The sequence below is a fragment of the Ananas comosus genome, linkage group 20 (assembly GCF_001540865.1).
Source record: "Ananas comosus cultivar F153 linkage group 20, ASM154086v1, whole genome shotgun sequence".
Lineage (NCBI taxonomy): Eukaryota > Viridiplantae > Streptophyta > Magnoliopsida > Poales > Bromeliaceae > Ananas > Ananas comosus.
Window position 1 is genome coordinate 7,976,140 of NC_033640.1, and position 72,089 is coordinate 8,048,228.

Genomic DNA, 72,089 nt, shown 5'->3' on the forward strand with positions numbered 1-72,089 from the left:
TATAGGGATGTAATGTGGGCCGTGCCGGGCTGGCACGGCCCACATTTTCCGGGCCAAATCGGGCCACTGGTCGGCCCGGCCCGACCCGGTTCTTAATCCGGGCCGTGCCGTGCCGGCCCGTTTCCATGAAGTAGAAGACCCGGCCCGGCCCCCGGGCCCGCCCAGCACGGGCCGTGCCGGGCCGGGCCGGGCTTCCTGCCAGCCTGCCAGGCTACCAGGCCCTTTCTTTTTTTCCTTCTCTTTCCACAGTTATTTTTTGTCCAATTTTTTTTTTCAGAAAAAAATATTTTTAATCACTCTTTTTGTACTTATTTGAGAGAAGAGAATTGATATTATAAAAAATAATTACAAATTTTTAAATTTTCAAATTCATAAAGAAGATATTGTATAAAAATATTAAAATTTAAATCTTTTGGACCAAACTACCTCTCTCCAACAGTCAAAATTTTGACTGTTGGGAAGGACACTTTTAGTCAACCCAAAAGATCCTTGGAGAGCCCCCGCGGGCCCCCCCACCCAAAGCCAGACAGCCTCATAAGGCATGCTACAGTCGTATGACCGGGGGCGGACGAGTGCCGGCCGGGTAAAAAAAACATCTCCTGGGCCCCGCACGGAAGAAAATCGTGTCCATGCCGGGCCGTCCAACACACACTCACACACACACACACAAAAGGAACCACACTGATTCAAGTGTCGGACGGATACAAAGTACTCAATGCAATAATAAATGAAAGGCCGCCCGGCCCGTTTAAAACCCCTAATTACATATTATAGAAGCTACACCAAACAAGCACTATTTTATTTGGAAGCTAAAAAGCCATAAAATAATAATAATAATAATAATAATAATAATAATAATATCTTATTCGGAAATTATTAATATTACGTCTATTACTATTATTATTATTATAAATTATGCTACTATACCATCGATAGTACCAAGTGTCTGATACTATTGAATTTTCGGTCGTTGAATGAAATGATATGCGGTTATGATGATAGTAATTCATTAGGATTGAGTGGGTTGTTGGTTGAATAGTATAATCTAACGGGTGGAAATGATCAAAGAGTAGATTTAACGGCAGAAAACTTAATAATACCAAAAAATTTGTACTATCGATAGTATAGCAGAATCTTATTATTATTATTATCATTATTATTATTTTTGGTTTGAGATGCTGACATGTGGGTCCCACTCATGAGGGCCCCACATGTCAGCCGAAAACAAAAAAAAGCATGTGGGTCCCACTCATGGGTCAAAATAGTCAATTAGTTAAGACGGGTGCTTTGACCGTTGACCACAGGCATAAAACACGTTTGTACCCTCCCATTTTAACCATCAAAACAAATGTTAATGTGGGTGGTGCTTAAAAAAAAAAATTTCTTTTTTTTTTGGGGGGAAAAAATGATGGAATAGTTTTTGTCCTAATTAAAAGAGTCTCCAACAGTTTAACCCCTCATTCTCCAAATTGATTTAGCTCCTTTTTTTTTATAATTATTTTTTTTACAATTATTATTTATTTTTTTTGGTGGTTGTGTTGTAGTTATCCTCTGCATGCCGAGAAATAAATTTGCATATTTGAGGATGATATCAAAGGGCTAAATTGAAATTTTCTCCAGGTATGTTAAAAAAAAAAAAAAATCAAGATCAAGTTTTTTCTTTTTCTTTTTTTCCTGATTTATGTCCCACCGAAAAAAGAGGGTTTTCACGAAAACAACGTTTCTTTTCTTTTCTTTTTTTTTTTTGCAATTTGATAGTTTGTTTTTGCATTCTGCATGCGTTTCTGTGTTCTTGGTTCAAATTTCTAAAAATCTTGAAAATACTGATATTCATTGGACGGTCGTCTTTGCCGCCACCACTATCGCTCGCTCGAATATTTAAATTTGAATACAATATTATGGTATTTTTCTTTAGTATATTTGATATGGGACTATGCCCAAGTTTCTAAACTTTTACATATATTATACTTGGGCTATGGTTGGATGTGCACATTTTTTATTTATTGTATCTCTTTTGATATGCTCAATAAGTCTATAACATTAGGTACATGAGTACTACGATCAAATATCTGAAAAGTTACGTACATATCATATTTGGCATAAGATAAATCACATTATAAGTGCATATATTATCCTGTCAAATTATGGATGCTAATAAAACCGTTCGATAAACAAAAATAGATCTCCTCGCTTATGATCATGCGAGAAATTCTCACATATAGTGTATAAGTTATCACTCAATAACTTGTTCGGGTATCGAAACAAATCGGTCTTAAACTCCTCAGCTTTCGAAAAACATGTTATTGGTTGTAAAATGACCTTCAATTCATTTGTCATGTGAAAGGTGTGTATAAAAATCAAAATTTTTAACTGTCCTAGACTAAAGTAAAATATGAAAAAAATTTATGAACTAAAATATTTAATGCCTTAAATATGGAAACAAGTGTACGATATTGAGATGGCACAGGAACAATCCTCACATTTTTACACAGCTAATTTGTCATATATATATATATATATATATATATATATATATATAATGAATAATGGGAAACAATCTTTACAAGCAAAACCCTCTATTTATCTAACTTCACCACATCTCTTTGCAGGTGCCATGAGTGAGCAGAAACCAAATGCTAAAAAAGTAAGCTAGTTCCTGGATTAATTAGTTTCTTTTTTTATTTTATTTTTATGATCGTTAATATACAAATGATTTCTAAAATTATAACCATTTAACTTTTACTTCTTTTTTTAACTGAGTATTTTATAGTCAACCAAGTTAATATTTTTTTCTTATATTTCATGGCTTAATTAGCTATCAGTAATTAATTAATCTTGTTTTATTTGCTACAAAGTAGTTTATACTGTTAAACTCGATTGAATCATCAATCAATTTGGTAAAATTTTCAATTTATTGGCTAAATGAAGTGACATCAATAAAAAGAAAAGGAAAAAAAAAAATTATAGTTCACAGGGCCATTTTAGAATAGCTTTTTTACCACAATTGTATTCATATATATTACAAATTTTCTACTATGTATCCCTATCATAATGACATATAATTATTTTTCTTCAACAGGAAATTTTGGTGGAGTTAAAAGTGTACATGCATTGCAAGGCGTGTGAAAGTTTAGTATTCAACACACTTAAACATTCGAAAGGTCTTAATCTAACTAAAGCTAAAATTGTTTTTAATACATATAAACATTTCAAATTAATTTTTTTCGCGGCATCGAATGTGATCGCTTTGTTTATTAGGTGTCGAGACGGTTAAAGTCGACATGAACGCGCACAAGGCTATTCTGACGGGCCAATTCGAGGTCGAAAAGATTCTAAAGAAGCTCAGGAAAAAGACGGGAAAGAGAGGAGAGATCCTAAACAAGATCGAACGGAATGTTGATGGAGAAAAAGATGAATCAAATCCAGTTACGAAAGATAATTGCGATGATAATGCAATAACTAAGCAGTATATGACAATGTGCTACGAGGACTTAGATGATAGCGAGGAGGAAAACTTTCATATGTTTAATGACGAGAATGCTAATGCATGTCAAATTGTGTAGCAGTAACTTTAAACTAATTGTGTTTTTGTTAGCCTTATTTGTTGATTGATACATGCTCAAGTTTTGTTGTTGACTAGAAAAATTCTATGCTGTAACACACTTAATTTACTCCCCAAAATTTCACACTGATGTTTTTTGTTTGCAAATTTTCAACTTTTAGCGCAAATGGCAAAGTGATTGGTGGTTGAAACTCGAGATCCCAAGTTCGAAACCTAGCTGTTTTATATTTCTAGCTAAGTTTATTTTTAAAAGAAATAAACGAAATAGATAGCATGCTACTTTTTTTCTCAAAAAATAAAAAGAGTAATCGTTATTATTTATGGCAAGTAACAATTGAATTGAGGGATGGCGTCCAAGTTCGTAAGTTTGAAGTCTAGTTACTTTATATTTTCAATAAAGTTTATTTCTACATGAAAGAAATAAATAAATGAATGAAACAGATAATATACGACCGTTATCTCCAATATATATATGCAATATAATAAATCTTGCACCTAAGGACACTTTAAACAATAACGAACGACACTTTAAAGTGTCGGTTAAGTAAAAACGTTGAGCAAAAAGCCATTAAGTAAATATGTTGGGCTAAATATACCGACGCTTTAATCCCGATGCTTGTAAAAGCGTTGAGCAAAGAGTCGTTAAGTAAACATGTTGGGATAAATATACCGACACTTTAATATAACATTAAAAAAAAATTATTAATTTTGATAAAAATATATTTATTGGCTACGTTTAATCATGATGTTGGTACATGCTAAATATTGAAGATGCTTGAATAGAGCATCGTCTAAACAACGTCGTCTATAACATATTTTGTTGTAGTGATAAAAGTATATACACCCAAGAAAAATGGTGCTTCACTTCGGTTCTTTTGTCATTGCTCCCGATCGAGGTCGCCTCGGCCTTCGTTGCATGAGGAACGTCGAGCTTTCTACTCTGTATGTTCAGTTAACAGTGGATGCCTTCTTTACCTACTGTGTTTGTGAAGAAGAGAGAGAAGAGGAGAAATTTGGGAAAGAAGGTAAAAGATTATGTTGCTAGCCTTAGCGGACCTTATGTGGAGCCGTGCTCCATTTATAACGGTCATCGGTCAAGATGCCGCACTCTACCCGCTGTATAACTCTAACTCAGCCAACACTTATCTCACACTTCCGGCCGGTAATTAGCTCTGATACTAACTGTGACGTTCTACTTTTCAGGAAGTTATCCATCCTAGAACCACTCTTTTCTTAGTATACTTAACCCTTTTAACATCTTAGATTTAGCCACCATCTAAAATATTTTTTTTTTTTGAGAGATAGATAACACGCTATCTGCTTCATTTATTTCATTTAGAAATAAACTTAGCTAGAAATGTGAATCAAGTAGGATTCGAACTTGGGATTTCGAATACCAACCACCAAATCCTTTGCTATTTGCTCTAGGAACAGTCGCTCCACCATCCAAAATGTTATGACCAGTTTAAAACATTTAGTTCTATTATACATCATTTATAGCACTATTCCACACCCCGGAGGTGCAAAGATTAATTCATTTTGTTGATAATATTTTATTATTTACAACTACTATTTATACCTTTGTTTACATTTACCGAAACGTAAAACGGTATAAGTTAATGGACCAAACTGTAAAGATAACAACATGGTAAACAGGGATCCTATTGGGAGATGGCAGTGAAGAGAGGGCGTTTTTGATCCCTTCGTTTCTTTTCCTTTTTATTTTTTAAAAAATTAAATTTATTTTTTTAATTTCTAGGGGTGGCTTGGGCTAGGGTTAAATGTGACCCAAATGGCGCCTCAGGGGCAAATTAATGTTACCCATAGGCTGCGTTTGATAATAAAAATAAATATTTCTCAAAAAAAAAAAATAATAAAAATAAATAAATATTTTTATTCTTCGACTATACTACTCTGGGATACGGAAGAGTAAAAAAAAAAATTTGTGTTTAGTTTGTTTCGTAGGAGAACCAAAATCGTTTTTAGTAATTTTATTCAGAATAACAAAGAATAATACAAAAAATAGTTTTTTTTTAAATGCCAAAATTGGCCTTTATATATCTCTAATATATAAAATAATGCATATAATAAAATAATTTAAATATTATATATAATACTATTATAATTATATTATTATATAAAATACTTTAAAGTTGTTATATAACATACTTCAATAATAATATATATAAATACTTCAAATATATATATATATATATATATAAAGAGAGAGAGAGAGAGCACACATTATTCTAACCGTATATTTTTTCATCCAAAAGCCGAAAATCTAATAGCACCAATAGCTTGGTGCTATTGATAGTATTCCGGCCTAGTTTTATATATATATAGCAGGGCTACTGTGTTACAACAGTTCTTGTGCTGATTAGGGTTAGAGAGAGAAGATAAATTAAGAAATTGTGTGTCTCAATTTCTCTTCTGTTTGAATTTTTCTTCAATTTTTCTTCTCTCTCACATCCTAGCCACCCATTAAAATTGATGGATGATTAGAAAGTTAGGAGTACAAGAGCTACTTTACTCCTAATAACACAGTAGCCATACTTTATATATATATTATAATATATATATCTATATATATATATATATATATATATATATTTATATATTATATAACTAGAATACTTCTAAAGCATCAATCATTGGTGCTTTTAGATTTGTAGCTCTTGAATGGAGATGATGTAACTAGAATGATGTGTATAGATAAAATAATGTTTGATCCCAAAGGCTACACTAATTGTCGAAGGGTAGATCTAAAGACTTGAGTTAAAAGCACTAATGATGTGGTGCCTTTAGTTGTATTCTAGCTCAACTCTCTGCTAACTATAATATTAATTAATTAACGACTATTTATTAACTTATATAATATTTTATTTTATATTATATCGTATTATAAAACTTATGAATTGAAGAACCAAGCATTCTGGGCCGACACGTGTCGCCGGGCGAGAGGGGTCGGAGAGGCAGGCGCGGGCGGACGCGCGGGCGCAAGCCAGCGGACCGAGCGGGCTTGGGCAGGCTGGCGACGCGCGGCGCGTGGCGCGCGAGAGGGAGCGGGGGGGCGCCGCAGGCGTGGCTGCGGCCGGCGTGGGTGGCCGCGTGTGGGGGCGCGCGGGCGCGAGCGGCGCGGTCGGGCGAGCGGCGCGCGCGGAGGGCGCGACCCCGACACGTGGCGGCCGCCGAGAGGGTCGCGGCGCGCGCGGCGGCGTGAGGGAGCGGCAGGGGGGGATATATATATAAAATATATATATATATAATATAATATATATAATATATATATACTAGAATACTTCTAAAAGTATCAATCATTGGTCTTTAAGATTTGTACTCTTGAATGGAGATGATGTAATGTAAAATTAGAAATAAATAATTTGATCCCCAAAGCTACTACTCAATTGCGAAGGTAATCAAAGACTTGAGGTTAAAAAGCACTAATTAAATTTCTAGATTTTATCTACTCAACCATCTCTAATACATATAAATTAATAAATAAAGACTATTATTACTATATAAGAATTTTTATATTTATCGAATTTATATTAACTTATAATTGAAACCAAAAGCATTCTGGGGAGCACACGTGTCGCGGGAGAGGCGGGAGCAGCGCGTGCGACGCGCGGGCGGCAAGCCAGCGCCAGCGGGCTTGGCAGGTCTGGCGACGCGCCGGCGGTGCCCGCGAAGAGGGAGCGGGCCTCAGGGCGTGCTGCGACCGGCGTGTGGGGTGGGCGCCGGCGCAGCCGTCCCTGATCGGGCGAGCGCGCGGCCGATAGGCAGCGAGCCCGACACATGCGCCGCGAGAGTTCGCGAGAGCCGGTGTGGGCGTAGGGAGCGCAGTGGCGGGGGGGAGCCCGTCGCGGCCCGGGCAGCCGCGCACGGCTAAGCCTGCCGGTGATTTTTTTTCCACACTCCCTCTTTCCCGTCGGCCCGCCCCCACAAGTAACTGAGTTAGATGTGGAATTCTAATTGTTTGATTCTTATCCCTTTCAACATCAGGTGTTTTAGAGAATTTCGTTTTTTTTCTCTTTCCGAAATAATAATTAAACATCATTTTTTATAAAAAAAATAAATCAAATAGAAAGATATCTTCCATAATAATTTAATAAACTAATAAACTAAACATGAGCAATTAATCAGGTTAATGTTGGAAAAAATTAAAATGGTATATAACCAAAATAATATGAGATGGAATAAATCAGTCTAATATTAATACCATAAGTGCTCTTGTTGATGAACAATTGCGTTAACGGTGTAAAATACTTTAGAAAATATCCCTGTTGTTTTAGTATGTAATTTTGTTTTCGTATATAGGCATCGGATTTTACAATATGGTTGGCTGCATCCATCGGAAACGAAATAAGTAACCATATAAGCTTTCGTAAACTCATTATCTAATAACCCCCGCCTTGTCTAGTTCAAGTGACTAACTAATCAAAAAATAATAGTTTATAATTAAAAAGACTCAATATCGTTTGAATACTAAGTATTAGATAATATGGTAATTATATAAATTTTAAATTTTCTTTATTTCATTATAGATTCGCCTATATTTTTTCTAATCTGCCGATTCAAAATTCGTACATCTTTTATTTCCCCAGATATTTTTTTGGATTTTAAGTATTTAGAAAAAAAATGATATATTATATTATTGTATAAATTATATTTTTTAAATATAATCTACTATTGCAGTCTTTTTTTTTTTATTTTATTTCGTGAACTATTTATATCTATACCGATGCTGGATTAGAATTAAAGTATATATTATATATATTATATATATAGTATTATAAGATATATATAATTATATATATTATTATAATATATAATAAGTATATATATAATTATAACTATGTATTTTAGAGATTTAATTATTTTTTAGAAATAACTTTACTTGAGTTATATTGTTTTTGTTTTCTTTTAGTGTTAAATTATTTAATTAGGCCTAAATAAATATACGGTATCTCAGAAGTGGGGATATTTGAAGTGGGGATATTTGAAGTTTTATTCGAAGTTAGAGCAGAATGGGTCGGGTTTATCTGAGCTAAATAGGTATGAATTCGGTTGTGGTCGTATTTGATACTGAAAATTTATTTATATAAAATATTTTTTTTTTCTTCCTTAGTAGATCTTTATTCAACGATACGGAGTCGAAGCGCAGATTCGAGTTTTAAATTGGTTTTCGGGTTCGAATTTGGGTTTAATCCGGATTCGGGTTTTCAATTTGTTTTTGAGTCCGAATTTGGGTATTCAAAAAGCCGAACAGATCTGATCCGTTGGCATGTGGTATCATTGCGGCCATTAATGTGGTCATTAATGGAGAACTCACCCCGTGAGGGGTTCCACCGTTTAGATTTTTCGGGCCGTCTCTCCTTCCTCCTCTCCGTCTCCGTCATTGCCATGAGAGCCAGCGTTACTTCGGTGTTTGCCAGGAGGATTGCGAACTGTTCCTGTCGCTGTCTCCGCCGTGGCATGGCGGGGTGGTTTGTACGATCTATGCCTCTTCTACTTTGCTTAGATGGCTGCGAAGGCACATAACCTTCAGCAACTCACCGGATCCGGTAGGATGCGGCCACCGGTGTAGATGGCTATAGGGATTTGGCCGGATTTGATAGGATTTATGGGTTTCTGATTTGACCCTGGGGTTTTCCTTTTTCCTTCCTTTTTTCCTTTGTCAAGCTTATCTACTCATCTGCCTGATTTTTTGCCTATAAATAGCACCTCTTATCTTGGTTTAGTTATTATTTCTTATGCTTATGCTTATGGTTTTTCCTCTTTACTCTCCTATTCTGTTAGCTCTTGGTTATTCTATTGGTTTTGTGCTACACCTGGTAGCGTGAGGTGTGGAAGTGTGGTTTTTATCCTGGGCTCTGTGTGTTTTTTATTATGTATGTCTTACTCTTCATGTATACTGATATGTTCCCCATCCTCTGCTTCTTCCTGCATGTGAATATTTGTCGTGTTGGTAGCCAGGCTGACTCTGTTGCTTGACGAGAATCAAATATAGGTGTATAAATTTTGCTGCTCTTTATTTTCCTGCTCTGTTTGCCATACCGCATGCTAACTACATTCTTTTCTCTTTTTTTGCATTGCATGTTAATTGCCTTTTTGCTGAAACGGTGGTATTGGAATGGCGGGCGAAACATTGGTTTAGTAGCTTCCAAGGTAATATATAACTAGGTATTGCCTGTTTATTTATTTTCTGCTGGATTGTATTGTGTATTGATTGCATGCTTTTGATGTTTAGTGCCTGATTAGAGTGCTGTTATGGCGCCGCCTGGTTATGGAACTTGACGCTTTTGAGTGCATCCTCATTTTTTGGGTGGCTCTAGTTGCGTGCCTTATCTTTTTTTAGGTTTTTCTACTTCTGCTTTCTCTAGGTCTTTTAGTATAGGGGTTTGTAGAAAGAAATGTTTTGGTTTTATTTATTTATTTTTGTTGTTTAGATGTGTTTGACTTGGTTATATATAAGTTTAGGCAAGTTGTAGGTAGCTGCTTTTGTTTAAAAGAATAGTGAAAGTTATATGTAAGTTCTAGGTAAGTTGTAGATAGCTGCTTTTGTTTAAAAGAATAGTGAAATGGTGTAAGAAAAATCAAGGATGTATCTCCTTTATTCTATATAGGATTCTGACAAAGTACAAATATGTTGTTTCTATAGAAAAATAGAGGTACCTCTAATATAAAAAAAAATAAAATTTTAAAAATCTGATCAAAATAGAGTGTGTTTTTACCAACTCTAAAGATTCGCTTAAGAAATAAGGGGCTGAGTTGTGCGACCAAAAATTAAGGCAAAACTAAAGTATATTTCTTATTTTAGTTTAAACTCCTTTCTATTATTTGTGTTTGGCGAAAAATAATTTCATTAGTGAGGCATGGCGGTTTGGACGGTCTTATGGCAACCACCGCAGCCTACACGTAAAAAAAATTATATTTTGGTGCGCTTGCTCTTGCGGCATAAATTTCTATTAAATCTACGTGTATGTATGGTTTTGCATAGTTCTACGCTGATTTTTTATTTCCTTTCTTATTAATTTTTTTAATTATTATATAATATATTATTATATTGTTTCTCTTTGGTTTTGCGGAGGCAATGATGGTGGCTCTTCTTCTATAGCGACGGTTTGCAGTAGGTGAATAAGGTTGGACATTTTTTATGGAATTCTATAAAGATAAGAAAGAATTTTCTTATTGTTTAATCCACATTTGCAAAGGCTTACTTTATAGTCTCTTAGAAATAGTTTTGTTAGAACTTATGAAACAGTTTAACTTTCAAGACTTCATATTTCCAAGGTTACATATTTCCAACAGTCTACAAAAAAAAAGGTTTAAATATTTTATGCAGCTTATAGGTTTTTGAATTTTTTTTTTTATTCAAACAATATTGCTTATGTTTAAAATTTTATTTGTCTGCAGCGTTCATTTATGTTTAGAAATGTGAAGTAACTGGGCTTTAAATTTGAAATCTTGAATACAAACTATCAAATTTTTTATTACTTACACTAGGGGCAGTTGGTGATAGCATTAATCTATTAAATTTTGGTCTGCTGGGGCATGGCAAGTAGATTGGGCTGATGACAATCTCTGCAGCCTGCGCAAGCTGCTAAATATTTGGTCCTGTTTTGCAATATATTAGTGTCGGATTACAGTAAAATGTGCAGATGCAATGAGTCAAGCTGAGCCAATATTTCTGCAATTGTATTATTGTCGTTTTTCCTTCTTTTTGCTTTGCAAGTTTTTTCGCTTCTCATTTTTATCATGTTTGGCTTTTGTTTATGTTGCAGTCGGTAGGGTGGCATTATAATCTTGCAAAAGGAAGTTAACTTATTTGTTGCCAGTTAAAGATTTGGTTGTGACAAATAAATCTAGAAGGTAACTTAAGATTTGACACTGTATTTATCTATATTGTATGGCAAAACCTCAACACAAGTCTTAGAAACATAATTGGGTCTAGACTTTCTAAACCTTTTCTTTCAAATCTTTATGCTATATAGGGTTTTGACAAAGTCCAAATACGTCACTTTTATAGGAAAATAGATGTAGTCCTAATCTTAAAAAAAAAAAAAAATACTGCCCAAAATAAAGCGCTTGTTGTACAATTCTAAAGATTTCCATGAGAAATAGGAGCTCGAGTTGTGAGGAAAAAAATTGTGATAAAAGTTAAGTATCTTTTTGAGTTTAAGCTATATGCCGTTATTTCTAATTTTTTTAGTAAGACATGGTGGTTAGGACGGTGTTACAGCAGCCACCGCACCCTACACATAAAATAAATGATATTTGGGTGTGTTTGCTCTCACTGCGTGATTTTCTATTGAATCAGCTATCATATATGATTTTGAATAGTTCTGTGTTGGTTTTTTTATTCCTATTTAGTTTATTTTTTGCAAATTATTAGCTATTATATTATTATATTGTTTCTGCTTCGTTTTGTGGAGGTCATGATGATAGCTCTTTCTCTATAGCGCCTTTTTGCATATGTTGAATAAAATTGGGACTTTGTAGGCATGGCAAATTGATTGGCCTTGCGCCAATCCCTGCAGCCTAAGAGTTCTATGTTTCATATTGAGTCAGTGTGCATGTATGCTTTCGAATAGTTTTGTTCTGATTTTATTTTAATATCTTTTTTTATTATCCTATAAGTTATACATCCAAAATTGGTTTAAATATTTTATCTAGGTTATACATTTTCCTGGTTTTTTGGATATTCGAACAATATTGGTTATTTATAAAATGTTATTAGGCCGCAACATTTATTTATGTTTAGAAATATAAAGTAGAAGACTTTTATTACTTACAATAGAGACAGTTGATGATAGCATTACTTTGTTAAATTTTGGTCTGCTAAGGCATGGCAGGTGGATTGGCCTAATGCCAATCTCTGCAGCCTGCACAAGCTGCCAAATATTTGGTCCGGTTTTCTGGTCTAGATATTTGAACTCTCAAAGAAGCGCGAAAAAATATTTGATGGATTAAAACAGATGAGTGTATGGTGCGCTTGCTCTTGCGCGGGTCGGTGCGGGTGGCATGGTGGTTTGAACGGTCTTATGGTAACCGCCGCAGCCTACGCATAAAAAAAATTATATTTTGGTGCGCTTGCTCTTGCGGCCTGAATTTCTATTAAATCTACGGCCATGTATGGTATTGCATAGTTCTACGCTGATTTTTTAATTCCTTTTTTTGTTAAACCTTTTAATTATTATGTAATATACTATTGTATTGTTTCTATTTGTTTTTGCGAAGGCGATGATGATGGCTCTTTCTCTATAGTGGCGGTTTGCAGGAGGTGAATAAAATTGGGCCTTTTTTGCGTAGTTCTATAAAGATAAGGAAGAATTTCCTTATTGTTTAGTCCATATTTGCAAAGCCTTATTTTATACTCTTTTAGAAATAGTTTTGTTAGAACTTATGAAACAGTTTTATTTACAAGACTTCATATTTCCAAGGTTACATATTTCCAACAGTATACTAAAAAAAAAAAGGTTTAAATATTTTATGCAGCTGATAGGTTTCCGTGGAATTTTTTTTATTCAAACAATATTGCTTAAATTTGAAATCTCGAATACAAACTATCAAGTTTTTTATTACTTACACTAAGGGTGGTTGGTGATAACATTACTCTATTAAATTTTGGTCTGTAGAGGCATGGCAAGTAGATTGGCCTGATGGCAATCTTTGCAACCTGCGCAAGCTGCTAAATGTTTGGTCGTATTTTGCAATAAATTGGTGCCGAATTATAGTAAATGTGCAGGTGCAACAATGAGCCAAGCTGAGCCAATATTTCCGTGATTGTATTATTGTCATTTTTTCTGCTTTTTGCTTTGCAAGTTTTTTTGCTGCTCTTTCTGTCATGTTTGGCTTTTGTTTATGTTAAAAAACATAATTAGGTTTTGACAGTCCAAATATGTTACTTTTTTTTTTTGTATCTGTAGGCATTTATTTTTCTACTGTTATCTTTTCATTTGTTAGAGAAGAAAGAATAAAAAAATTATTTTTTTTATTCTGCTGGTGCATTATTTTTTTTCCTATGATCTGATTAATGGTTTATTTTATCTAAGGCATGGCGGGTTGGTCATTTTTATGGTGATTCTCGCAGCCTGTGTATATAAAAATTATTGGTACTTTTTTTTAAGTGTTGTGGAATGTTGAATATTATTTCAACTGAATTGAATAATAACTATGTGTTTTTGAAAAGCTAAGCTGACCTGAATTTCTCTTGCTCTATTTTTTTTTTACTTCTCCTCTTGATACTTTTGCACTTCAGAAATTGTTAGTACCTTTTTTACCTACAATGTGGAACATTGAATATTTTTTCTATTGAATTGCGTAAAAAATTATGTAGTTTAGAGAAATTGTTAGTACCTTTTTTTTACTTCTCCTTTTGATAATTCTGCACTTTCATTGACTATTCTTTCACTCTCTAAGCGTTCCTAATTCATACAGTTTACAAATATGATTATGACGGTGACTGCATTCTGTATACATCAGAAATTAAAATATATGTCGGTTTATAAAAAATATAAAGAAGATAAATGAATCTGTTGCGTAGCACGGATTCCTTAACTAGTATTACATAATAGCATATAATATAAATTTATATAAGTAATGAAGATAATATCATATAATATAATAATAACACTAGTAATTGTTGTTGTTGTTGTAGTAATAATAATAGTAATAATCATTATTATTATGAGTAGAGCTACTATGCTATCGGAAGCATAAAGTGGTTAATGCTTCCGATTTTTTAGCCCTTAGATCAACCCCATTGATCATTTCTAACTATTAGATTAATATTATTAACCAATGGGGACCACTCAACCCTAGGGAGACCACTCAACCTTAAGAGGACCGCTATCATTTCAACCGTAGAATTTTTGATCCACGGGCTAAAAAATCGGAAGCACCAACTACTTTATGCATCCGATAGCATAGTAGCTCTACACTTATTATTATTATTATTATTATTATTATTATTAAACTGTTATAATTATTATTATATATTATAAGATATTTTAATATGTTATAAAAAAAATATATAATACTAGTGTAGTTATCCGCGCGATGCAGCGGGTAGATATTATCGAAATAATTATTTTATTTATTATCATTAATCATCGATGATAGCCTGAAAAAATAAACCTGAAATATACAATTTATCAAATATGTAAAAAATATTACTCTAACTATAAAATAAAGAATATTAATTTAAATAATCAGCAAGAATCAAATTGGTAAAAGAGCAACAATAACACAAAGCTGCTATAACTACTGCAATAGCATTTCCAACAAACCATTATCTGACTCATTGCTTTCTTGGTGAGGTGGTTCATACTTTTTTTTCTATATCCTAAAAGAAAGCAAGTAATTTATTAACTGAAGTAGACACAATAAAAAGAATTTTATCATATCAAGAGGTAAAGTTACAGCATGAAATGTAACCACTTTCGATCTAATTTTTAAACAAATTAATTGAGCTACTAATACACCTTAGGATTGGTGGATAAAATACTTGGCTTGAAATCATAGATTCAAGGGTTTGAGCTTCCGTGGCTTAGAAAACCTACAGACGTCAATGTGAATTATATGAAATGCTCTATTCACATTATAAAATAAATAAAAAGTAGAGGCGTAAGTAGGTTGCGTCAGATTAGTCTTAGGAATTGCTTCTAATATTTTTTTTTCTTAAAGAAAAATTAGATGTATACTCAGAACCTATAAAGAGAATGGAAGAGAAGAGCACGATCCAATTTGGACTAGCTTGATATTTTTTCATATTTATATATTTTGAATCTTACATATATTTTATATCAAATTAAAAATATATATATAATTAGTTATTCAAATTATTCATTTTTTAGCTCCAATCAGTCCGTAAATAACTATTGCCAGTTACGAATAATGGGCCAAAAAAATGATCCAATTCTTATCATATTTTGAGCACGAAAATTCTAGTTGGAAAGAGCCATCAAATTCTAAAAAGCTCAAAATAAATAAGTAAATAAATAAATAAATAAAATCAAAGGCCATTTTAGTCGATTGTAAATTCAAGTTTGGAAAGCTTTTAACCTGCACATATAAAAAAAATACTGACCAGATATTGGCATCACCACCACGGGCACCGCCACCACCAAGGACGCGGTCGCTATCACCATAGTCATTGTCGGCAGTAGCACCGCCCTCAGCCTCGATGCCGCCCAGCCCCCCTCGGCCCGCATCTCCCATCGCCCTCCGGTCCTCTAATATAAAATTAACTCTTTAAAAATATTTTATTAGAAAATTGCTAACTTTGGTTGTGGTGATATGTTCTTACTTGATAAAGTAATAAGTTTGTGAAATTAATAGATTTGGTGCAAAAAGAAGATGAAGGGGTGGAAGTTTATGCTTAAGAGAGGGAGAAGGTAAGGTACACGTTGTAAGGAGAAGATGGAGGGGTGAGAGTTAAGCCGAGGGGAAGAAATTATATATGTTAATTAATTAATAGAAGTTTGTGAAATTAATAGATTTATTGAAAGAAGAAGATGGAGGGGTGAAAGTTTATGTTTAAGAGATGAGGAAGGTAAGGTATATGTTGCAAGGAGAAGATGGAGGGGTAGGAATTAAGGCAAGGAAACATGGGCTGAGTTTAAAAAAAAAAACTTCTAAAATAATGTGATTGTGCCACATCAGTAAGATTATTGAGAAATCATATATGTTAATAGATAACCATAATTTTATATTACTTTAATTACTTTAATAAGCCAAGAATAGCATAAAATAGCTCTATTCCACTAAAAGTATGGAATAACTATTTTCGAATCATTTTAGAATTATCTAGAACAATCCGATTTGATCGAAATAATTTTTTTTACTTTTTTTTTTTTTACACTATTCGGCAGATTAGTGGAGATAATTTTTGTTATGTAACCACCAATAGAATTTTTATGGCTTATATTTTTTTTATTCGCCTTGTCAAATTTTTTATTTAACATTTTAAAATAGAAACACAAAAAAAATTTATAAATTCTTGGATTGTCAATATTCTTTTAAATTTTTTTATTACTAAAATTAAAAAAAAAAAAAAAAAAAAAAAACTAAAATTAAAAAAATAAAATTTTCAATTTTTTAGAGTACATGTTACACCTGTATCATTTGCGCATTAAAATTTACAGAGAAAAATTGAGGGCGATTGTCGACCGACCCATCGCACCGATTTGACTATTTTACCCACCTCTCTCTCTCTCTCTCTCTCTCTCTCTCTCTTTCTCTCTCTCTCACTCCGATTCCTTTCCCTCCTCTTCTTCGTACGCTCGCTCTCGCCGCGATCGATCTCTCCTCGCTCGATCTCGGAATCGCGAGGGCGAGGATCCATGGAGGCGTCCTCATGGGACGCCCTTCGCAAGCAGGTGATCGATCGATCTCGCGCTTTCCCTTTCCTCGTTCATTGATTTTGGCATTCGATCTGTTTCCGTGGATTTGATGTTGTTGTTGGACGATTTGGTCCATGTACTCGTTGGTTCTTGGATTTTGTATCGAATACGCCCCGGATCTGGCCCTTTGAACCGAATTTGGGAGCGGATTCGATTGGAATCTAGGTCAAATTGTTGAGTATTGGGATTTGTTGTGAATTGAGATCTTTATATGGAAACGTTGCGTATGTATGAGAAATGAGTCTAATTGGATTAATTAGGTGAGATATGGAAGTTAACATGTATCTTGTTAGGTATGCAGATCCATTTATTTGTCATCATGTTTCAATGCCATCACCGTATTTCATCTATGTGTTTGCCATTTTAAAGAATGAAAGAGAGAATATTGGCGTCTACTTTTGGTATGTGGAATAACACCCTATGGATGCGTTTTGGGGTTCTAATGGACAATTTGTTCTTGATATGTCTTATGAAGAGGACAATGTATGCTTCTTGTGAATATTTGAGCTAAACAACTCATAATAATCATGTCTCTGATTATTTGAATGCAAAGAAGAGCTTGTTTAGGGTGTGTTTGGATTAATTAGGTGAGATCTTTATATGCAAACGTTGCATATGTATGAGAAATGAGTCTAATTGGATTAATTAGGTGAGATATGGAAGTTAACATGTATCTTGTTAGGTATGCAGATCCATTTATTTGTCATCATGTTTCAATGCCATCACCGTATTTCATCTATGTGTTTGTCATTTTAAAGAGTGAAAGAGAAAATATTGGCGTCTACTTTTGGTATGTGGAATAACACCCTATGGATGCATTTTAGGGTTCTAATGGACAATTTGTCCTTGATATGTCCTATGAAGAGGACAATGTACGCTTCTTGTGAATATTTGAGCTAAACAACTCATAAGAATCATGTCTCTGATTATTTGAATGAAAAAAAACAGTTTGTTTAGGGTGTGTTTGGTTCACTGTAAACGTAGGCCGAAAATAGTTTGGGTCTCTAAATAAGGATTTAAGTGCCGTGGCACAAGGTCATGCCGGAAACTTACCGGCATGGTACTGAACCATGCCGATGCGTGCCGATCACAAAAAATTTATGTGTGCTTACACATAATAGCGTGAAATTTTTATTTTCTTTAGCAACAAAATATTCTAACTGTTTATTATATATTTTTGTCAAATATTTTAAACTTTATTGAGAAAATTACTTACTAATTTAAAGAATAGAGAGTTTTGAGTTGTTCTATCGGCATAAGGCTGTATCGTGTCGATATCTTGTTGACACAATACGGTACGGTAGATACGGCTAATGCCGATAGGCATTTAAATCCTTGTCTCTGCAAGTAGTTTTTTCGCTGTTCATTTCAACATAAAACTGTTTTCCACATAAAACAGTTATACAAATTTTGAAGTGAAATTGGTTTTTTGTTTTTGGCTTCTTAAAAGCAAAGAATAAAAAATTCTCATCCGTGGCTTTGGACGGGGTTATTTAAGGATTCACCAATGCCTCAATCTTTTATGTAATATATTATTAATTAATTTAATTACTATCTTAGTGTTTTAAGAATCATAAGATTACCATTGAGTAAAATGTAAGGTGAAATGGTTACTTACGATACTGTTACTTATTAAATCTAGTTATGATAAATTATTAACACACATCTACTGATATTTACTTATAGAATTAAGTATTATATTAAATTTACAACAACAATAAAATATAATTATCATCAGATCAACTTTACATGTAATCAGGTTAACATTACAAGAATATTTTTATTGATAAGTTGATTAGTATCTAATTACTATATGAAGATTACAATAACATGAACACTTACGTCTGATAAGATTATTCACAAAAAATCTAATCGCAAAATTTACTCATGATTAAAATCTAATTATCATTTAGATATAATAATTTTGTGGTAAAGTTATTACATTTATTTTCTAATTAATTTATACTCACAACATTATGAGGTTAAACTTAATTTATTTATCATTATTATATTATAATAATGTAATAATATGAAACTTTTAGTCATTAATCATTGAGCCTATTCTAATCAAATTATGATAAACCTTTTTTCATTGTTTTTCCTACAAACCAAACATGCATATCCAAAGAACTTTTTTTTCATTTTCATTGAAGCAAACACTAGCAGTTGTGAAATTTCTTGTCCATGGAAAATCTTTTCTGCTGGAAACTATTTTCAGAAGTTTTATAACGAACCAAATAGTCCCTTAGGTCTGATTCGGTATTGTTGTCATTTTCTTTTTTTCTTTCAAACACTGATTTTATATAATTTGATATACTAGCGGAAGGACTTTCCTCTTGTTGTTGTTGTTGGTTAACTTGCAATGCGCAATAGCCAAGTGGTGGGTGACAACCTTTTTTAAAAAAAATATTGAAAGCAAGAAAAAAGAAGAAAAGTTGCTTCGAAAATTTTATTTTGCATGATTGCATCGCCAAACGGACATCTTGGTCGCAAGGATTGCAAGCTGTCCACTATCCCCTCCTACACTTTCATACAAAAATTCTATTTAAAAAAAATAAATCAAAATACAGCAATGATGCCAAACGAGGCCTTACTTTTCCATTGTCATATGACATTTGTTGTCGTGTTAGAATCCTGCAGACAACTTGTTTAGCCTTCTATATTTTGAAATGCTGAATATGTAAATGCATTGCTATATGAAATATTGAAATGTAATGGAAAGATTCTCTAGTGATGCTAATGCTATAGACTCTCTGCATGTATCTCTGTAACCTTGTGGGAATGATCAACGAACATCTGACAGCAAGATTGCTTACTAATCTTGTAGTAATATTGTTATTCAGCAACGATTGAGTAGCTTCATTTGTTTCTGGGTCATTGTTAAAACTTCAAAAGCTAGAGCATAAGGTGTTGTTGCTATATGATCTGGTTGCGTTGTTTGTTGTTTTGCTAAAATAGAATCTATATTCGTTTTCTTTGTAGGCAAGGAAACTTGAAGCTCAGATAGATGACCAGATGAATTCATATCGTAGGTTGGTTGCCACCAAACCTGATGGATCAGAGAATGACCTTGAATCTGGTATAGAGAGACTACTGAAGCAACTTCAGCAAGTGAATACACAGATGCAAACATGGGTATCCTCAGGAGGGTCGGAAGTTCTTTCTCATACCTTGACTCGTCATAAAGAGATTCTGCAGGACCTTACACAGGTATAGTTGCTTCTTACCCAATAAATCAAAAAAGTGAAATAGGATGTGAGTCTTACTTTCATAAGGAAGGCTAATAAAAGTGGAACGTACACTTCTGTCATGGATTGCCCACTTTTCTGTCAGGTCCTCAATTTAAACATCTTAATTATTGGAGCCCTGGCAGGAGTGCAAATCTTTGTGAATTAGTGTAGAATAAGCAAGCTAAGGTTAAACAGTTGCTTTTGGCATGAAACTATATGCAGGAATTTTATCGTCTTCGAGGAAGCCTTAGAGCTAAGCAAGAACATGCATCCCTCCTCCTCGACTTCAGGGATTTTGACCGGGCGAAATTGGATGTTGAAGAGGGTGCTGGTTCGGATGGGCAAGCTCTTCTCAGAGAACAAGCAGTAATTAGCAGAAGTTCAGGACAGGTGTCATTATTCTCTTATCTATCAACACTTAAATTTATTTCTTTTTATTTTTCTCTCTGCCTTGGATATGATGCATGAATATAAGTTGGTGCACACACATATGGAAAAAGCTATAGCTAAGTACCATTCTGTTATGTTAATGTTATGTTTTATCTATATGGGCTGTTTCATTTATCGTTATTTGAATATTATTAAATACACAGTGTAAGATCCACATTTTATTTAGTTAATTTTTATATTGATGGAGGGTTCCAACTTTGTGAATCAACTTGTCACCTCAGTATTGCTGACCGTTCCTAGCGTAAGTGGCAAATGACTTGATAACTGGTACTTGAGGTTCCAAGTTCAAAGTCTAGTTGCTTTACATTTTCAGTTAAGTTCATTTCTAAAAAAAAAAAATGAATGAAGTGGGTAGCAAGAGATAATATAGATTTTGCTGAATAAAGATTAAAGAAAAGCATTAGATACTGCTAATCTAGCTTTAAGCTCCTAGCCTTAAAACCTTCTATAACATAGAGGCAAACGCACTTTCCTTTTCCATAAACCTTCTTACGCTTGGAATGTTATAATTTAAACTGCGTTAGTTTTTTTTTTTTTTTTTTTTTTTTTTACCGATATCACTGAACCGAACCATCTACTCAACCCTACCTCTTTTCTTGATATTAACTCTGCCCCATGTTGATCAAACTCGCCCAATTTTCCCTATAGACTGATGTATTGTGTGTAAACTGTATCACAGATGGATTCTTTGATTTCGCATGCCCAATCAACTCTCGGAACACTTGTTCTTCAGCGCTCCACATTTGGCGGCATCAGCACAAAGATAACCAATGTTAGCAGCCGTCTTCCGGGGGTATGCACACCGTGCCTTCTTGACCCTCAAAAGAAGAAGTGCTCACTTGATAGTGTTTATTTCCACTCCCTTGGACATTGATCTTTAATTGGTATAATTGTACAGGTGAATCAGATCCTCTCATCAATTAGGAGGAAGAAATCGATGGACACCATCATTCTCTCTCTTGTTGCCTCCGTCTGTACATTTCTCATTTTCATTTACTGGTTGTCAAAGTAAGGCATAAAATTGACATCGCCTTGGATTCAATCTGTAAGTGCGTATTATTCTAGTTTTTGTTTGTATTGCAACTAGAGTTGTCACACTGTTATATGATATAATGATCGGCTTCTGAAGTGCCCTTATAGGACCATGTATTCTACCTTTCTTTTTGTCTTTCTCTGGGACAACTCCGTATAGTTTCTTTCTTTCCAATAAATGTGTACAGTAGCTGTTTTGCTCAGCTTTTGACGTAAAATTTACGTTCGAGAATCATGACTTGATGTGGTTTTTTGTCAATTAAGTTCTAATAATCTGTTGTCTCCATTAGAAATCAGAAAAGTAAGCTCATTTTGGAAGGTGTGATCATCAGAATAAACAACTTGGATAATCAGGTAGTATTTATTGCTGTTTATGTGATAAGCAAGTTTGTTTGTTTTTGTTAGCATTAGTTCGTCAGTTTAAATGTAATTTTTGCAGTTCTGTTGGAAACTCTGAAGAAGTATAATTCTATACATTTTTGCGCGCCTTGCTGCATTGTCTATATGCAAAGTAAGTTGCATTTTCTTTTTCTTTTTATCCTTTTTTTTTTTTTTTGGAGAGATTGAAAGGTAGCAAGCTATCTTCATTGTTCTTTTTTTTTTAGCAAATTAATTCAACTAGAAATGTGAAGTAACTGGGCTTTGAAATTGAGATTTCGGACACCAACCGTCAAGCTCTTAGCCAGTAACTTATATATAGATAGATTGGGCTACTATACTATTAATAGTACCAAATTGTTTGTGTTATTAAATTTTCAGCCCTTGGATGAAGGGATATGCGGTTAGGATGATAGTGATTTTCTAGGGTTGAGTGTGTGGTTGGTTGAATAGTATGATCTAACGGGTAGAAATGATCAAAGGAGTAGATCTAACGTCCGAAAATTTATGAGTATAAAGGAGACTATATTTATAAGAGTATAATCGCCAGACTCATATATGCTAGGACTGCTATATATACTCTTATGAGTATGATCCTTTTGTACTTATAAATTTTCGATCGTTCGATGGAGAGACGTGCATTTAGAATGATAGTGGTCTCCGATTAGGATAATAGTGGTTCTCTAAGATTGAGTGGTTGGTTAAATAGTATAATCTAATGGATGAAAATGATCATAAGAGTAAATTTAAGGGGGAAAACTTAATTTTAGCCTACGCGCTTGTGCTATTAGAAACACTCTAGCCGAACTCTCTCTCTCTCTCTCTCTCTCTCTCTCTCTCTCTATATATATATATATATAATTGAGCTAGAATACTTTTACAAGTATCACTCCCATGGTGCTATTAGATTTTTAGCCATTGGATCTACTTGTTGATTATTAATAGCCCTTAGATCAAACACTATTCCATCTACCACCACCTACCACCATCATCTCAACCTCACATCTCTTCATCCAATGGCTAAAAACTCAAAAGTACCACCTTCATGGTGCTTTTGAGAGTATTCTAGCCCAACTCTATATATATATATATTCTGTGTTGTTATTGTATAATAAGGCTTCAATATGTCAACTAGTTTTGCCGCCAAATGCTCAATCTGATGTTAGAGGTGCTGATCGATATTTGTAAGAAGGAAATGTTAAAGGAGCAGAAATTATTTCCTTGACAAAAATGGCTGCTTCTCACCAAGTTTGAAGTGCTGAGTAACTCAGTTGGCTTGTAATGCTCCAGACCATTATTATTCTGATTGTCGCTTCCTAGGCTGANGGCTCATCGGTTCACTAGTCGAACAGTCGATTCCAATAGTTCAGAGCAGGTTTTTGTCTTATTCGGCGATTCGAATGGTTCAGAGCAGGTTTTTATCTTATTCGGTGTAAACGACTGATTTGAGTTATGGTCGAATTGGCCGAACCAGCCGGTTTTGACCTGATTTTTAAAATCTTGGTTGCTACTAGATTATGCTCCCAGTAAGGGAGGAGTAAAAATTGAAAAATGCTACTTGCACACCTCCAATCAGGTTGTATATGTTACACTCTATCTATTCAATAAATGGGGTTGAACTACTAGTTACATCAAGTGTCTAGTAAAAACATCTCATCTATTGGATAAATAAAATGTAAAATATACATTCCAATTGGAATGTACCCTTGCACTTTATTACAGACGATGCAAACTTTCAATTCAATCCTCTGCAGTTAAATTGTGCCTAAAATGAAGGAAGGAAGACTGAATAAGAGAAATAAGTTGAAAATTATAGGGTGCATTCACTTTATAGGATGCTTTATGATAAGCACATAAATAGGCCAAAGCAATGCTATCTTTGTTTTATAGGTGTAAATCTTACACTCTTAACTTTTTAAAAGTTCAAAATTTACTCATTTCTCTTATCAACCTTTTTTTTTAATACTAAAAATTCAAGAGAGTTTTTAAACTCTTAATAGATAACAGAGTATTATAAAATGTACAACTTATTAGTGTAACAGTAACACCCTACATTCAAAAGATAAAGACTTAAATACTAATAGAAGTAAACTAAGTTGTCTCCATGTTGTTTTCAGCCGTGGGGTATTAAATAGACAATTAATTCCGTTAAATATAATTTAGCTACTTGAATATTTTAAAATTTAATTTTTTAAATTTTTTGTTATTATTTATTGAGTAATTAAATGATCTCAAGTTCACTTTGTACTAGTTGCAAACCCACAATTTGCAGTCATTCCGCTAAGAAGTTATAAATAATTATATTATTTTACACTTCAATAATATATAATTGATAACAAATTTTGTATAGTTGTATAAATAAAATATATTTTTATATGAAGTCCGAGTATGTTACTTCCAAGAAATAAAGAAGGTGGTGCTTCCAAATTTTTAACCCTTGAATCAACCTTTTTGATTATTTTTAATTCTTGATATTATTTTACTACGGAAACTACTCAACTTTAAGATAGACCACTATTATTCTAATCATACAGTTCTTGATCGAAGAGCCAAAAAGTCGAATGCGCCAACTCCTTTATACTTCCAAAAGCATAGTAGCCTTACACTTTTATTTGTATATATTTAGATAAATATCTAACCTGTGCGGGTAAAAGTTGGCGCCCGTAATAGACGCGACGATAGCGCTGGCGATCACCGTCATAAAATTTTCGTTTCAAACTTGACATTTAAAATTTTAAACATATATTTTAAATTTGACTGTAAATTTTAAATTCAAGTTTATTTTTAAAAATTTAAATTTAATTTAACTTCAGATATCATATTTATTTTTACTTTAGATTTAAATTTTAAATTCTAATTCTCATTTTAATTTTGAATTCAAATGTATTATACAACCGGTGGAGGCAATAGTTTTTCCATACTTTGGACCTTTATACTTCCAACCAATGGGCAAGTTCGGAGCCTGTTTGTCTTTTTTTTTTTTTTTTTCTTTTTCTTCTTTTTTTTCCCAGTTGAAAACTTTTGCATTTCCCTTCTAAGAAACATGTTTGATAGAAAATCTATCATATTTGTATTTGGATTCGAATAGATCTGATTTATCGAAGATCTTAAATAACAACAAGAGACTAGCTTATAACTTTTATAGTTTCCGTGGAAAAGGAGACTTACTCTATAGCCATCAACAAAAAATATCTTATAAAAATAGGAATAATGCTATGGGTATCTCAAAAGATATCTATATGTATTGTCGATGAGTCAAATTTTAACATGACAGCTAATTTGGATACCGGTGTGCCAAATTTGTGAAATCACATCACGAATCTTTCCGCCTAAACGTCCATCGCTAACATTTGATCCCTCACTCTCTCTTGTTAAATATAAAAATATTTAAATACCGTTCTCTAATAGCTTAAGATTTTATAATACAACGATTGTTTTATATAGTATCAGAGCAGAAGGTTCTGAGTTCGAGTCATACAAGGCTAAATATAAAAATATTTTCTCTACATTTTCTCTACATTAGACCACTATGTTGAGGACGTGTTATAGCTTCTTCGGATCTTCGACGTGGAGTTTATTCGCCTCGACGACTAGAGAAGGCAATATTTTTCCTCTGTTTTTCTTTTGGCCTTTTTAACTATAGATTATTTTGAAGTAGGTCCCTCACAATTCTATTTTTTGAACCTTTTTTTTTTCCTATTTAGGAAGCTTAATAGAGTTCTTCAAATTTGCTACAAGGGTTTTAGAAGTCCCCTTTCCATTAACTATTCTAAAAGCCTTGCAGCAATATTTGAAAAACACCAAGCTTTCTAATTAGGGAAAAGAATATATAAATAAACAGAAATCGAGGGACCTACTTCAAAAACAACCTGTAGTTAATGAGCTCCTTATGTATATAGTTCTTAATTCAGCAGAAAAGTGATAAAAATAAGCCAAAAGAAAATTAGAGAGAAAAAAGGGGAAAAAAAAAAAAAAAAAAATTAGAGGAAGGTGGTGGCAGAGGAGAAAACCTTTCTCACCAACGTTCCAGCTGGTTGCCTTCAACCATCCATCTTCATAGCCTTCGACAAGACGAGTAAGCTCTGCACTGAAGATATGAAGAAGCCAGTAAAGCTCTGCTCTATAAAGGTCTGCAGAAGGTAGCACGCCCTCAACTTTTGAGTTTTGGGATACATGGTCTGACGTCGAGAATATATGTGACTAGCCACATAAAACCCCTGGGAGGAAGCAGAGAGAGGTGTCACACACCCTAATAACTTCACCTTAATAATAATAACTGGACTTAATCATTTTGGACCAGTAATTTCAGCCCAACGAATTATTGTTGCTAGTGGACTGGATCGTTACATTTGGTATCAGAGCCGGTTCACCAGCCGGAAGTGTGAGATGAGTCTTGACTGAGCCAGGGTCGGTGAATGACAGGGTAAGCCAGAGTCGGTGAATGACAGGCTAAATCAGTGTCGAAATGATAAGACTAGCGAGACAAGTCTCACATCCCCTGATAATCTTGGACTATGTCTGTTTACCCCTAAATGGGAGAAGTATAAAAGAACTCCACCCTAATAATAACAACCGAGCTTAAATATTTTGAACTGGTGATTTATGAATACATAAGAGAACTCCACCCAATGAGTTATTATTACTAGTGGTCCGATAGTTACAAGGTGGTGAAGATGAGTAAAGGACGTTTGAGCAGGAAAAAATGTGGGAGATTACGATTGGCATCCGACCCGAAAGATTTGTAACACCACTGTTTAAAGCAACTGGAATTTAAAATTGAGCACTCCAAATCAGCTCCCATATCAAAATCTGAGTCGTCGACAATATACATAAGTACCCTTTCAGTGACCCATAGTATTACTCAAAACAATAAACATGAGAGAGAGAGAGAGGGGGGGAGAGACTAAACCGAAATACTTCCTTTTTTTTTTCACGCAGACAAGTGCTACAAAATTTCATATTTCTCGAAACAGCCTGTAGCCTAACTACGTTACCGACTAAAATAACTTACGGTAAACATAAACCCAGCTACCAGAGGTCTTGCATAACAACACATGCCAAAGGCCAAAGGAAACAGGTAATGCTAAACATTACAACCCCTACCCCCCTACCCAAAGCATCTACAGTGTCAGTTAAATCGTCAACATGACTAGCAGCACCTGGGCGACCAGATAGGCGATTTCGGGCGAGAAGCAAAGCAAAACACTGAAGAATTGCCTATCCACAATACCCCAAGAAACTGTAAACAGCATGTATTTACCTGAGAGGAAAAAAGGAAAAAAGAAAAAAGAGAAAAAAAAAAAGGGGATGGGCAAAGCATGCGTCGAAGTGCCCAATCAGCTTTGGCTCTTCCTCCGCCTCTTCTTTCCTGTCGAAGCCCCAATTACCTGTGACTCTACTTTTCCAGTACTCGCTCTCTTTTGGGCCCGGAGCTTGCCTTTCCCGGAGGAGCCATTCGGAACACCCTTTGATTTCTGTCGAAGGGTTGGAGTTTCGGCGCTGGATTTACCTTTAGCTGCATCTTTGCTGGAACTGGCTACATCATCCTTTGATTTGTTCGTCTTCTTTTGGGTTTCATCCTGCGACCTTCCGCCGGATTGAAGGGCAATGCCCTTTGCACGGCTGCGAGTTCTTGAGACATCATCATTCGACTTGGCGGAGTGATTGGAGCTATCATCCTTAGACTTGCGCGTGCGTCGCGGTGTCTCATCCTTAGACCTCTCGTCACCTTTAGGAGTCTCTTCTTTATCCTCACTGACAGCCTTCGACCTGCTTTTACGTTTCGGAATAACTCCTGTACGCATGCTGCTGAACTCATTGCTACAGAACAAACACCCGATGGAAACAATTGAGATAAAGCACTTCAATAGGTCGATCTATTAGACATTGTTTACCACATCAAATGCCAATTACCTGCTCGGTGTCTGCGTCTTTGCTTTTTTTGGTGCACGACTGGAACTTGTTTTAGCTTTTTTACTTGGCGGCCTGATTGAGGGGTGATGGGTGAACAAATGAGGGGAAAAAACAGTTTCTTCAGTTAGGAAAGAACAGCAAACTATTAGGTAAAATCCTTTAAACACAGATTGCAAGAGAAAACACTCACATTTCCGATGAAGCATCAGGTCTTGGAAGATCCTCCGATCCTCCCTGCTAGGAGAAGAAAATAATGGAACTTAAAATGCAGAGATCAATTATAGAAATACTTGATCATGGTGCATCGAACTAGTACCTACCTCATCTGCTTCTGTGTTGCCTTCAATAAGTTCCCATCTTTCTTCCTTAAGCCGTAATATCTCTACATCACCATCATTATAGACAATCTGGACGCATCAAAAATCATTTCAGAACAGAAAAAATACTGTAGAAGTTAAAAAGGTAGTCAAGAACAGCAAATTAAAATCAGCAGACCGATAAATTTACGCACCGTATGCTTCTTAGAAGAGGGATTATATGAATGAACCACACCATCATAGAACCTGCAGAAGCAGGATAAAATTTAGCATATGAGTACACGTAACAGTAGATCACAGACTCAAAGTAAGTTCTAAAGAACATGATTATAAGAGATCAGCAGGGAAGTCTGGCATACGCTTTATCAGCCGGCCACCATACTTTAATCATGGAGTTAACAAGACTCTCATCAAGATCTTTTCTTTGTTTCGATGTAGAGATCTGTCACATTTGAATAATTATAATTAGAACCCAGAATCATGTACGATGAAATCTTAGTGAAGCACATAAAATAGAATACCTTTTCTGTCCCTCGACCATGGTTCCTCTTTGATCCACTTCGATTTCTCAGACTGCCAGAACCAGCTTTCTGCACAGAGCCCGCAAAAAACAAAAAGAACACCAATCATCTAGAGTAGTTAAAAAATTGACTAGCTGCAAAAAATTAAGAAGGATGCAACGAAGACCCCGAGATCACAAATCAACTCATGAATCAGATAATACTTTCTATATGTCATTTTAATGAACTAAATCCTCCTCTGCAGCGTGCATTTGAGTAATGTCCATGATGAGATGCGGCACTTCTAGTTCACAGCTACAAGTTTCAAAGGATCTCCGAGGAAACAACATGGCCTCAAAAAATACGTAAGAGAGTTAAAATGCAGAAAACCCCCTATCACAAGTTGCCCTACACTCATGATAATCAAAATCTGCAAAAAAGAAACACCCCCTCAGCTGCACAATTATCACATAAACCCCTTCTGTTAGTCTTCTGGTAGGGTTCTTCTAGAAAAAATAATATAATATTTTTAAAAATTAGTAAATGCCTAAAGTTCATTTTCTCTTCCCGAAACATCAGAGGAGACGGTGAGGATGAGGTAATAGAAGAAAAGAAGGACTAGAAGGACGTGTGGTGGAGGGGGCGGCAGTGAAAAGAGGATGTGGAGGATGGACACAGATGGTGATGAAAAACAGCTGGAGGACAGGGAGGACGAAATCACAGAGGCGGAGAATGGAATGGAGGGAAAGGATGCGATGGTGAGGAGGACGAGTGCTAATCAAAAAAGTAGACAATTTTCTCATTAAATTGAGGGGATTTTCAATAGGTTTTCTTATGGAGAAAGCTATTTTAACTCGCAACATTTCGAGACGGTTTCTGCATCTACAGCCATGAATTAACCATAGAAAGGCTTGGAAATAAGGGTGTGCAAGCATAAACTGAGGAGCAAAGATAGAAGAAGAGAACAAGAAAAAGATGAAGAGGAGAGATGCAATAAGAGCAACAATCCTCATGTTTTGTTAAACAAGTGTGATTTAAACCAAAATGACCGAAGGAAATATAAAAACATGAACCATGATAGGTGACACTCCCTATCATGCAACATACTTTACGAATGTTTGGATGTAAATGAAGCTAAAAGAAATATATATATATATATATATAGAGTCCGGCTACTATGCTATCGGTAGCACGGAGCGCTCCGTGCTACCAAGTTGTTTTCGATGATGCGGCTTCCAAATCGACGATCGGCTCCGTTAGACTTGATCTATACTATTGAAAGTATTTGGAAACTAAAATTTCAAATTTTTTCGACATCATTTGACTACTGATCAAAAGATCTCAAAATTGACAATTTTAATGGCCGATGTGGTGTGTTTGTGAGTTTAACGGTGTAAAACAATTCAAATGCGATGCAAGTTTTATAGAAAATTCTTCTCACTATTTCGAGTAAGATCAGTATATCTGATCTTGAATTTAAATCTTTTATCATCATTTTTTATGAGATTTTTATTTTCAGCCGTTCAATTTTAGACTACTTGTTTGATAGGTAAATGATATCGAAAAATTATGAAATTTAGTTTCTAAATACTTTCAATAGTAGAATCAACTTCTAACGGAGCCGCATCGTACGATTTGAAAGCCGCTATCAATCGAAAAACTTTGGTAGCACGCGCGCTCCGTGTGCTACATAGTGATATAGGTAGACCTACTACTATATATAGTATATTATATATATATATATATATATATATAATATATATGAAATAGGCTACTATCTATAACTATCTAAGTACCGGAGCTCCGTACTATAGTCTTGTTTTCGATCTTAGGGTGTTCAAAATTAACGATCCACACCGTTAAATATGATCTAGGTATATGAAGTTCTTAGGAAAAAAATTTTAGCTTTTTTCGACATCGTTTACTTAAAAAATAATTATGTCAAAATGGACGGTGGAAATTGAATAATCTTTAAAATTTGAGCATAGGACTTTAATCAAGATCAAGAATGCTAACTTAATCTAGATAGTTTAAAGTATTTCTCTATCAAAATTGAAAAAATTTAGATTCTTCTACACCGTTAAACTCCAAACTCGCCATAGTAGCCATTGAAAATTGAAAATTTGAAATAGTTTGATCATAAAATAAACTATGTCGAAAAAATATAAAATTTTATTTCTAAAAACTTTAAATACCCGTAGATCATTTTAACGGTATGGATCGTTGATTGAACACTCTAAGATCGAAAACGAGACTATAGTACCGGAGCCCCGGTACTATAATATATATATATATATATATATATATATATATATATATATATATATATATATATATATATATATATATATATATATATATATGTCAATCGCAATAAACAATGATTTCGCTCTTAAGAAAAACCATTCAGAGTTGGTAACGAGAAAGTAAAACATGCAGGTAAATGAAAGGTTCCAACAAATAACAAGGCTATTAAGCAATCAAGAGTGGGGCAGAAGGAGAATTACTTCGAGAAAATGGGAAGTGGAAAGGCTAAATATAAATACAAAGGATTAATTAGGAAGGCAATTCCGACCTACCTCAATACAATTACTAGATTTCATTCAAGCCAGCAGCAGGCATATCCTTCTTAAGAACTAGATTCTTTGTCCACAAAATATTTATAATATAAGCAAAACAGAGGACTTCCTGAATGATGAGACAGTTTTACATAAGGATTAGCAATAATCTTATAATTACCTTCAAACTGAGCTCTCCAGCTGCATCTTCAGATTCACTTGTTTCCTTCGGCTGCTTATTATTAGACTTTGGTTGTCTACGTGATGATTCTGTGACACCATCCTTGACCGTGGAACCGACTTTATCTCTACGAGTCCGAGTTTTTGGCTCTGAATAGACTGCACTACCAGCCAATATTTCACCAACCTTTTTGCTTCCCTTCTTACCCGAGTGTCTCAAGGGCTTCTCTTCTGAGTCGCTCAAATCTTCTGAAGCCTTCTTAGAATCTGGACCTTCAGAAGAAGACGTAAGCTGGTCAGACGACAAGTCACCTCCACCTTTCTTGTCAGATATGTCTGACCCAGAAGATCCGTCTCTTTTTGGTGGATCTGAATAAACAGTTCCATCATTAGCACTTGAAGGAAGTTGAAGATGATCTTTATTGTCAGTATCCAATGGCATGGGTGACTCTGCTTCTTTATCGGATGGACCATCAACTTGTGCACTATCAGCTTCTCTTCCATGGTCTTCTCTACTGCCGGGTACTAGTGGTGTTTCTTTCTCGTTATCAGTCCTAGAACCATCACTCGTCTCAGTTAATTGAGTAGACAAATTAGAACTGCGGCCTCCCATTTTCTTGGCGTTCAGATCTGATAAACTATCAGGCTTCGCCACAGCTGACTCGACATTGTTGGAATCATCTGTAGTTTCTGGAACAGTACCTTTTGACTCAACACCACGACGAGATTGTTCAGGCTTCTGTTGAGGTGAAGTTGGTTCCACCACAGATTCACCATTACCTATTGGAACAGTACCATTGGTCATCTTTGATTGCGATGACTCGTTTGCAAGGGTATCAGATTCTTGAGGACAACCTACTTGATCCAACTGTGAAGAGACCTGACATTCATAATTTATAAATTAGAAAAATGGAAAAAGAAATCTATAAGACATTTATGATTCAACCATAAAGCTGTATTTTAGTCACAGTTACATGCCTGAGGTAGCTCATCAGAAACAGCCCTCTCAGATAGCTTATTATCATCTGCCTGAAACACCATAAAAAAACTAACTTATCAAAGTCTCAATCAATAAAAGCAACTATAATTACAATAAGATTTTCAATGCAGAGTCAAAAGGATTATAAATGTGTGGTAGCAAATTACTGATAACAGTTAGATGGTTTAAGGTGTCATAATGACCCTTCTCAGTTCAAGAAACTAAGTCCGAGTCTGAAGTAGCAAGTTAGCTCAAGAGTACACGACTGAGAAATCTCTGATATTATAACTCAAACAACTACAACTACAGTTAGAAAAAGGCATCTGCATAGTCTTCCCCATTCATTCAGTTAAACAATACCCAGAGTCGACAACTATACAGCATAAGCTATTGAAGATTTAAACTACCATATGGATTTCCATCAATTGCCACATACAATGGTGTTTTCCCGTGGTGGAGAAAGACTCGCATTCTTCCCAGAATCATTTACATCGGTGCGGTCCGTAGCATCAGAATTCTCTTGGCGTAGAGAGCCAACAACCTTGCTATAATTACTTAAGGGAGTGTTTTGGACTAATTTTATCAAAGCCGGATTCAGTTTTACACCACAGTTACGAACGACTTTCTCTGCAAGTCTGAATGCTGTAGGATTGATTTCCTGTAAACAAGAATAAAAAGAATTGTGAAAATCATATAGATGGTTGCAGTTGGAGATTAAAGCATTATAAGGATGGAAACCTACTTTGCTCTCCTTTTTTAGACTCTCAAGAAGGCAAGAGACAAGTTCTGCTGAGATATCTTCACTCTCCTCAATCACAAGTGTCATTATAGTCTCCATTGATGAGAAGACATTTTCTGGATGGTTCGACCTGAAATAAATTCAATTGCCCTTTAGTAATAAATTAAAAATAATTAGAAACAATTGAAAAGTGAAAAAAATATAAAAGAAAAATGCTGACAACCAAAAATTTATAGTTTATATAATAACCAGTAGACTGTAAAACCAAACAAAGAAAATTTCGATTAAAGAAATTTAACTTTAGGAAAGCGCCAGCTAACTTGATAATTAAAGCTCGTACAATGTATCCTGGTTGCAATAGTTTTAAGTCATGAAATCAAACCACACAAAAAAGCAGGTAGATTTGTATATATGCTGATCTCCACAAACAATGATATGCATTTGACCTCCCAAACTATTTTCGAAGAAAAAAAAAATACTCCCAAACACAAGAATTGAATCCAAACAGTGGGTGGTTACTTCTCTTCCAATTAGAATTCAATCCTATATAACTCAGAAGAAGGTACAAAGAAGGTACCAAAATTGGCCACATTTTAGCTTTCATTGTGAAAGAATTAGAATCTAATTGATATGTCACCAGATTAAAGTATCCATGACTATGACAGAAGTTTTATTTTCAACCAAATTATTGCCGCACCTGCATGTCCTATATGTAACGACTCAGGAGTTGCATCAAATTCACAGGTAGAAGAAAAGGAGGTAACGTTGGCTAGGCCTAACCACTAAGTGGTGGCATAAGAAAGAGGCTATTGGCTTCACAGACACTTTTGACAACGAGCAAAAAAATTGGTTATAAGCAAACCGAAGATCATTTTATGACAACAATAACAGGCACAGCTGAACATTCAATAATAAGGATTAGATACATCACCTTAACAAATAATAGAGGATATCATGTAGAACCTAAAGTGTCTAACATAACAGTTACCTTTTAGGCTTTTTGTTACAACATCATATATGACTAGCATTACGTATCTGCTTTATCACTTGAATTTATCTCTTTCGATGGCAGTTTATAAGAAGTTTGCTACCTCTTCAGATGTTTACCAGTTATGCTCTAACAAAGCAGCAAGAGGCATCATTTCTTTTACTATTGATCAGCAGCATTCATTGTAGACTTCCTATACCTATTGGCGTACAGTTGCAATGTCATAAAATATTAAGAGGGACACATACTATGGAGATAGAACAGCCTGTCAGAAATTTTTCATAGTGGCTAGTCTCAAGACTTAAGCATGCAACATCTACATTATCAAGTAACGGTCCTTGATCTCTAATTTGTTTTGATTCATAGCTATGTAGCAGACAATAAATATTGCTGTTCCGGTCTCATTTTAATTGAATCCCATGTACAAACAAGGCAACAGATGTTGCTACTTTTAGATTAACGCAACTGCCTCAGTAGAGGCTAGGTATTCTGAATTGTCTGCCCAATGGCTGGACCACTTGATAACTTTAGCAGGAACAAAAATGTCAAAATAAAACTGAAAAGGCATTAATAGACCTTATTACCTTATGGAATTCAGGAAATGACGAAACATATGTAGAATTAGGTCATCACATTCTAGATCCAACATCACAACGCACGATCGAACCTTTGCCACAGTTTCAAGAATTGAAACCCTCTTCAAATATAAGGAACTGGACATATCATCCAACTTTTCAAATGCTTCCACTATTCTCTGAAACACCATCTGAAATTTCAGAAGAAACGGTCAAACAAACTTAGCTCAATGAGTCCAAAATGGCACAGGAATTCCTGGCTGCAATTATGACAGTGCTGACCAAGGTGCTTAATAGTAGATACACAAAAATATTAGTGGTTTTAAGAAATAAGTAATTGAACCTTCATTAAATCATCATCATAAGGAGCATCTGGTGCCGTTATTCTCGTGATTTCACTTGCACATGAGGCCACAGAAACTCTTACATCTGCATTAGGATGTCTCAAAAGCTCTTCGGCAACTAGGGCATTCATTGCAGGACGAATTGCATTTATCATCGATTGAGACGGTGATTGTTCCACCTTCAATAACAATCTTTCTGCTCGCTGTATTTAGAATCGAACAAGCTAAGATGTTTTGCAACAGTAGATGATGTGCGAAAAATAAACTGATTAACTACAACGGATGCATAAAATAATATATCATTAAAACCTTTAAGAAAAAAAAAACTAACTTCAGCATGTGAATAATACGCAATTTATACAAGCGTCACTGCTACCATCAGGCATAAAATGTTTAATTCTCAGGCTTTGAGCACAAATGTAAAAATGCACAAAAGAACAAAACAAATTAACATATAGACTAGCATTAGCAAAATATTAGTAAAAGCAATAATAATTTGCTACCCCAGAATAAACATAATAAGTAAAAAGAAAGAAAAGTCTTGCCCAAAGGAAGAAAACAGAACTGATTAAAACACACAATCATTGGCAACAAGAATAAAAAAAGAAAAATCAGCATCAAAAGACAGATTATCCCGTCTGTTATATTAGTTCACTCTTATTGTAGTTATTTCCTACTGAGTTTATACACTTGAAACCATCCTCCCTCCACAAAGTTTCAATCGAGCTGAACAAATAACTAACAAAGAATGAGAAAGTTTAATTCCATTGTCTAGCCCAACAATTTGCTTTCGCTACGGTTTTCAATGAGATACTACCCAAATAGCCCCAGCACAGCTCGTTCCAATTAACACGCTGGCGCATGCAGTTGTCTTACCTCAACCTCTCATTGGAAAAGTTTCTCCTACTTAACAGTGTATATTGTTCAACAAAGCACAACTACTAAAACTGTTAATATATAAGCACACATAAAGTGAATGGACAACCAAATAAAGCATCGCAATCCACAGCAATCAACTTTCAGTTTCCGTTTTCTTGGCTAAAACAGTGTAATCCATCATCAAATTTAAAAAGTACTACAATTATAATACCAGGGAAAAGTTTTGCAAAGGCTATAGGATCTATCCAATGTTCTTGCTAGTAGATTCGAGAAGTTCTACTTCCTCAGAACAAAACTGACTCCGCATGTATCTACTAGAAGAAAATGTAATACAAATCTATAGAACAAAACAATATTGCACAATATCAGTCTCTGTCGCTTTCAATTCTTCCGAAAATGAGATCGAGCAAGCAAAAAACCACGTCCGCACATGTATTGCAACGCAACATGGTGACAGCACATACGAAACTACAAAGAAATTGAAACCCTAATACTCTAAACACAGAAATATACAAACAATCGATATCAAAACAGAGCGAAATCTTTAATCCAAGAGCAAAAGCAAAGGAAGAGTGCGTATAGAACGATTCACGTAACGAAAAGAGAGCGAAGAGGACTCACATCGAGAAGAGGGAGGAGCTCTTCGACAGAAGTCGCCGGCGAGCGGAGACGATCGCCGATTTTACGGAGCCGATCCTCGAGTCCCTTATCCGCGCTCGCCATCTCCCCTCCGGAGATCACAGATCCCCTTCCTCCGCCACCACCAAACTGATCGAAACCCTAGAAAAACCCTAGAAATCCGGATCCGAACGCGAATCCACCGATCGGAGGACGCGATCGAGCGAATCTACGGAAGAGAAAACCGCAAAACGTCCACGGATTTAGGGCTCCGATGGATTTCGCAGCTAGGGTTTCGAGAGGAGCTCGCCGTTATTTACCTTCTCCGACCTTTTTTTCCCCCTTTTTTTTTTTTTTCTCTTTCGCTTTTTGGATTCGCAACGTTGTGTTTCTTTTTCTCTCCCCTTTTTTCCTGGTATTTTTAAATCCTTTTAATTTACATTTATTTCTTATTATATATATATATACATGTGGCACCCTCGACGTACGTGAAGAGTAATAAGGCGGATTCGGCACGGTTTATTCACTGGATTTTACCGAGGGGCCTCGCGTCCGCGAACCGGGTTTTTCTCGGCCTTCGGTTCCAGCGCGGAGAGGACAAATGTTTTCCCTGCACCGAGTGTACGATTGCATTTCATATACCACATATTTAAAAGTAAACAAGGATTAATTGCACTCCAATGTCCAAACAGGGTCTTAATATTTATAAAAGCACCAATGATATTTTACAATTTGAAGGAGTATTTATAAAATTACAACCCGTCACGAAGAAATTAACCCTTAATTAATTTTGTGACATGCATTAAGGTGTATTAAGTATATGCATAAACCGGGTGCAAGGAGTTTTTTCTGTTGAGAGGCGGGAAATAGCCCACGCGCCCTTCAGTCACCCCCGGCGAACTGACTACTGTGGCCTTCGTGCCCAGTAAAAATATATGGAAGCGTAGACATGTCAACGGATTGGACTCGGGATGAATTTTTAAAAATTTGAATCCAAATCCGACTTTAAACCTAAGATCTGAATTCAAATTCGAATCCGACAGATTTTAAAAATTTATATCTAAACCTGACCCGATCAAAAATTCGAAACTCAAATCCGAACAATTATTTTTTTTTTCAATATTTCAAAATATATTACATTAAATCTAAATTTTTAAAGTTATATATATATATATATTTATTTATATATAGTTGGACTGGGCTACTATTAGTAGCAAAATCTCATTGTTGCTACAAGTTTTTTAGCATTTGGATCAACTCTTTTCATTATTTCTAACTATTGGATTAAATACTATAATCCAGTGGGGACCACTCAACCATAGAAGGACCACTCAACTCTAACTGACTAATATCATCCTGACCCTACAATTTTTCATCCAAGGGTTAAAAATTTGATAGCAAAAAGAGCGTTTTACTATCAATAGTATTCCAGCCTAATTCTATATATATATATATATATATATTATGCATAATAAATTCGGGTTCGGGTCGAATTCGGGTTCGGATCAGGTATCGTTAAAATTCATATTCGAGTCCATATCCATCGAATTTTTATTTTTGATATTCATATCTGAATCAATATCCATTTAGCATTAGATATACCCGCTTCATTCGGATTCGGATTCGAATAAAATTTCGAATATCCATACCCACTACTATCATATATCTTATATTCTTTTAATCCAAAAGTCATCATTTCTGACTTATCGCGGACACGTGCGCCGGCATACATATATCTATATTATGTAAAATTAAAATTTATTTAAATTTTATAAATTCTAGAATTCCACCCGTAAGATATACATCCCTATACCCTGTAATTGGTGTACAAATAGTATTTTATTCATAAAATTTAGAGAAAACTTCAAATACCCTCTTGTGGTTTCACTCTTTCTCACTTTAGTATCATGTGGTTTAAAGTGTATCAAATTAGTACCCTGCGATTTTGCACTTTCTCACTTTAGTACCCTATGGTTTAAAGTGTATCAAGTTAGTATCATGTGGTTTCGCACTTTCTCACTTTAATACCCTGTGGTTTCGCACTTTCTCACTCTAGTACCCCTATAGTTTAAAAACCATAGAGTACTAACTTAATACAAAAATAAAATCACAGGGTACGAATTTGATATAAAAATAAAACCACAGAGTACTAACTTGATACACTTTAAACCACAGGGTACTAAAGTGAGAAAGTGTAAAACCACAGGGTACTAACTTGATACACTTCAAACCACAAGGTACTAAAATAAAAAAATGCGAAACCACGGGGGGGTTTTTTGAAGTTTTTCCTAAAATTTACCAAACTAAGGACTATTGGGCTAATTACACTTTTGGTCCTCAAACTATGAGGCATCTAACACTTTGATTTTCAAAACTTTAATTCATTATAATTTATTGCTCGAACTTTTTAAATTATTACAATTAAATTCCACAACCTATTTTAGCTGACTAAATGTTGACATATTGATAATGTAGAAGTGATGTGGAAGCATTCTAACTAAATTGGATTGTGAGACTTGATTATAATAATTTAAGAAGTTTGAGTCAGAAATTATAATGAATTAAAGTTTCAGATTTAAAATGTCATATCGCCCATTGTTTGGGGACCAAAACTATAATCTACCCATGGCCTAAAATTATTATTTATTTATTTATTTTAATTTGTTTAATTTGGGTCTAAGTCATATTTTTGGTTTTTCAACTATTAGACACATGACACTTTGATCCTCAAAATTCAATTTACTATAATTTCTGGTTCAAATCTTTTGAATTATTAAAATCTATTCATACGATTCAATTTAATTAACTAAATATTAATATATTACTAATGTAAAAATAATGTACTAGTAATATACCCCATAAAATGATAATAATTAAAATGTCACATCATTATGTAGAGAGCTCTCCCGCTTTTCGTATATAGAGTAATGCTATGGGTTCCTCAAAAAGTAGCCATGTATATTGTTGATGACTCAGGGTCTAACATGACAGCTAATTTGGAATACTAAATTCAAAATTCAAATTGTTTCAAACACTGGTCATGCATGTGCCAAATTATATCGCTAATTTATTCTGCTCGAATTATGAAATACCAAAGAATCATCAACCAGAAGTGTGAAACGAGACTCGACATGAGCCAGGGTCATATAGCGGGTGGAGTACGGATCCCCGACTGACAATCATTGTGGGTGGCACGCAGTTCCCCATAAGATCAGCTAGGACTAGCGAGACAAATCTCATATTATTTGTGCTTATAAGTATATTTGAGCCTTATAAAAACGTCAAAACTTAAAAGGAGAAGAAATATAACACCCCTAATATTTGAAATAATTTTATATATAAGATATACTATGGCTGAATATTATATCTTATAATATTTAGCCATATTATAAGATACATGGGTACCTTTTGAGGAACCACTAGCATTAGGCTAGTTTTTATAAGACATTCTTTGTTGATGGCCATAAAGTATAAGTGTCCTTTCCCATGGTTAATTATAATTGTGCTTTGCATTAGTGGATCTGGCTATCTATGGTGTGTATTATTTGTTGTGATAACCTAATGTGCACTCCGTTAGTTGGTTAATGTAATGATCTAGAGCATGTTCGGCTCACGATCAGAATGAGAAATGAAATTGAATTGTATCAGAATGGAAAATAAGAAGATAAACTGGTCGAAAATATTTGGTATATTATTGAAATAAAAATCAGAACGGACAATCGAAACACTTAGAAATCTAAAAGAAGATTTTAGTTAAGAGAGAGAAGAGTAATGAAGGAAGAGAAAAGGCACGTGCTTGTTAGAAATAGTTTTGAGCGGCATATTCTGAAATAAACAAATTCAGGATTTAAAATCGAATTAAGCCATAAATGGATTAGATCATTTTCATTCAAGTGTAGTATACAAATCGAAATCCGATATCTGTAAAATAAACAACGATTATCAAAATCAATAAAACTTATTTCGATTTTAGAGTCTAAAGTAGGTGAATCAAACAAAGCCCCTAAAATATTTGTTTATATACGCTGATTGGCATTATTGTCTTTTTTATTATTATTATTACTTTTTTTTTGGCTGCAAAATAGTTGGGAAATTAATTATTGTTGTCAAGTACAATGGCAATTTGGTTATTTGGCTTGATTTCCTGCTAATCTGGGTTATGCTGAAGAGGTTAAGTTGAAGATTAAATTGCAGGAATGTTTAGGGTATGTTAGTTTCACGAAAAATTAAAAAAAAAAATCGAAGAAAATTAATTTTTAGTGGAAAAGTAATTTTAGGATCCTTCGACGTTTATTAGTTTGCATAAAAGGAAACAAATTGGTTTGTAGGGGAAAAAAAAAAAGTAAAGAGTATTTTTATTATTTTCTTTTATAAAATATAAATTCAATATTTTAATATGGGATTTATATAGTAAAACTATACTTTCTAATTAATTAAAATAATAATTTAATATTTATATTATATTATATTATATAAATATTAGTTATATAATATTATTTTTGCATGCAATTTTGATAAATTATATAATTTCAATTATGTAATTTACTTCTCTATTTTCACGTGGACTTGTGTGAGCCACGCTTTGCTTTCGTTTTTGGCTAGGTTTAATTTTGCTATCTAACTTTTTAATTTATTTAATTTAAATCAATTTAATTTGAATCAGTTCATAACTATTTAACTTTAAAATTTAAATACATAATATATTTTTACAAATTTAATTAACAAATTTTATATAATTGGTATAACTATAAATTTATTAAAATAAGCAATTAGCTTAAATTTTGTACCAAAAAGTCATTAAATGACTAACATCAAACAAATTAAAATGTTAGGTACTACTGCCAAAATTTTAAAAGGTTAAGTAGTCAAACCACAATAGTCTATAATTTAAGTTTTATACATTTTTACCGAAAAGATATAAATGCCTCTGTTTACTTGTAAAATTATTCTAATTCTATTTTTTTTTATTTGTTGTGTTTCTCATCTCACTTTGAAATTATATACAATTAATGAAAGAAAAGGAAGGAAAAATGCATGGAGATCACCTCAACTACAAAACATTTTGAAATTAGACCCTTTCTATATATATTGACAGTATTAACTAATTCCGATTATTTTGCATTAGTTAATGTTATGACAAACGCACAAACGGAAACAAAATGACGAATACGAAACAATCAAACCACAAGCAGAAAATAAGAAGAACACATAGATTTACGTGAAAAATTCTTTGCAGGAAAAAATCACGGGCGAGGGAGGAGAGAACTTCACTAGCGAACGAAAAAGAAAATACAATGTTCAGATGATACAACCAACCACGATCTCACGCCTCTAGGGCAAAAACGAAGAGGAAAACTCTTAACGGGTTTCGAATTCGGCCTGTCGGCCTGAGCCCTCCGCTATCCATCACAGACATTCATTTTTCCTTCACAATTTTACTTTTCCAATTTGGTCGCACCGCGAAGCTGTTGACGAGTCGAAAATTCGAATTTGAGTCGATTATCAATTTCGAGTCACATCTAACAGTTAATACGGCCAACATGTTTGCTCACAAAATGCATCTAAGAATCAGCAAAAACACAATAGCTTGTGAATTAAAACCACTGATCTCAGCTATCACATGATCAACTTTATTAATTTGCTGGATAATAATGGAAAGCATGCATGAATTCAGCAAACATCACATAACACCAAGAAGATTCAACAGAAGCACAGTACTTGGCCTGCAGAAAAACTCTGAACAAAATCAAAGGAAATACACAACACCAAAAGATGGAAATTTCACTTCGAAATTCGCCGCTTCGCCTTTCGCTGAAAATTTGCGCCTTCTCGCGACAGTAAGAAACTGTCGGCTCGAAATGAGTCGCGAGAAAAAGACATTTGACAGCATAGATCTATTGCTGCAACTTTACCTGCTCATGATATACAATAAGTGTAGTCTCAGCATCGATATGTAATCAGGGAGTTAAGAAACAGTGAAGTTGTATGAACAACAACCTGAGAAGCTTTTCCTCCCTGTGCTGTGAGACTAGCCTGGCACTTCTCCTCCACCAGCTTATCTCGCGCTCTTTCTCGCGAAGATCTCGCTCCGCGCACTCCAACGCGGACTCGAGCTCGGCAATCCGCTCTTTCTGCCTTGTTTCTAACAGCTCGTGCAATCTCCGCTCCAGTTCGCGCGCGGATACGCCACTGTGAGGAGGGCTTTGTTCTTCTGCCAACTCATTCCCTCCACTGTAGTGCTTCTCCTGATTTATATGATGCCAAAGCTTTAAAGATCTTCTTCAAACATGCAATTGTGTTAAGTTATATTCGATCGACTATTCGAATTATCTATCTTAGAGATTTTGCTTCATGCAGATAAAAGAACATGTGTGAGCACCAAAAGTGATCTAATTTTGATATATAAACACTAAAAAACAATCAAACAAAAACTTGTAAGTGATAAAAAATACCGAAATATAACACAACCATATATACTGGCCAATATAATTCAAGTGGTATATAATATAACATAAGATTTTCTTTTCTGCAATTAAGCTTACCTCTGTTTCGTCTTGTCGAAGATGCACCGATGAATTTTTCTCTTCGACATTGAGCCGCAGGCGTTCCAATTCAACTTCAAGCAGCTCTTCCTCCATCTTATCTTTACCTCCTCCAGTATTATCTCTGACAGCATTTTCTGCACTTTCCGAAAATTTGTAAGAAATGCAATTGCTTATGCTGCCATATTCATAACAATCTGAGTGAGAGATCAGAGCAGTTTTCGACTCCGCGACGCTAAAAGAGACATCTTTCTTGTGATCAATCTCATTCTTAATGTCTGTAAGTAATATCTCCATTTGTTTTCGCAACTCCACCATCTTGTTTAATTCGACCGCGCTCGTCGCGAGAAGAAGAACTAGACCTGCACCCATGCCAAGATTCAGAGGAACCCCTTCCTTGCCTTTCCCTAGAATCGCGGAAAGAGGAATTATCAGCAATGATACTTAAAGCTTTTTAACTCGTAAAAGTTCGAGGATGAAAATGAAACTTTAGACTACAGGTTCAGGGATTGGTAGTGCAATTTACCCAGATAAAAAGTACATCAAGAAACATAGTGTTAGTTTTATATATCAGTACATAGTGTACTGTAAGAAAAGGGAGAAAAAAAAATAAAAATAAACACCACATACAAGAATCTATTAGGGCCTGTGAATATCTTTATTTGGTAAATCAACTTAATTAACTAACTCAAAGAGTTTATACATTTGAATGACAAGGTGTGTAATCAGATATGTTTAGAATGAAATATTGTATTCTGACTATAAATTATATTTTCAGAATAAAATAAATCTCATCGTAGATAAAATATACTATTCTATCGAATCATGAACAATAAGAGGTTTGAAAAGTTGAAATCAAACTTCTTACCTACAATTATACTAGAAGAATTCTCGTATAGAATAAGTTATGCAAAGTTAACTGTATTATAATAATATTTTATGACGCAATCTAAAACCATTCATCAAATCCATCCATTCTATAACAAATAAATCAAATCCAACAATCAAATCCAATCTACAACTATATATCAAACACAATCCACACATCCCGCGGGCTACAAATCAAACAAAACTGTATAAAATCAGCTTGCTCGTTCTGATACCATGCATGTTATCTAAAAGATCGATATAACAAAAGGCTAACAAGAAATACTCATGACACTTACAAACTTAAAAAGAAGAGAAAGGAAGCCTCTCCATACCTGAAGAAGCAGAAGCAGAAGAAGAAGAAGAACCCTCCACCTCTCTTTCTTCTTCCTCCTCTTCCTCTCCTTCCTCCACCACCACCACCACCTCTTCCTCTTCCTCTTCCTCCTCTTCATTCTTCTTCTCCCTCTTCCCCTTCCCATAAGCACAGTACCCCGGAAACCGCACTCGGCACCCGACCCCTTCCCCGCCGCTGCTGCTCCGTCCCGGAGACTGCAGTCGGCGCGAGAGGAGGACTCGAATTCGGGAGAGCAGCGACCGCGGAGAGTAGTAGTAGTTGGAGTTGTAGTAGTAGTAGTAACACTCAGAAGGAGAAGAGGAGGAGATAGAATTGAAATGAGGAGTTGGAGATTGTTTAGCGAAATGGTCACTCCTTCTACTTCTCCTCTTGCCCTCCATCTCTTCTTCTTCTTCTTCTTCTTCTTCTTCTTACTCTCCTTTCTCTTCTTCTTCCTCTTTGTTGTCTCCTTGATAATGCACAAGGACAATGCCTATTCTCATACATGCACATGTGTGTGTGTATACTATATATATATATATATATATATATATATAGAGTAGGACTACTGTGCTATTAGGAGCACAGCAGTCCTTATGCTCCTAAGTTCTTAACCGCCCATCAAATTTGATGGGTGGTTAGGATAAAAGAGAAAAGAGAAATTGAAGAGAAATTGGGTTTCTCAATTTCTCTTCTCTTTGAATTTCTCTTCAATTTCTCTTCTCTCTTTCACCCTAACCACCCATCAAATTTGATGGGCGGTTAAAAACTTAGGAGCACAAGGGCTGCTGTACTACTAATAGCACAGTAGATATATGTATATATGTATATATATATGCTTGTTGGTCCTATTTATTGGATTTGTATACTAAAAGAAAAATGAAAGGGCCATTCACCTCATCTTCTATTTTAACAAAGCAAATATGTATGGAGACCTCCACAACTAAATGTTATTTTGAAATAATAAAAATTTATAGAACTAATCTGAACTACAGATTATTTTGGATTGAGTACTTGACTTTCCAAAATTTTATTTTGACTATCCAATCTTCCGATTTACTTGATTTGCGTCAATCATCGGCTACACTTTGATTTCAAAAAATAAGTTAATTATTTATTTTAATAAATTTATAGTTGCAAAAATTACATAAAGTATATTAACCAAGTATGTAAAGATAAACGACATATTTAAATTAATTTTAAAGTCAAATTATCATTGACTATCAAATAAAACACATTGAAAGGTCGGATCATAAAGTCAAAATTTTGAAAGATTGTATAGTTTATTTAAAATGGTCCATAGTTTAGATAAGTTTTGCAGGCCTTTATCTTTTGAAATAGCCCCATCAACTTTTTAGCTAAAAAATTTGAAATTATACAATATCAGTGAATCAAATTTAAAAACTATTTACTTTATTGTAAATAAAATTAGATTGATTAATTGCTAATAACTAATTACACCATAAAACTTGACAAAAAAAATTGACTTAATCAGCTAAAGAATAATTAAAATTTTAAAAAAATTTAAAAAATATCTCAATAAAAAAGAAAATAAGGTGAGGGGCCTATGGTTGAGGGGTTCTCCACTCATTTTATTTTATCCTTTATTATATATTAATAATTATTAATGAATATGACCCAAATGTGGGAGAGAGAGAGAGAGAGAGAGAGAGAGAATCAAATCGTGGGAGATATCGTTGTATTAATAAATGGAGGGAAATGGGTGGGGACCCACCACGCGACAAGTTCCCTTTGCTTCTTGGCGGGAAACGATGCCAAGAAGTGCCACGTCAGTTTTTTTAAATTAATAAATATTAAATACATTCATATTTGTAAATATAGGGAATTATAAATATATTTCTATAAAATTTATATTTTTATATATTATCTCTGTATTTTTTTAAATATTTTTCTCTACCTTGTTATCGTTATAGAACTGTTTTATATTTCAAGTAAAATATAAATTTTACTATCACAAATATGTCCTTACAAAAATCACAACAGTATAAATAAGAAGGACAAATATGTCAAGTTATCTCATAAATTAACTAGAGTTAAGTATTTAACTTATAGTTAATTAAAGTTTTCTAATAGATTCCAACGGCAGGGACATATTTAAAAATATTAGGATTTTTGTAGAAACAATATATGAAAGTTGAACTTTATAGGGACATATTTATAATTCATATATTTGCAGGAACTTGTATGAAATTAACTCTTTTTTATTTATGTTTGTGGCTTTCTGGTCATCGGATTGTTTTAAAATTTGTGCAGTACTAATTTCATTAGATTTTTGTTGCTAATGTGTATGAAATTTAGGTGATCCGACGACGAACGCATGTTGAGCATCGGTGCTTTTAAAAATATAGTAGCTCAACTTTAATAAATATTTAAAGTAAACTGTTATTGTTAAAGTAATATTTTTATATTGTGTGGGGGCCAAATCCAATAATCTAAGACACAGTTAGATGTAATGAGTTTCCTTTGGCATTACAAAGCTTCAATTTGGCAATATCAGTTCTCAAATTTAAATCTCTTTAATAGATTTATCAATAAATTACGCTTGTTAGTCACTGCACTTTTAGTAAAATTTCGTTTAGATCATGTCACAAAACTTTAATTTTGTTTCAATTAAATGACTAAACTTTAATTTTTATTTCAATTTGGTTATTTTTATTTAATTTTCAATAATTTTTCCAACAAAATAGTTCAGTTGTCATATTATCTATCTTTAGAAAATCACGCAACAATCAAAATTAATACTTAAAATAGTAAACTATTATGTCATTTCTCAATATTGAAATTAGTGCCCCATCATTCCTTCGTAAAAAATAAAAATAATAAAATTCAAGACCAGTAACCAAATCACGTAAAAATTAAATTTTAATGACTCGATTGAAAGAAATATAAGTTTGATGATCTAACAAGATTTCGCCGAAAAGTTCGGTGACCAATGATGTAATTTAACCCTGATTTATTTAAAGAGATGAATTAAAATCATTTTGTAGGAGCATAGGGGACGTAGGTGCTTTTATTTGTTCGTATTCTTTTATTTGTTCGTATTCTGTATCATTTTAATTTTAGATTTATGAGATGTATATATTTTTTACTTTGAAATAGGAGACCATGTAATGTGCTGCAAGATTCCAACGTGCGTTCGAAATGCGATACCAGTTTTGATTTATAATTTGTACCATAAAATTTTAGTTTATAATCAGCATTCACTAATAGAATAAAATAAGAGAATAATATTGAAAAAAATAAGCAAGCAATAAAAAGACTTAGAAACACAGCTATTTTCGAAAAAATAATACCAATCAATCACAATCTACCAGGCGGAATTAAATAACATACTCTCTACGAAATTAACTATTTAATCCAATCGGAATGGTAGTATTAGCAGAGTCATTTTTACTTATTAATAGAAAGATTTCTTACTGAATTAACTTAATAATCAGTGATAGGATTTTGACGAAATTTTAATTCATCTATGTTAATAATAACACCATGCATTCACTAATCGAAACGGTGTTAACGTTTTTATTATTATCTAATTTCAAAGATACTTGATTTCTAATTCCAGAGGCTTTTATGTTTGAATCTCCAAAAATTGGGTGCACATTTAACACACAACAACTTTGGGGGGAACAAAAGAATAATAGAGAGTGACAGAGCTGAGATATGTGGATTGTAATCTTAAAAGAGAGAGAGAGAGAGAGAGAGAGAGAGAGAGATAGAGAGAGAGAGTATGTATGTATGTATGTATGTATGTATGGATGTATGGGGTTGGAGCAGAGGATTCACAAGCAAGGTGTGAGGCAATTTATTAAGTGGAGGCAATAAAATGCAGCAACTTATCTGCATATGTCTTGTGCTTGTGCAATAAATTGGAAACCTCATTAATTGTCACCAATTATTGGAGCTTTCATGGGGAAGAGGAATTGCATAAATGATTGATTTTTTTTGGGGGGGAAAATATAAATACAATAAAGTAATAAAATAAACAAGGAAAAACTTCAAAACCCCCCTTGTAGTTTCGTACTTTTTTATTTTAGTACCATGTGATTTTATTTTTGTATCAAGTTAGTATCCTATGATTTTTAAACCACAGAGTATTAAAGTGAGAAAGTGCAAAACCAGAGGGTGCTAACTTGATACACTTTAAAGCATAGAATACTAAAGTGAAAAAATGCAAAACCACAGGATACTGACTTGATACACTTTAAACCATAGGGTACAAAAGTGGAAAAAAGTGAAACCACAAGGGGGTATTTGAAGTTTTCCCAGTAAACAAAGAAGAATGAAAAAAGAATAGGTGATTTAGGGAACTTCAAATCTTCAATGAAGGGGATCAAGTGGACTCCTCCCACACTCAAAAGTCAAAACTCGAGCTCAGAACCCTCCAAATCAGACCTCATGCTTTATTACTGGAATCGTTTCTAATTTAACATCCCGCAAAAGATAACAAGTACCCAGCATGTTCTGTAATTGAAAAATAATAGAGGACTAATCCACTTAATATAGCAAAAAAGAAAAAGAGAAATAAACAATTCTAGTTAAATAAGGTTATTTTGAGATATTTCAGGTGTTCTGTTTTTATTTGAACTTATATATATATTCTTATGATCTATAGCCAAATAAAATATCGATTGTTGAATGACCAAGAACAAAAAAAATCATATCCATAAAATCTGTCCTGCAATCAAGCATAAACTTAAGGGTCGATATCAATTTACTTCCTTGTTGTTTTTAGCATATTTTTACTTTATCACTATGGTTGTGTAGTACAATATAGTAATTTGCTCTTATAAATCTACCCCACGGCAAAAAGTCTACAATATAGTAATTTGCTCTTATAAATCTACCCAATGGCCAAAAGTATCAATTTGTTATGCTATTTACCGATAGTTCTTTGTAGTAAAACAAAAATAAAAATACGATCTTTTCTATATTCTACATAGGGACAAAGTGTAAGTTTATATTTAAAAGGCGACATGCATCTTACACCCCACATATTCAATAGCCACTCGATGTGATTACACTCCGATACTACAAAAAAATTACTAAGTATCCAAAAAGGCCCTAAATTTTTACATTCGAGATGCGAATTGCCAACTGCGAAGCATGGAAAGGAACACAAGACGCCCAAAGCAAATTACAACTTGTTTTTTATGTAGAACATAACATATCACAGGCATAAGAAACAAATCTTTTTGCGGTGAAACCGAAAGGATTTTTGTTAGCTTAGACAAAAATGGAACATAATTAAAAAGAAAGAAAAAAAATCTATCAATTTATATGTTGTTAACATCCTACTGCATACACAGGAGCAGCATCTACAAAGACTTTGATAAAACAGAGCCTTTTTCAATAACACCTACGCACAAGCAACTAATCAATATTACTCTTGTATTTGGACTTCACGAGAGACTTAATTAACAACAAAACGAGATGAAGATAAATATTGGATGAACCAAAATTGCAGATCTCTGAAAATCTCTTTTACTTCATCGGATAGGTGCAAAATGTCCGTCTTAAATTAGATCTCGCCAAAATGTCCGTCTTAAATTACGCTGTCAAATGGGTGCAACGAAAAAAATAAGTTATACAATAACTCTCTGACTAGACGAACAGAAAACTTAGAACAACAACAAAACTGATTATTATGCTAAAAAACAAACGATACAACAAATAACAGTTGGCCATGTTTCATCGTCACCATCATAATATCCGCAGCGGTTGGTTCCCCACTCTGGTTTGGTCCACCTTCAACTTCATCTTCTTTCGTGCCTTCATGCTCGCGACATCCTGGAAAGGATTCGCCCCGTCGAATGATTCCTTACCATTCTTCACCTTTTTCCTCTTACCGCGATCGTATTCCTCGTCCCTGAGATATAAGAAGCTAAATTTACAACCCTTTCGACAAAGCATAAGCTGAGAAACACAAACGATAGCTGCAACTACTGTAAACAGATAAATTATACTTAACATTATTTTCATGTTCTAAATAAAATCCACAATAGCATATGGGTCTGAGGCAATGATAACGGTCGTGCTATCGGGTCCTAGTTATCATGGGTTTGAATCACAAAAAAGCACCTCCTTGGATTATAGGGCAAGTTGTGTCCATTAGACTGCTCATCACACCTCAAAGTGTCTCGTATGCTGGACTGCCTATTAAAAAATATTTTACAAAAATAGTACATGTAAACTACGCACGCCACTAGCTTCTAATGACGATAGACTATTACATTAAAAGATCAAAATGCACTGGGTGCAGATAGCAGAAATACTACCATTTGTAAACCAACAATATGAAAATGTTAATCTGGGCACATAATCCATTTGTTTCACTACAAATATATTGATTTTATATAGCATCAGCTAGAAGTTAACGATAGTTGTCAAGCAACCTAAATGCCTAAAAACTGTCCAGACAAAATTTTTTGCCTTTCTGGACTAGAGGACATATCTTTTTCTGATAAGGCCCTGCTGTAGGGTATACTGTTGTTTGATAAAGTATTGGTTGAGTAACGACAACGATATTACGAGAAGCACAATACTAATATATTTCCATTAGCTTCTTTTCCAGTAATTGGAAGCACCAAATTTAAGCTTCTGCCTTTGAGGCTTAGAACCTCATTTTTGGGTTCCCCTGCATTAGAAGCCTCAAAACTTTCCTGCTGCCACTGATCTACCAGAGCATGGTGTGCCGAAAGCAAAAAAAAGGTTTCTGCTCCAACAATCATTCACCCATTTCTGCAAATACTTTCAAGGCAAATGTCACACCCCAATAATCCCACATCAGATAGAAATGGGGAATGTGATTGAATATATAAGAAACTTAGATACTAGTAATAATAACCGGGCTTAAGCATTTTGGGCCGGTGGTTTGGACCCAATGAGTTATTGTTACTAGTAGGCTGGGTCGTTACATTTGGTATTAGAGCCGGTTCACCAGCCGAAGATGTGTGACGAGTCTCGGCTGAGCCAGGGCCTGAAAGATAAGGTAATAGCTATGCCGGAGTCTGAATGACAAAGTGACCGGCTATGCCAGGGTCTGGATGACAAGGCTAGTAAGACAAGTCTCACATTGCCTGGTGATCTTGGGCTGTGTGTGTGATTGGTGACGAAGACGTCAGAACCTTAACGGGAGGAGTCTGTCACACTCCAATAATTTCACATCGGATAGAAATGGGAATGTGATTAAGTATGTAAGAGACTTAAATACTAGTAATAATAACTGGGCTTAAGTATTTTGGGCCGGTGGTTTGGCCCAACGAGTTATTATTACTAGTGGGCTGGGTCGTTACAGCAAAATAGTCTTAAAAAGTCCACTCAAATTTGAGTTCGCTTTTCACGTAAAAACTTTCATGCCAACTGCTCGTTACATATTACATCACACCACACCAAATAACTCCAATGATAAAATCAAACGATCAATGTTCATCTAATATCTGAAATATTACATATTAAACCAGAGAATTCTAAGCAAGCACATGAAGCCTACTCAAGCAGTTTTAATAACTGTATTATTGTTTGACTCCAACTAAATTTTAATTTAAAAATTCAATCTCCATTCACAATGCACCCTTTCACATGAATTTCAATTGGATGAATTTACAATGCTCCCTTCTACTTAAATTCCAATGGCAAGCATGTGACTGCCCCCTTTCACAATGTGGAACAGTGTGATGTATTTACTTCTTCCAGTTTATGTGTAACAGACTCCTCTTCAATGCATTCAGGGAGTTCAAAAGATGTACAACGGTGGAATGCGGGATGTACTTACTCCTTTCAGTTTTTGTGTAAACAGACTCCTCTTGGTTGCATTCAGGGAGTTTTAAAGGGATGCCTCTTATAAAGTATAGATTCAACCACATCCCCAGTTCTGATATTTAGGACCTTTAGCGCAAGCTTGTCAAACTAACAGCCAATACTGAAGCTTGGCAAGAACCATCTTCTCACGATATTTTAATGTATTTTTTATATATTAGCAAAGTTGTTTATATTTATTCATTTAGCAAATTGTCTACAACGCCCTTTATGGACTTTCGGTTTTTTTTTTTTCTTTTATACTGCAGCCTAAATACTAAAGAGTGAAAACTTACTTCTTTCCTATCCTCAGAAAGTAAATTCATGTCTCCCTTTATGGAAGTTACACTGGTGCTATTAAATGGTCAATCATTTTTTGTGATTACATCTTAAAGGGAACTTCAGTCATTTAGAGAATTTATCTCTTTACATTGCTCAAAATGGTTTATTAGTTATTACCAGTTTGTTTATCCATGTTCACTATGTCAGTTTGAAATTATTTTTTTTGCTTTCCATCCAGAGTGATATAAGAAGCAAAGAAATTATTCATAATCTCTCTTTCAGATAATTAAAAGTTAAAACAATTCCGGGCATTGCATAGGCAACAAACTTGACATATTAAAACCCCCACATTTGTAGAATTGTGCAAACTATCATCTTTAGGAATCTAATATTAACTGGCTATGAAGAGAACTGCAGAAATTCCTAATTTGTGGGTATTAAAACAAAAGCATATAACTCATCAGGCAAGGACATAGTTAATTGGCGAGAAGTGTCAAACGTTTATATTTATATATCATAGTTTGAACTCAAAAATGATAATTTAAGTTGAAGATCAAGAAAGTTTACCATTCATCCAGGACATAACCAATGCTTTTCTTTACTGAACTTTCTACCCTATGCAGATTTTCTGTCATTGGCAATTCTATATCATCCCATCGTGCAACTGCATGCAGAAAAAAAGAAAAAGAAAATCCCACAGTAATACATAAGATTCAGGCAAGTACACAACACCAACATGAAAAGAACAATACAAGACGAGCAAAAATGAAAAAAAGCAATTGTTATGCAAATACTAACCAGTGGTTTCAGCTAATCCCCTGGTGAGTAAACTCACCAACTCGTGCTGGTGTGTACCTTTATCATGTGAATCAGTTTTACTTGACTTGCACTGATCTGGCGCATGGTTCAAGCATATTTTAGGCTGCTCAGAAGTACCAAGAGTGACACCAATCTTTCGCTTTGTCTCATCTAATAATTGATCACTGGTAGAATTACCATTAGACTGATTTCCATTTTCTACTGTCTGAACATTAGAATCAGTTATCAACCGAAACTGCAAGCTTTCACAGTGAGGGTGCTTGGAAGAATTTACACTTATGCTATTAGTAGCCTCAGATGTTGATGTTCCTTGATCGCTTACTCTTAAATGATCTGAAAGTCCACTTTTCATGAGGTGTTTGGAACCTAGACATCTTCTTTTTGTTCTCTTGAGTTTCTTCTTTTTAGCCAAATTTAATGAACTCATAAATAGTTGTTTCCTGCCAAAATACTTGCTCTTTAATAGAATTTCTGGAAGTTTCTTCAATTTTGTACCCATTTCATGGCAAGTACGAATTGATGTTTCAGGGACCGATTCTGCAGCAAGTTCCTTAAGTAAACCATTTGGAATGTTTTTTTTATTTGACAATTTGATAAGTTCTGGTTTCTCCACTTTAAGAAGGCCTTGGCCACCATTCTGGTTTTGTAGATTGCATGAACGAACTTCAGAACTAATTGCCTGGATAAGTAAAATCAGCAAAAACATCAGTTCTGATTTAACAACAAACACTAATAGACGCTACAATCTATATTTATCTACCTGGTATTTTGCAGCTGACAAATTGCTGGTGCTGTTTTGAACGAATCCATTAGTAGGAGCTGACACACTCAAATTTTCTTTCAATTTAGCTTTCAATTTCCCCTGGTGGGATGCATCATAATTTTGAAATATTCCGTTAGCAGCAGCATCACTCTAGCAAGGACAAAGGGAGCAGACTTTAAAAAAAGATAAACTAGCATTCATCCCGTTACTCTACCTGAGCGCGCACCACCCCNAAAAAAACACTCATGAAAAGGTAGGAAAAATGAAGTTTTACCTTGCAGATATCAGGTTCCATGACAAGTGTCTTGGCAAGAACCTCAGATGTAGGTTCAGGAAATGCAGAGTTCTTTGACCCAGCATGAAGGTAGTTTGACTTCACCTTCACATCCAAACAATTAGAATCATTTTCAGGCTCAAAAGAGGTATCCTTTTTATGAGAAGGTATCACAATAGGATTGTCCTTTGGTTGATCTTGCTTTGAGGAGTCGTCTGCCACCTTCTGATCAGTATTGTCATTTGCAGCCACAGATTCTTTCAAACAATGCCCCAATCCTTTAGAAGAAACATTCCCATTTAGTTGCAAGTTAGAAGATTGATTTGCACATGACACGTTTTTGTTTGCAGATTTTGGGGCTTCATCCAGATTTTCATTGCCGCCATTTCGCACAGAAGATGCTGCCTCTTGCGAGGACTGACTAAATTGTATTTTTATCATAGAACTAGGCTGACAGCTGATGGTAGGATCTTTTTTCAAATTCACCATACTACAGATGGAAGTGCTTATTTTTGTTCCTGCCCCACCATTTTGATTTGCTCCTTTAGTGCCTGAGACAATTTCACAGTTTGCTCTGTTTCCAGGGCCACATTTAGAGAGGCTATCCTTCTGCACCCCATCAACTGATCTTTTCACGATCAAACTTCTATCACGTACATAGAATAGCATATAGGCTTTTTGAGACAATACAGTCTTCTCACTGACTTGGTGTACCTATATTTGAATGTTTTAAAGAAAAGTCAGCACAAAAACCTAGTTGGCAACTTTCATAACTTGAAAATTTCTCATTTCCCTTTAATTCATTGTCCTCCTTTTTGCGCTTAAGATCCATTATGCACCTACTTGGAAAGGATCACATTTTATACATTTCAGACAACTAAATGGACCATCAGTAACTCCTCTACCAGTACTTTCCAAGTATATTTGCTATTTAAGTTACAAGGAAGGATATAAACTCTAATCTTAGAAAATAGGACATCACTGCCAACGTGTAGATTAGCAGGAACATACATATATATATATGCATATGCCTGCTGATTGAATCACAGAGTTGTTAGCATGATATACCGGTAAGATATCAAAGTAAATAGCAATCAAAATTCAATATTAAGGAATCGTAGGCTTACAAAATGTCCTCAAACTTAACCTGATTATCATCAAGAGAATGCCACATGCCACTTGATGTGCGTACGAAACAATAATAATGACCAGAGTGGGTATTCCAACCAGCATGAACTAGGACACCATAAAGGGTATATTTCAAGTCTCCCTCCTGCAAAGATTACTGAAGATTATAGAAGCAAGAAAGGCAAATGAAAGAGCAGCTGAAGCAAACCCAACATTACACATGCTTACTCACATTGGGATCGCTAACAAATGGTTTCAAGTCGATCCTGGGTTCAAACTCCACTTTTCTGTCAATCTTTTGACCAGCAATATGAGAATCAAAACGCTTGAGATGAATGGTGAGCACAAACGGAGCCTTATTAATCGTAAGCTGTTTATAAGCCCTAACTTTCTGTTTGCACCGCTGACACTGATATTGCCTCTCCCCACCGTCAAGTTGCTCCAGCCCAGTGAAATGTTTAAGTGCTTTATGTAGAGAATCAGCTTTCGCAATTTCCAGACTCAAATCCAAGAATGGATCAAACGTATTCGAACAATAGGAACACTGCATACATTTTACCTGCAGCACAAATACAGATAAGTCAAAACAGATTACAAAGATGGCCTCTTTCCTCTATAATACATTTCCAAATAAAAAAGAAAAAAAACCTAAGGCACCTGGCTTCTAAGACGACCGCCAAAAATCTTGTAAACTAAACTTCTCTCATATGCACTAGGAGACTCACTTGGGACACCAGAAGGTAAACAACATTTATGCATTGACTCAAGCAAGTTAATCATGTACTCATGAGCATCTTCCTGTCTGAAATTCCGAAAATTGCGAGATATGCCTGAAAGTATAGTCAAAAGGTTGCAATTCTTAAGTAGAGTAAATCAACAGCAAGCAGTACAGAAATATAAGTGGATCTAATCATTCAAAAAGTTTTTTTTGGGAGGGAGATGGAATCCAGGACACAAGTTTACATCGCAAGTTCTTGACAAGATGAGATGGTGACAATATCTTCCCGGTAGATTGTAGAGCATGCATAACATGATTCTGAAGAGCACACATTGCACAGAAGCCAGCAGTACGGCCTATAAAAGATGATGTGAAGTCAAGTTGACGATCCATAACATGTGAAAATGAAAAGCGCTATAGTAAGGGAAGCCTATTTTATGACTTCCATTCAATTTCAGTGAGCACACAAAAGTTAAGTAGAATGATATGCTCCACATGCAAATATAAATAGTTCCATTGGATGGAAAAAGATGTGGTTAAATATCAGAAGAGATATTTCAAACAAAATCGAAGGGTAATCAACAGAATCACATATACATCTACACAAACTTACATGACGACTTGTGCTTGCCGCTCTGCAAGTACGCTGCAAAAGGCTCCGTGTATGTCAGGCATTGGAGAACTGAATTCAGAAAACAAGTATTACCAAGATTCGCCAAACCAGCACCCTGTAAGATGCCGAACCTTTTCCAATTTAGCTAGGAAAATGAACATTCCAGATTTAGGGCCTCTTTGGACCACTTTTATTTCTTTCAACAGCAGTAGTTTCTAGTAAAGCATTTACTAAACGAAAAAAAAAAAGACGTAGAAAGAGCATCTACTGCAGAAGAAAGCACATAAAGAATAAGAGTTGGGTCCTCAAAAGCAGAAGCTCCGATCTGATAATTCTGACTGTGCTGTAGAAAGAAGCTGTTGAAGGTTTTCATATAGTGCTTCTCGTAATAGCACAACTCATACAGCAGTTCACCAAACAGCACGATACCCTACAGCAAGGCCAAACAGGGCCTAGCTACATGCCAAATAGATATCAATAAGAGACCACATGAATCAGCGCCGAAGCCCTAAATTTGGTGAAAATTGAAGCATCAAAACCATGTTTTATACCAATCTAAACATGCAAACGAAGCGATCGAACAAATCGAGGCACAAAATCCCAACGAATATTACGAAAAAGCCGAAAAGCCCCCTACTCACGATTCTCCGGAAGGTGATCCTGAAGCCGAGCTCCGGATCCAACCCATGCTCGTAGAACTCCCCGCCCTCCGATCTCTTCCCCGCCGCAGTGGCCNAGCCGAAAAGCCCCCTACTCACGATTCTCCGGAAGGTGATCCTGAAGCCGAGCTCCGGATCCAACCCATGCTCGTAGAACTCCCGGCCCCCGGCGCTGATCGGAGCCGGGGTTTAGAGTTTCGAGGCGAAATCCGCCGCCGCCAATCGCGCCCGACGCGGCGGCGGCGGTGGCGGAAGAGGGCTTCCGCGCGGGGTGGAACTCGATCCTCCTACCGAATAGCGACTCCACCGTGGGAGCGGGTGCGGCGACGACGGCGGCGGCAGCGGCGGAGGAATCCTCCGCCATGGGCGCCGAGAAGCGGGGGATCGAACAGAGGTTTAGGGTTTTGGGTTAGGGTTTGCGGATCGGGGAATGGGGGAGAGGGGTCGGGGGAGATGGAGAGAGAGAGAGGGTTTTTTGGGCGCCGCTTTTGTAGAGCAGGACGTTTTGCGCGTTTCGATCCGTCGCTCTCTCGCTCTCTCTCGCCCTCTCTTAATTGGCCGGTAGAGAAGGAGATTTTTGGGAGGAGGGTGTGGATATAAACCCTATACCCTCGACAAATTATCCCCTGGACCTGGTGTACCGATATACACGCACCGCAACTAGAGATGTCAATGGGTATGCATGCCTGAAATTTTATCGGAATCCAAACCCGAACCCGAACGGAGCGAATTTATCTGATGCTAAACAGCTATGATTCGAATATGGATATCAAAAATAAAAATCCGACGGATATAGATTAGGATATGAATTTTGACCGTACCCTACCCAAACCCGAATTTATTTTATATTATATATAACATGTATATACAAATATAGTATTATATTTGAATTTGTATTTTAAAAAATTTATATTTAATGTAATATATTTTGAAATATTGAAAAGAGAAATAATTGCTTCAGGTTCGAATTTTCAGGTTCGGGTTCGAGTTCGGTTTCAAATTTTTGGTCGGGTTCGGGCTTGGATATGGACTTTTAAATCTGTCGGGTTCGAATTCGGATTTAGAGTTCGGTTTGGGTTCGGATTTTTAAAAATCTACCTCAAATCCGACCAGTTGACATCCTTAACGGCAACTAATATTTAGTGGCTTACCTTCTTAATATAAAATCTAGCTAAATATATATAGTCGGATATCGTAGCTCCATAAAATATAATTTTAAATTTTAAATTAAAATAAATCTCAAAGAATTTACATGGAAACATGCTGATGATGTTATACAATTATGTAAATTTTACTTTCTATTATATTTAGATTTGGTACATATACTTTTTGAATTCATTTGGAATCAAATTTAACTAAATTTCAATCAAATTAGGGATAGTATTTATTTAGAAATATAAATTTTTTTATTTGAAAAAAAATAATTAGAGTTCATAAATTTTATTCTATGTAATTATACCAATAGATTTTCAAATGATCTGACAGTAAATTATGAGAATTGGATGAAAAATATTTGTATTATAAGAAATTCCATCATATCCTTTCAAATTAGTTAAAATCATATTAGTCAATGATTCCAATAAATCGATTAAAAAATTAGTATTTTAATTCTCGAGAAAAGTGATAACCTAAAATACCCAGAGGGTCATGTTTGTGAAATATTATGACTTTCGAAAATGTATTATTTAGGCATAATCTATTAGAAATGAGCAACTAAAGTTTTATTTTCTTTTATTTTGAATTATTTTAAATTATAAAAATAGATGTAAAATTGAATTTGGGTTTTGTAGGTAGGTATTTTGGAGTACGGTGCACGGTGGACCGGGTGCACGCAACAATCTCTTGATTCCCTGTGGGATTTGGCCCACGCGCCGACTGATAAACGGCGAGGATGGATTTAGGGCGTGATCTGAGCCGTCCAATTATCGTCCCATGAGGCTTTTTTTAAGAGAGAAAAAAAAAATAGCAAACTATTTTTTTTAATAGAAATAAAATCACCTCTAAAATTTCAGTGAATATTATTTTTTTAACATTAAATATATAGAAACCCTTCTAAACTTTAGTTCTCTTGCAAATAGGCGCGCAAACTTTCAATTTTAGTAATTATATATATTTCTAAAATTTATCAAATTATTCAAATTATAATGGATTATAATTTTCGATCCGAACTTTTTAAATTATCATAATAAAGTTTTACGCTACAATTTATATTTATTAAGTGGTGATAAATTGTCAATATGATTGTAGCATGATTAAAATTTATGATTCCCACACAAACAGAAAAGTTGGGGGACAGAATTTCAGCGGGGAGTTAACTAAAAGACGCCTTATCGGAGAACCTCTAATCCACTACCATATGTTAATTTTATCTCTATCTAAGAATTCGTTGGGTGTTTATTGAATACTATATTCAAAAAAAAATCTAGAAAAAAATTATAACCTTGGATAGAAATAAAACTGATACATGGATCGAATGGATAGCTTAATGTTGAGGGATAAGGATCGTAGTTGTAGTTAAAAACTACGCCCTACCATCCATTGAGCCAAACAGAGCCTAAGTACAAGTCTAGTTAAAACAAGTAGAATAAATATTAAATTATAAAATACAAAAGATTTAATACAGATATATACTAAGCAATTATAATTTGTCGGTGCTAAAAAAATAAATATTTCATATCATAGTGTGTCGGCATACAGATATTTTGCGACCAACACATATCGACACAAAACTACACGTATCTTACCGTATTGAATCGATAATTTTTCGGCATTATTCCGCACCACGGTGCTTAAATTGTTGTATTAGCGACATGACAAAAATGCAAAAATACCCCATCTATAAGGACAAAATTGGGTCGAGCCCATACCGAACCTTTGACGAGATGAGTGGGCCCAATCCAATTTTAGTGTAGTATTTTACATGGCCCAATAGTTAGATGGCCTCTGAGAAGATAAGCCTTTTAGGTTAAATTAGGGGCGGCAAAAATTCGGGTCAAAACTAGATTGAACAATTAGAGTAGGACTTGTGTGCTATTAGGAACACGGAGGTTTTCGTGCTCCTAAACCGTTTTCGATGATGGTACTTTTGAATCGATGATCGGCTCCGTTAGACTTGATCCAGCGTATTTTAAATATTTAGACAATAATTTTTGTAGATTTTCGATATCATTTACCTAAGAATCGAAATGATTCAAAATCAACAATTTTTAATGGTTGATGTATGCCGTTCGTAAGTTTTACGGTGAGAAAGTATTCAAATCAGATGAAATTTTGATAAATTTTTTTTTTATATTATTTACTGAAAGATCAATATCTCTGATACAAAATTTTAGTGCTATATAATTACTTTTTGCGAGATTTTTTATTTTCAGTCAACTCTTTCGATTGCTAGGTAAATGATATTGAAAAATCGTAAAATTTATTTTCTAGATACTTCAAATACGCTAAATCAAGTCTAACGGAACCAATTGCCGATTTAGAAGCTCTATCATAGAAAATGGCTTAGGAGCATAAAAGTCACCTTGCTCCTAATAGCGCACAAGACCTACTAAAATAATTATCAGGAATGCTGAATATTATTACTATTTACTACATCCAGATTCAATTCGTATCTAAACTCCGGATAACATATATATTCGTGTAAACCAAATTTCAAAAAAAAAGAAAAGAAAAAAAAAGCATAGAACTAAAATTATTTGAATTTTAAAATGAACTATTTAAAAAGGTGATGTAACATAATTCAACTTTACTATTCAATTGATCTTACAATTGATATTTTTAGTGGTTAATATCAGCTGAATTTGTGACAATTAATCACCAGGTAGATGCTGTTGTAAATTCCCGAAATTAGCTTCTTAGTAATGATGCGAGAGACCGACCATCCCTAGGCCCTAGCGCAAGTGGCAAAAAGCTTGGTAGTTGGTACTCGAGGTCCTGAGTTCGAATCCTAGTTGATTTACATTTCCAGCTAAGTTTATTTTTAAATAAAATAAACGAAGCGGGTAGCGTGCTATCTATCTCTCAAATAAAAAAAAAGAAAAAAAAAAAGAGAAAGAGGCGCATGTGTGAGAAAAGGAAGAGGGTGCGAGATACCAACAGCAGCGGACAAGGACAGAGAGGAGTGCGGAGTAGAAAACAACGTCAAGGACGATACTAGCAGAGAGTCTATCACCAAGGATGACTTAACAAGCATTGCAGAGTAACCAATTATTCCTAACACAAGTGATAAAAAATTTGATAATTGGTATTCAAGCTTCTAAATTCGAATTCTAATTGATTTATATTTCCAGCTAAGTTTATTTCTAAAAATATAAATGGAGCAGATAGTATGCTACATTTCTCCCTTAAAAAAAAAAATAAAAAAAAAATAAGCATCGCAGCGTAGGCAGGCAAGGAAGGCGGTTGGTGGTGACTACAGGGAGATCAATGGATGTCTCTTGTACGCAGAAGCATCTCTTGTACGCAGAAGCACGAGAAGAGAGCGAGGGCATTAGATCGACCATTAAGAGAGCAGAAAAGGTAGATAAGGAGAAATAGAAGGCAAGGTAGGAACTCACAACAGAGAGAAATGAAAAAGTTAGAGTTAATTTCATACAGGACTATAAATATAGTGAATGACAAATATATTTTTATAAAATTCAACTTTCATATATTGTTCCTGTAAAAATCCTAATATTTTCAAATATTTTCCTCTGGTTTGTTATCGTTAGAGAACCGTTTATATTTTCAATTTGTCTTCACAAATATATCTATCCAAAAGCCATAACAGCATAATATAAAAAAGTAAAAAAATTAAAAATTAACCAGAGTTAAGTATTTAACCTATAATTAACTAAAGTTTTCTAACAGGTTCTAACGGCAGGGACGTATTTGAAAATATCAGAATTTTTATAGAGACAATATATGAAAGTTGAACTTTGTAAGGATATATTTGCCATTCACTATATACAAGGATTTGTATGAAATTAACCCAGAAAGTTATCTACCCCTGTGGCACCACATTATTTATATTTCCAACTAATTAGCTTCGTGTACCACTGTTGTGGTTTCATATTTTCTCACTTTAATTAGTACTTTGTGGTTTAAAAAATATCACTTTAGTATCCCGTGGTTTCATTTTTCTCTTTCCGTTATCCCTCCATTAGTTTTTCCGTTATACAGTGATAAAATTAAAACCATAAAATACTAAAGTAAAAATACGGTAAGCCGCACGGTATTCAAGTGAATGTTCAATAAACCATATGTGAGATATTTAAAGTTTTTATATATGATTTAATGGAGGCGCTGATGGAAAGAAAAAAAATAAAATCATGGAGTACTGAAGTGAGGTATTTTAAACCATATGATACTAAAATGAGAAAGCACAAAAATTACATGAATAATATTTTAATTTTTTTTAACAAAAAATTATTATACTGTTTTTTTCAGAAAAGATATTTGATTTGCTTGAGAGTGAGACACAGTGACATAGTGTCACTGCTACATAAAGAGCCGTCTCCTATAGAGAGATACCATTTACTGATGCTAACATGGTCTACTCCTTAAAATCAAGGAAACCAGTAGTGCAATTAATCCTTAATTTATTGGACATGTATTGTAACCTTTGCATTCAGTAAGTTGTACCAACCAGGACCAGGTTAGTGGTCACCTCAAAATAAAGCTGCAATGAATTCTTCTTCTTAACTACAAAAATCCTATAAAACTATCTCAAATTTAATACTACTATATAATAATATACAGAGAGAGAGAGCAGGATTACTGTGCTCTTAGGAGCATGAAGGTCTTCGTACTCAGCCTTTTTTATGATGGAATTTTCGAATCGACTATCTGCTCCGTTAAACTTGATCTGACGTATTTGAAGTTTCTAGAAAATAATTTTTATGGCTTTTCGATATCATTTAGCTAGCAATCAAAAGGATTTAACATCACCGACTAAAAATAAAAATTCTATAAAAAGTGGTGATATAGTACTAAAATTTTCAATTAGAGATATTGATCCTGTTGTAGATAGTATAAAGAATTTTGTATCAAAATTTTATCTGATTTGAACACTTCTATACCGTTAAAATTGAAAACGGCAAACATCAATTATTAAAAGTTATTGATTTTAAACTCTTTTGATCACTAGGTAAATGATATCGAAAAATTGCAAAAAATATTTTCTAGAAACTTCAAATGCGCTAGATCAAGTCTAACTGACCGATCGTTGGTTCGGAAATTCCATCATCGAAAACGGCTCAGGAGCATGGAGACTTCCGTGTTCCTAAGAGCACAGCAGTCCTACTATATATATCTATATATAGAGTTCGGCTGAGATACTATTGATAGCACCAAGCAATTGGTGCTATCAAGTTTTCTGCCGTTAGATTTAACCTTTTAATTATTTTCAACCGTTAGATTATACTATTAAATCAATAACTCACTTAACCGAGGGGGCCGACATCATTCTAAACGTACGTTTTTTAATCCAAGGGCCGAAAACCAGATAGTACCAAAAGCTTGGTGCTATTGATAGTATTCCAGCATAGTTCTATATATATATATATATATATATATAGTTGGACTGGGCTACTATTAGTAGCAAAATCCTATTGTTGCTATCAGTTTTTTAACCTTTGGATCAATTCTTTTCATTATTTCTAACCATTGGATTAAATAATATAACCCAGTAGGGACCACTCAACCCTAAGGGGACCACTCAACTCTAACCGACTAATATCATCCTGACCCTACAATTTTTCATCCAAGGGTTAAAAACTTGATAGTAAAAAGAACGTTTTACTATTAATAATATTTTGAGCCTAATGTACTTATAGATTATAGCTAGCGTATATATATATTTATAATTATATATTATATACTATATAGCTAGTATAGTACTATATATTATATATATATATAATATATTATAGTAAGCTACTTATTAGTCACTATGGATCGGAAGCACGGAGCCTCCCGTGCCTTCAGCTGTTTTCGACGGTGTCGACTTTCGAATCGATCGTCGATCAGTCTCCGTTAAACTGATCTAGAGTATTTGACAGTACCCTAGAAATAAATTTTATTGATTTTACGAATCATCTTGCCTAAATGAACGGAGGGCTCAAAATCAACAGGCTGAAACATAAAATCTTAACAACAATGTAATAATATTGACAGTAAAATTTTTAAAATCAAAGATATTGATCTTGTTTTATATAGTATTAAAAATTTTCTTAATCAAATTCACATCGATTTGGATATATTTCTACGACGTTAAACTTGCAACGGCTCACTACGGCCATTGGATTTGTTGATTTTGAGGCCCATTGCGATCACTAGCGGCAAATGATAATCGAATACATAAAATTTATTTCTAGGTTACTCCAATACTCTTAAGATCAAGTTTAACGGAGCCGTTATCAACGATTCTAAGTCGCCAACATTAGAAAACGGTTCGGAAGTATGGAAGGCGTCCGTGCTTCGATGCCATCTAGTTAGTCTCATCTCTCTCCTGCTCTTTCTCTCTCCTCTCTTCTTCTCGTCTCTCTCTCTCTCTCTCTCTATATTATATATACTATATACTATATCATGTATAGGATATCATAGTATATATACTACTCTATAAAGCGAGTCGTGAGTTTTGAATTGTTTCCTTTTTCAAAAAATACATCTATCTTTTTGAGCTAATAATTTTCATGTCAGTAATTTTCAACCAATCATTTCAAATAATTCACTAAGTAATAATTTATTCTCAAATAAAGATATTAATTTTTTGCCATTAGATCTTATTTAACGATTGAAAATAAAAGTATCTGTCACTTTTTGTGACATTAATACCCTCCATATCCGTTATCTCCTATATACGCCGCGTTTCTCAAATATTTTCTTTTTACCCATCAATCATGTAATACGTAAAACTAAATTTATCTCTTATCTAATGTAATACCTACCAATCACATAATACTTCCGCTAATTACGTAATACGTAAAATTAAATTTATTTCCTATTAATGTGTTTTCTCAAATATTTTTTCTTCTCAAACGTAATACCTGCCAATACGTAGTATTCAAAATTAAATTTTAAATTTGTAATACCCGCCAAAATTTAATACCCTCGAATTTGATAATTTGAATTTTAATTTATAATAGTAGATTTTTTCTTACATAAGATAGTAAATTTAATTTTGATAAGTATTAAAATTTGGCGCATCACAGAAGCGTTAAATATTGTCAAAAAACTTTTAATACCCTCAAATCAAACTAAATCGTTAATTAAATATAATTTGAAATATTTTTAGCAAAATATTCAATATTTAAATAATGCGTCATAAAAGTATAGAATATTTCAATCAAAACTAAATCGTTAATTAAATATAATTTTAAATATTTTTAGCAAAATATTTAATATTTAAATAATACCCACCGAAATATTTAATATTTGATCTCATTCTAACCTAATTGGTAGGTCTACGAACGCATCGGTGCGCTTGGTTCGGCGATACGACGAGCGTGCGCAAAGATATTGGAGAAAGAAGCAGAAATAGTACAGATCGTCGTAGCTCGCGGTGAACAAGTCTAAAAATCGTGAAATCGAATCTACGGCATCCTTGTGACACATAAAGGTGGGGGATGCTATCCGGAAACACCGGATCTCTTTCTATGTCTATATCCTTTCTTTTAGCATGTTGATATTATCGCATTTTTGCATGTAGGGTAGTGAGGGTAATGAACGGCATATGTTGGTTGTAACAATTATCTGCGTAAAATTATTGTAATGATATAGAACCATGTGGACAAAGATAGTGAAAGACCCTATATGCATGTGAATGTGGGAAATGACTGTGACCGTAGTAAACAAAGGCGACATTGACATTAGTGACTCGATTGACATCGAAAAGAGAATAGTGAAACAAGGTTTAACCTAAGTGACGCTATGTATACTGTGGCATCAGGACCACTATGATATCGGCAAATGAAAGTATGTGCATGAATAGGTATTGACCATTCATCAGCATTGAGACAGTGAGAATTGTGACAGGTTGGCCATACCTCCTCAAATTTGAGGATGGGATCATACTCACATGTATTAGTTCCGGCTTGTGCGAGGTCGCTCCTCCGCAAGTGGTGTACTCCGGAGAAGAAAAGCACCACGGGTGGACGTGCCCGGCGAAGATCCTTCGGGTGGTTGTGCCTTGTGCCTCCCCCGTTAGACGGGATATGTGGACTGTGAGTTGGGGTAAACCAGGAGCACCCCAGGTTGATTTGGTAAAGGCCAAAGGAAAGTGAAAAGGACATGCATGCATAATAATCATGTATTTGTATATGAATATCTATCTGTGGATTGTTTCTTGCAGGTATTGTATTAGAAGTGCATTAGTTGGTTTGTTATTCTTCTTTATTGAAATACACATGCCTGAATTAGACCTAGTGGGCGAATCGACGTGGTCGGCGGCCGAACCCACTGGGAACTTCGTTCTAGTTCTCATTACCACTAACCCTGTAGATCCGTACGCGAGCGGGGTGGCGGAGGATCGAGGCAAGGGGGTCGCGCCGTAGATAGCGGCCTCGGAGTTATATAGGCATACCCTACATTCGGTGTACTCAACTTTTGTATGTTGAAATAGTAAGGTGAAAATGATGTAATGTAAAGATGATGTAAATTACCTTTTGGTTAAAGGAAATCGTGATGTAAATGGATATAAATGAATGTAATAGACTACTTGTGTTTGATTTAAATGAAATCAAATGACATGTATATTGGATGATTAGTTAGTTTCGATGCTTTCACTGTGGTTGTTGTTTGCCCTCGTGTAAACCTTGTATATTTCGCAATTCTCTTTTGACTTGCTTGTAATATACTTGTTGTTGAAGCCTTAGGCGGACAGGAAAGGTACTGTCCTTTCGGCGTCTGTCATGTGCTCAAATCCGACCAAATTGGCGAAGCTCGGGGCGTGACAATTTCAGTTTTCTTAGATACTGTAGGAATGGTTGTCCAAATCAATCACTCTTTATTTGTATGGTGTTAATCGTCCTAAACATGAAGGTAAAGTGTTTTCCTTTTTATCATTTCACATGAAAAAAATTATTAATAACTAATTATTTGAATGGATTGAAGTATGAGTCAAATTAGATTTATCCTCTAGAACAAGATAGTGCTAACACACATTGGCATGTGGAGAGGGACTATTGCAAACAATTCAGTTGTTATATTAACAGCAGTGCACGTTAATATCGATAATTAGGAGAAATATACTTTTTAATATTTTATTTTTTCTATAGTATTTTAAATTTATTTATTAGGATCAATTTATTTAGCAAAGTTTTGCGAGTAAAATTGTGCTTAATCCACATATTCCAAAAACTCAAGAAATAAAATTAAGCTAAAAATTTTTACTTATATGAATTCTTATTAAATTTATATTTTTTATTAATTTTATCTATTCTGATGATTTACTAATATTTACTTTATTATTTTTCTTACTTTCGCTGCAATTGTCGAAAGGGAGACTGGATAGTGACATTATTACAATTAGATTAGCTGAACGGAATTTTGTGTTTATTTTTCCAATGATACTAAGAATGGCATTTGTGCCCCTTTGCTCTTCTTTGATATATTGCTAATTCATAATTTTTTATTTCTTATTCTTTATCTTGCAGGTAAGATTAAAATACCACTACTATAATCGATCCTATACATATCTATTTATTAAAAATTTTATTTCTTTTCAGATATTTGCGCGCTGTCGACGGGCATCTGACGACGTGCCTTTAAATAGATATACTACTATACTATTTATATATTATATTTAATATATATATATACTATATTATGGAGTATTTTAAATTACAAAATACCATATCGCATTGAACATTCCTGCGACAACCATGAAGATAGTTACACAAACCCGAACGTCACAACACTTCGCTTGAAACTTCAACTTTATAGAGAATACCAAAGCTGAATGCTCCCTATCACAAAAGTCGATCAATCAAGCAGCAATCTATTGAGTTTTTTTTTTAATGCAGAGAGACGACAGAAATGTTGAGGGACTAGACTTGGTCCACTATCTTCTATCTTTTCTTTTTTTTCATTGAGTCTCCCACTTACTTTAAAATAAAATTATATAATTTGTTGACCTTCCCAATCGACAATTGACCTTCCTTAATACACTGGATATTAGAATCTGATCTCTATTATCTGTTCTTTTAATAAGTTCTAAAATTATCGATCTATCATCACACATTTCATAAATCACTTTCTTAGCTACGAAAAGTCTGTCATAAATTTTACAAAAGACTACTATTATTCGATCTCTAACCAAAATAGATTGATCAATTTTCTTCGACGCGGTCTTGAGATCGAAATAGAGACAAAATGGAGAGAATCTAGAATCTTTGGAGTGCTCCATAGCTGAAGTTGGCAACCACGGTCTACGCGCAACACATCGACTTCTTCAAAGAAAGAGTGTATGTGTGATCTCATTTGTTATTAGGGCCACCAATTATCTTTATGTGCACAAAAATATCAATTCTTTTTTTTTAATTATACTCAAAAGTTAAAAAACCTATATATATACTCATATATAAAAAAGATAGTTGGAGGTTCATGAACTATGGTTCTTTTTTTTCTTTTCTCTAATTTTCAAGACTTGTAATCCCGCATAAACTATCATATAGTGGTTTTCACCATCTAAAGTTTACGTATAGGTTTTGCAATCTAGACTTGAGCTCGTTAACAAAATCATATCACGAATTGATGTCATTAATCCTCCTTAACTTTTTGATCTATCTAATGACCTGAGTGCGTAGTCGTATGATTAACCACTTAAGGGAGCTGTTTGGCCCACAGCACAGTTGCCAACAATGTATGCCAACCTCACATTCGTATGGTTTGATTCAGGTGAGTTGGAGCACACTCACCCTGTAGTTATCATGCACAAAAAGATCAAATGTGCAGTTGGAACTCACATCCAATATGGACTTGCAGTTCCAGACCCTGCCCAGCAAGTTGTGGAGATAGGCATACCCCATCACATATCTAAACACATAATAATGTAACATAAATCTACTATTTATTAGTAAAATATATTGCCATAAAACAAATACTCTATGTAAATTACCAACTGCATACTTAAAACCAAATTTTTAGGCACATACCAAGCTTTGTGCACAAAAAATTAATTTTTCTTTAAAAGTATTTTATTTACAAAATATACAACAATAATTTTTTTACTAAATTTTTATAGAATGTGATTGTGTATGTTAACTTAATAAGTTTTAATTATTTATAATTATTAAATTTGATAAAAAAAAGAGAGAGAATCATTTAAATTTTTAAAGTTTGATTTTCATATTAAAATTAAATAAATTGAAAATTTTAATGTTTCCATTAATAAATTGAAAAATTGTTGAAAAATATAAAAATATTATATATATCTGCTTATTTATTTATAAATAGTACGTTTAAATGATTAATAAAATTATACAATCATGTTATGCATAGTGAAGGTAATCTCACCACTCTATTTAAAGAGGTGATAAAATTCACAAATACAATTATCATCTTCATATTACCAAACAGAAAAAAATGTAGCTGCAGCAGTTGCAACTGTATAAAACCAAACAGACTAGTGTAGTTACAACTACAGCATTTGCAACTGCATATATTTTCAACTACACTATTTCTGCAGCTACATCCAACCAAACGGCCCCTTAAAGTAGTTTGCATTGTATTAATAAGTGATATTTCATTGTGAGAGATGAATTGTATTCTATCGTTATTTACTGAATTAATTTGACCCGACCTAGTAAATTTTACTCGGCCCCTATCAAATTCAGATACGGTGATTAAGAATTTAGCTTTAGAAGTTTATTGAATATGTAGGTTGTATTTACACTATACATTAGTTGCGATTTAATACGCAGGTGTTGTGTGATTACATTGGATTTGTGTCACGTGTTAGACATCTTAACAAGATGCGTCGATCGTCGATAGGAGGCTTAGACGGTCAATGGTATTAACGGGTGAGATTTTGACAGGGTAGGCGAATTAAATTCGATCATTATTTATCGATTATGTTTGAATAAATTCAATGTGCCATTATCAAAGAGGTTGTGATTAAGAATTGAGCGGTACTAATTTTAGAAGTAGCAAGACCTCGATACTTCCACGTCCACGTCACTGATAATGGGTCATTTCAAATCGATAATCGACGCTATTAAATATAATATACAGTATATAAATTTTCTCGTAACAAATTTTGTGATTTTCTAATACTATTTGCTTAGAGATAAACTAGTCTCACATACACCTTATTTACACTATTGAAAATTGTTAAATTTGAAACCGCCTAAATAATAGATAAATAATATCACAAAATAATTATAAAGTTTGATTCCTAGGAAGTTCACATGTATTAAATATTCTAAGATGTCAATTGTTGATTTGAATACTCATCACTAAAGACAATGTGGAAATTTTATGAGCTTGTTACTTCTAAAAGTATTCGAGCAAAACTCTGCAAATTAATATTGCTTTTTTGCAAAAATGTCGATAACCTCCTGATCGATCTATTACCATTCACACCTCTTTTTTTTTTTCATGGTGTGCAATAAGCGCCTAAGCGTAGTAAAAAAAATATTTGGATTCAAACTTTTTAAATTGTTGTGATCAGGTTCTACAATCCAATTTATTTAGCTAAATATTTAAAAAATTATTATTATAGAAGTGAGGTAGTATTTTAATTATTTTTGCATTATCAATCACATATATAAATTTTACATAATTAATTTGTCAAAATGTAGCCAATTAAATTGGATTGTGGGACTTAATTACAATAATTCAAAAAATTCAAATCAGAAACTGTAATGTATTAAATTTTGAGGACCAATATAGATTATGTACTTCTTAGTTTGAGGACCAAAAATATAATTTATCCTAAAAAATACTTCAAGTGGGGATGTAGGGCTTCATAATTTGTAATGTATTAATTCTAGATAAATGTGCACCCCTCATTTTTAAAGCAATAAATTGAAATAGGCTAAATTACAGAAAACCCCCCTATAATAACCCGCTTTTTCACTTTCCCCCCTGACATTTAAAAACCTACACTTTGCCCCCTTGTAAAATGAAAAATGTGCACTTCACCCCTACCGTTAGGGTTCCGTCAGGGGTTCTGTTAAGAAATATTTTTTTATACCGAAAATACCCCTCCGCCTCTTCTCTGATGCTTCGCTCCCTCCGGCTCGCCGCTTCGCCGCCTCGCCGCCTCGCCGTCCTCCACTGCTTCGCCCTCGCCCACAACTGCTTCGTCCTCCTCCGCCGCCTCGCCTTCGCCTTCGTTGTCCCTGCCTACCTCTCCATCAACACCCATCTTCATTTAGGTCTTCTCCTTTACTGTCGCCGAAATCGTCTATGGGCGACGACGGTCGACGGAGCGGCGGGGAAGGTAAAAGGAAGGGGTCGAGAGAGCTGCGGCCGGGGGCCATCTACCCAACCATAAACTGTGCCTGATTGAGAAGCTAGCGTATCTGGGATTGTAACAAGTATTAGCGCGGGAACATATAGGGCGCAAGGTTGAGGCTTGCTTAAACCTTGGTGCGCGCCGCGGAAAAAAAACATGTGATGTTACGGTAAAAAACTGA

General features: G+C 34.4%; 4 protein-coding genes across 7 annotated transcripts; 2 read left to right on the forward strand and 2 right to left on the reverse strand.

Annotated features, from left to right (window-relative positions):
* Nucleotides 1,484–3,613, forward strand: LOC109725360 (heavy metal-associated isoprenylated plant protein 19-like). The gene is made up of 4 exons (XM_020254517.1): nucleotides 1,484–1,620; nucleotides 2,610–2,644; nucleotides 3,080–3,161; nucleotides 3,259–3,613. The coding sequence occupies exons 2-4, from the start codon at nucleotides 2,615–2,617 to the stop codon at nucleotides 3,561–3,563; spliced, it is 417 nt and encodes a 138-aa protein (XP_020110106.1). The 5' UTR covers nucleotides 1,484–1,620; nucleotides 2,610–2,614; the 3' UTR covers nucleotides 3,564–3,613.
* Nucleotides 8,858–21,924, forward strand: LOC109725656 (Golgi SNAP receptor complex member 1-1). Of its 2 annotated transcripts, none has more exons than XM_020254923.1 (5): nucleotides 8,858–9,733; nucleotides 19,954–20,181; nucleotides 20,424–20,591; nucleotides 21,331–21,444; nucleotides 21,550–21,924. In XM_020254923.1, the coding sequence occupies exons 1-5, from the start codon at nucleotides 9,626–9,628 to the stop codon at nucleotides 21,661–21,663; spliced, it is 732 nt and encodes a 243-aa protein (XP_020110512.1). In that variant the 5' UTR covers nucleotides 8,858–9,625; the 3' UTR covers nucleotides 21,664–21,924. The 2 variants fall into 2 exon arrangements, with proteins under 2 accessions (XP_020110512.1, XP_020110513.1); XM_020254924.1 differs by lacking the exon at nucleotides 8,858–9,733 and adding an exon at nucleotides 16,789–16,947.
* Nucleotides 26,966–37,039, reverse strand: LOC109725666. Of its 3 annotated transcripts, none has more exons than XM_020254940.1 (14): nucleotides 36,655–37,036; nucleotides 35,154–35,357; nucleotides 34,820–35,001; nucleotides 33,251–33,377; nucleotides 32,945–33,166; nucleotides 32,508–32,558; nucleotides 31,531–32,409; nucleotides 28,813–28,881; nucleotides 28,651–28,733; nucleotides 28,486–28,537; nucleotides 28,295–28,381; nucleotides 28,165–28,208; nucleotides 27,975–28,046; nucleotides 26,966–27,881 (listed from the first exon to the last, which is right to left on the reverse strand). In XM_020254940.1, the coding sequence occupies exons 1-14, from the start codon at nucleotides 36,754–36,756 to the stop codon at nucleotides 27,398–27,400; spliced, it is 2,658 nt and encodes an 885-aa protein (XP_020110529.1). In that variant the 5' UTR covers nucleotides 36,757–37,036; the 3' UTR covers nucleotides 26,966–27,397. The 3 variants fall into 3 exon arrangements, 2 of the variants coding, with proteins under 2 accessions (XP_020110529.1, XP_020110528.1); XM_020254939.1 differs by having other exon boundaries at nucleotides 28,165–28,211; XR_002220313.1 differs by having other exon boundaries at nucleotides 27,811–27,881; nucleotides 28,165–28,211; nucleotides 28,291–28,381; nucleotides 36,655–37,039.
* Nucleotides 49,862–57,538, reverse strand: LOC109725627 (ubiquitin carboxyl-terminal hydrolase 23-like). Its single transcript, XM_020254868.1, has 11 exons — nucleotides 57,451–57,538; nucleotides 56,810–56,924; nucleotides 56,442–56,552; nucleotides 56,136–56,308; nucleotides 55,711–56,037; nucleotides 55,498–55,623; nucleotides 54,351–55,064; nucleotides 54,074–54,226; nucleotides 53,293–53,992; nucleotides 53,062–53,158; nucleotides 49,862–50,284 (listed from the first exon to the last, which is right to left on the reverse strand). The coding sequence occupies exons 3-11, from the start codon at nucleotides 56,527–56,529 to the stop codon at nucleotides 50,119–50,121; spliced, it is 2,544 nt and encodes an 847-aa protein (XP_020110457.1). The 5' UTR covers nucleotides 56,530–56,552; nucleotides 56,810–56,924; nucleotides 57,451–57,538; the 3' UTR covers nucleotides 49,862–50,118.

What these genes read in the sequence shown, in the direction of transcription:
- LOC109725360 (XM_020254517.1), top strand. Translation starts at nt 2,615, where the DNA reads ATGAGTGAGCAGAAACCAAATGCTAAAAAA. An exon ending in AGAAACCAAATGCTAAAAAA is followed by an intron (nt 2,645 to 3,079) that starts GTAAGCTAGTTC and finishes TTTCTTCAACAG; the next exon opens with GAAATTTTGGTGGAGTTAAA. An exon ending in CACACTTAAACATTCGAAAG is followed by an intron (nt 3,162 to 3,258) that starts GTCTTAATCTAA and finishes TTTGTTTATTAG; the next exon opens with GTGTCGAGACGGTTAAAGTC.
- LOC109725656 (XM_020254923.1), top strand. Translation starts at nt 9,626, where the DNA reads ATGCTAACTACATTCTTTTCTCTTTTTTTGCATTGCATGTTAATTGCC. An exon ending in TTGGTTTAGTAGCTTCCAAG is followed by an intron (nt 9,734 to 19,953) that starts GTAATATATAAC and finishes TTTTCTTTGTAG; the next exon opens with GCAAGGAAACTTGAAGCTCA. An exon ending in TTAGCAGAAGTTCAGGACAG is followed by an intron (nt 20,592 to 21,330) that starts GTGTCATTATTC and finishes ACTGTATCACAG; the next exon opens with ATGGATTCTTTGATTTCGCA.
- LOC109725666 (XM_020254939.1), bottom strand. Translation starts at nt 36,756, where the DNA reads ATGGCGAGCGCGGATAAGGGACTCGAGGATCGGCTCCGTAAAATCGGC. An exon ending in AGCTCCTCCCTCTTCTCGAT is followed by an intron (nt 35,358 to 36,654) that starts GTGAGTCCTCTT and finishes TTCTAAATACAG; the next exon opens with CGAGCAGAAAGATTGTTATT. An exon ending in CTGGAGAGCTCAGTTTGAAG is followed by an intron (nt 28,882 to 31,530) that starts GTAATTATAAGA and finishes GGCTCTGTGCAG; the next exon opens with AAAGCTGGTTCTGGCAGTCT.
- LOC109725627 (XM_020254868.1), bottom strand. Translation starts at nt 56,529, where the DNA reads ATGTGTGCTCTTCAGAATCATGTTATGCATGCTCTACAATCTACCGGG. An exon ending in TGTCAGCTGCAAAATACCAG is followed by an intron (nt 53,993 to 54,073) that starts GTAGATAAATAT and finishes TTACTTATCCAG; the next exon opens with GCAATTAGTTCTGAAGTTCG. An exon ending in GGGATTAGCTGAAACCACTG is followed by an intron (nt 53,159 to 53,292) that starts GTTAGTATTTGC and finishes TTCTGCATGCAG; the next exon opens with TTGCACGATGGGATGATATA.